General features: G+C 34.8%; 2 protein-coding genes, 1 long non-coding RNA gene and 2 pseudogenes across 4 annotated transcripts; 2 read left to right on the forward strand and 3 right to left on the reverse strand.

Moving 5' to 3' along the window:
- Positions 1–1,460: 1,460 nt before the first annotated feature.
- On the reverse strand, positions 1,461–2,107 carry LOC133854008 (thaumatin-like protein; annotated as a pseudogene).
- Positions 2,108–5,121: 3,014 nt separating this feature from the next.
- On the forward strand, positions 5,122–5,726 carry LOC133854078 (uncharacterized). Its single transcript, XR_009896769.1, has 3 exons — positions 5,122–5,198; positions 5,292–5,570; positions 5,647–5,726. It is a non-coding gene; the product is annotated as an uncharacterized LOC133854078 (long non-coding RNA).
- Positions 5,727–5,808: 82 nt separating this feature from the next.
- Positions 5,809–6,980, forward strand: LOC133853778 (paired amphipathic helix protein Sin3-like 3). The gene is made up of 3 exons (XM_062289806.1): positions 5,809–5,897; positions 6,010–6,137; positions 6,240–6,980. The coding sequence occupies exons 2-3, from the start codon at positions 6,023–6,025 to the stop codon at positions 6,659–6,661; spliced, it is 537 nt and encodes a 178-aa protein (XP_062145790.1). The 5' UTR covers positions 5,809–5,897; positions 6,010–6,022; the 3' UTR covers positions 6,662–6,980.
- Positions 6,981–15,866: 8,886 nt separating this feature from the next.
- LOC133854035 (uncharacterized) lies at positions 15,867–27,645 on the reverse strand. 2 transcript variants are annotated; one of them, XM_062290060.1, is made up of 8 exons: positions 18,987–19,132; positions 17,924–18,809; positions 17,502–17,746; positions 17,168–17,401; positions 16,966–17,058; positions 16,750–16,851; positions 16,237–16,657; positions 15,867–16,129 (listed from the first exon to the last, which is right to left on the reverse strand). In XM_062290060.1, the coding sequence occupies exons 1-8, from the start codon at positions 19,002–19,004 to the stop codon at positions 15,957–15,959; spliced, it is 2,172 nt and encodes a 723-aa protein (XP_062146044.1). In that variant the 5' UTR covers positions 19,005–19,132; the 3' UTR covers positions 15,867–15,956. The 2 variants fall into 2 exon arrangements, with proteins under 2 accessions (XP_062146044.1, XP_062146043.1); XM_062290059.1 differs by lacking the exons at positions 15,867–16,129; positions 16,237–16,657; positions 16,750–16,851; ... (1 more) ...; positions 17,168–17,401; positions 17,502–17,746 and adding exons at positions 19,729–19,834; positions 19,920–20,177; positions 20,270–22,623; positions 27,022–27,068; positions 27,210–27,645 and having other exon boundaries at positions 18,671–18,809; positions 18,987–19,633.
- A 22,176-nt stretch (positions 27,646–49,821) lies between these two features.
- On the reverse strand, positions 49,822–53,968 carry LOC133854009 (pentatricopeptide repeat-containing protein At4g17616-like; annotated as a pseudogene).
- Positions 53,969–63,374: the final 9,406 nt, after the last annotated feature.

Raw genomic sequence — 63,374 nt, forward strand, 5'->3', positions numbered from 1 at the left:
CCTATTCAGAGGTATAATTTTTCGCGGATGTTTTCGGATACTAAATGGAGTCCAAAAATTATGAAATTCGGAAAGTAGTTAGAAGACTTTGAGACGAGCGTTCTGGCTTTTGAATCGACTAAAACAGAGTTCGTTTGACTATATTTTCGTTATTCCAAAGTTTAAAGTCTGTTTAAACTTTTATTAAACTAAAACTATAAACACTTCTTAATAAATGAATATTTATTTTCATAAATATTCATATTTATTCTTTTGCCTTATTACTAAGTCTTAAATCATATTTTAAGATATTTTATTCAATATCTTAAAATACGGGGTGTTACACGCCATGTGTCAACCGATAAGGTTGACATATGGTACTATATAAAAAAAATTAAAAATTAAAAATTAATTAAAAATATTAAAATAATAATTTTTTTTAAAAGGAATATAAAAAATAATTTTTAAAATAATAATTTTTAAAGATTTTTTTTATTTATTTTTTATATAGTGCCACGTGGCAGACCGTTAATATTTAGACGAAAAATGTAACAGAAGTACCAAAGTAGTTTTTATCCATAAACTCAAATACTAAATTTAAAAAAGCTTAAAACTCGAGTACCAATAAGATATTTAATTCCAAATAAAAAAAAAACAATATAAAAAAAAACCAAAAAGTAACTGAAAATTATAATAACAATTTTTTATTTTTTATTTTAAAAAGGAAAACTAGTTTTTAATTTTATTATTATTAGTATTATTATTATTATTATTTTGTATAAATTTTGTTATTTTATAGTTTTTTAATAATTTTTATAGTTTTTTATTTTAATTTAATAATTTTATGATGGGTATTTTTTATCATTAGGAGGACGTTGATATTTTTTGGTAGTTTAGGAGAGGTACATTGATACAATTGGTAATTTTTTTTTTTGGGGGGGGGGGGGGGGGGGGGGACATTGACAATATGGTAGTAGTTTGAAGAGGTTATGTGTACTTTTCTCAAAACTTAATTATACTTTTTGAAAAAAAAATATGACGAAAACCCTCCAAAACAGTGTCACTTTGTATACCGATCCCCGTCGGACAAAGTCTGGATTCGTGCAAGCAAAGCACTCCCTTTACATGGATCCTATAAGACTCCAGCTTTGCTAGCGGGTGTGCATGGCTCTAATAATCGTTTATACCAAAAAAAATTTCAAACTTTATACTTGATGATGATGCCACCAAAACCAAGACTCTTACCACTTGAACTAACTCCTTAGAGTAATATCCCTAGTGAGCTCTCCAATTTTTTTTTCTATATTTTAGTTAAACAATCTATTTTTGTTATTTTATCTATCACTTTTAACAAACTCCATACACTAAACTCTCCAAATATTTATCTATTTCAACTAAATATTATTTTTTTGTTAGTTTTAAACAACCCATACTAACGACAAATGAGGAGAGAAGAAAAGTGAAAAATGAATGTGCTTGTGTTAAGGGGGGCAAAAGACGACCTTGTAGTTAGTCTCACCAGGGCATGTAAATGTTCTTGTTTGGTCATCCATAGGGTAACTATAAGCATCGGGGCAACGATTTTTAAAAAATTTGGAATAGTTTGTAGGTCCACACCTTCCAATATTGCAGCAATATTTGATTGATTTTGAACACCGTACATGAGTTGTTACAATTGCCAAAGGCCTTCAACACACTGGGGCACTATCGGTTGATATCAGCAGTACATTTTATACCATGGGTGCAACCATTAGATGTGGGACTAAAATCCATAGCAACATTAAACCCATCAACAAGAGAGATGTTGAAGAAGTCCAAGTTGTTAAATTAGTTAAGTTCGAATTCGGCAAGGGTGTTTGGGGGTACACCATATATAGGCTTGGCATTGGAGAAGCCCACCGTAGACACCGGTCTGGTAATTGTCACGTTCGGAACCATCGAAATTACACCATGTTTGAGGCCAAATGCAAACCTTGTAGTTTCGTCATTAACATCTAGGCCCTATGTTTTCACCTTAGTTGAGTTGCCTGCCGCCACTGGATACCGTCCCAGCCCAAACTGTGAAGGGGCAGTTGTTGGTTATGTCAAATCTAGCTGCATGGGTAAAAGTGATCGACAGAATTTTCATGACAAGACTTGGGTAATTCAAAATAACTGATGTGGCGCCGATAAAAGTGATAGACGTAATTTTCAAAACAAAACTTGGGTTGTCGTCTCTGGATGCTTAGAGAAGTGTTACAAAAACACCACCAACATGCTTATTATACATTCTCTCCTCACATGGGGTGGGGCCACATATAATGAGCTTCACCCCATATGAGGGAACAGTGGCGGAGCCAGAATATCGACCCACATGGGGCAAGATTAAAAGAGTTTGTTTTTTATTTAAAAAATAAAAAAAAATCGATTACAAATATTAAAAAATATAACTAACAAAATTCATAAATAATTTAATTCATTTAAATGTAATTTATATTTTCACACATTAGCTATAAGCATTAAAAAAAACATAAATTAGTTCTCAAATCATACGTTTTTTTTTAAAAAAAAAATTATATATATTTATGTATATTACCATAATTATCACCTTTTCAAAAATTTATTAAATTCACCCCAACAGAGTTAAGGAACTTAAGGTTGGCCAGTTGGGTACCTTAAAACGCAGAAGAAAAAAAGAAGAGTCAAAAAAGTCAAAACTCAAAAGATAGCCAAGGTAAAAAAAAAGTTTTAACTTTTTAAACCTTTTCTGTCGGACCCACATTACTCATGCTGAAATGGAGCGTGTCCTTTTCATCTCCACGAGTCAGTGTCTTTAATGAAACGGGGCGTCTAAGAACAACTAAAACACAGCTAAAACGCACAGCTTGGATCTTCTTCTTCATGAGCCATTTTCCTAAACCTAACTTTCTTAAAACTCTGAAACTAAAAGTCTAAAACAGTAAAAAAATCTGCAAATTGAAACAGTAAAATGTTGTCTGCTGCTTGCCCACACTGGTAATGTCTATGTCTCTTGTGGTTGGTTTAGGGTGGGCAACAAGGGTATTGAAGAAAATTTTATCAGCTGTAAGAAAAATTTTTGTGGGTTGAGAGGGGGCACTTGCCCCCTCTCGACCCCCCTTGGCTCCGCCCTTGTGAGGGAATGAGTGCACAATGGGTGTGTTGGTAGGTTTTTTTAATTTTTCCCGCACGCTTAATGTAGAATATAATAAAACAACCCCCCTCCCCCCAACATGCATGAAAATAAATAAATAAAACAGGATAAAGCCCTTTTTGAAGCATTATGTTCGTTTTTTAACATAATTTGCCTTGGATTCCCCTTGGCCTTCACGAGAAAACAAAAAATTCATTGAAAAAAAAAAGGACCATGCATATATTATATGCGCAAGTTTCCGCAGCCGAAAAGTTGGAAACTTTCTTGGACCTTTGTAATTCATGAATTTTATTGGCCCATCCCAAAAGTCATTCAGAAATTGATGTTTCTAGAATGAATTAGGATCTTTTATAATTTTAAATTATGTAAATTTAAGTCTTTTTCTACATTGAATTATGTAAAAAATGCTACGTATTAAAGATATGACATATTATTAAGGCAAAAAAAAAGAAAAATCATTTTAAAAAGCTTTTTATTCACTTTTGAAGAGAAGTTTTTTCTTTATTAAACCAAAAAATAGCTATTTGCTCAAAGATTTTCTACGACAATAAAGTGTAAGAACCGGATAAATATATTTTAAATTCTCATTATTAACATGTTACATTTCTTTATAGGTAGCATTCACTAAAAAAAAAAAAAAATGACATTAATGGCATTTTAAATGCTGGTGTTTATAAAAAACGCCAGCTTTGCAAAAGGTTGCTGGCATATTTAAAATATGCCAGAAAATTTTATTAAAAAGCCTGGCATAAATTCTTATGCCATTAATGAAATAAGAATTGCCAGAATATAATGGTGGTCTCTTTTCGATCAAGTATATATCAGTTTTCTTATATAAATGCATATATCTGTCTCTCACCAAAAAATTTCACTACTGCTCTCTCACAAATCTCCTCCTGAAATCCGCTCCACCATCTTTGATCGACGCCGCCAGCCCACCAGCTCGCCTCCCTCTAATCAGTAGGTGTGTTTCTTTAGCTTCAATTTTCTGTGCATGGATTCTTCGGTAGATTTTCAACTTATGAAAACCCCTATATTTTCGTTTAGTGAATACGGTTGAATTTGTTTAGTGAATGTAGTGGATTTTAGTTCAATTAGGTGTAACAATTGTTGGAGGCTAGCTCATTTGTGAAAACCCCTATATTTTCGTTTGGATTGGGTTCGTTTGTTTTGGTTAATTTTTCGTTATACATAGAAGATGCACATGTTTTATAAACATTAGAACAAAAGGGGTTATAGTCCCTGTTGCTTGGCATTTGGACATGATTTCGTTGTATAGTTTGTTTTGGGTTTACATAGATTGGGTGTTTGCTCTGTATATATACGGGTGTTAGCTTTGATTTTCGGCTTTTTTTTTTTTTTTTTGCTTTAACGCATCACTATTTGTTACCAACTTCAGATATTTCATCTATTATAATCTGGCGACAAAGTCAAAAAGGCAAAAGGCACTCAATGTTTCATTTTTTATTTTTTTTTGGAAATCAACTCAAGATGATACAGTACGTTGCTCCCTTTTTCTGTTTTTTTTTTTTTTTTTTTTTTTTTTTTTTTTTTTTTTTTTTTTTTGCTTTAACGCATCACTATTTGTTACCAACTTCAGATATTTCATCTATTATAATCTGCCGACAAAGTCAAAAAGGCAAAAGGCACTCAATGTTTCAATTGTGTATGGCCCTCAAAATGAAAGGAAATCTAAATCACCTGCTGACTGTGAGTAATTTTCGCTACTTACATATTAGAGCATCAAGCATTGTAGTTGCTTTTAATACTTAGTTTAAAATCACTTGATAGATAGGTACATTAGTCAGTTAACATTTCTAGTAAGTGATACAAAAGTTGAATTTTGAAAACCTTGTTTAGGTGTTAATTAGTATGTGGAATGCACAGGGAGCATTCTGCATGAGTGTTACTGTGTTGAACTTTGTGCATTGGTCTATGGTTGAAAATGGGGTTTCTGCAAATGATACTAATGTTTACGGTTAATATGTGTAGGTTCTTGGTCGGAGTGGGATGGAATGTGAAGGACTTGAGACATTATGCATTAAGGACCAAACACTTACAAATGAAAGTATGCTCTATTTTATTAATATCTAGACAAGATGGTTTGCCAGTTTTAGTATGTTTTATTTTAACCTTTTAATATATTTGTATTGTATTGCAGGTGCAGAGAAAGTAGTTGGATGGGCCTTAAGCCATCATCTATGAATTTGTGAATTTGTTTATGAATTTGTTTAAGTAATTAGTTTATCAAGATTTGTGTATGATGTTTGTTATTTTAGGGGATATTGCTCTATATTGAATCTCTCTCTCTCTCTCTCTCTCTCTCTCTCTCTCACACACACACACACACACACACACATACGCACACACAGTTACTGATCTTCGTTTGGACACGGGCTCGGAAGACTTGGACAAGTTACTTATTAACACTTTGTTTGAGGTAGCTTTTTTTCTCCCTGTTTTGTGCTTCTTTTTTTCATCATCTTCTTGATGACTTAATAACATATTTTTCTCAGGTTGTAACTAGCGAAAGCAGAAGCTCACCTTTCATTCTATTTATGAAAGATGCTGAAAAGTGTATGGTAGGAAATGTAGACACATATCTTTTTCCAAGGAATCACGTTAATTACATTGATGCTAGTTTCTTCTTGAAGGTTGAAGATTCAGAGGCTAAGAGAAATCTGTGCACTCAGCAGGATTTTCCCTACATGAATCCTTGATTCAGTGTAGTTAGTGGTACATGTATTGGGTTGGAGCTCTATCAGGGGTTAATACATTCCCTGTTTTTCACCTCTTTTTTCCCCCACATCACTATCAATTTGCTTGAATTAATTGCAGTAGTATCGCAGTTAGTGACCTTTTTGCAATCCTGCTGTCAGGTTCGAACTGGACATGTTGTTAGAGTCTGTGAATGGAACAACCAAGCGTGTAGAAGAACTATTGGAAAAAATCAACAATAATACATTGAAAACAGGTGGTCCAATTCGTATCAAGGAACACTTCACAGGTTATAGCTTGATTAATAACCAACAAAATTCCAGGAGATGTGTTATGTAGCTCATTCCTCAGACGTTTTTCTGATAGGATATTCCTTGTGTGTTTCTTGCAGCACTGAATCTCAGGTGCATTGAACGTTTATATGGTGACCATGGGCTTGATGTGATGGATGTGTTGAAGAAGAATCTTCTTGCTTTGCCAGTTATACTAACGCGCTTGAAGCAGAAACAAGAGTGGGCTAGGTGTCGTTCTGATTTTAATGAAGTCTGGGCTGAAATTTATTCTAAGAGCTATCACATATCACTTGACCATCGTAGCTTCTGTTACAAGCAACAGGACACAAATTCAAGGAAATGGTTTCACATGTTGAGCAGAATATCAGAGGCACTGGCCGTGGTGCATGGGCAGATGGTGGGAATAAGCTTGCTCCACTTCCAGCCTATGGAAATGAGTCAGATGTGTTATGTTTTGACAATGCTGGTGCTTGGAGTGGTGAATTGGGTTGTGCTGCCAGCGAGAGTAGTACACTGGTGAAGAGTTAAGGAATGTTGTGGGTGATTCTAAGTCTGCAGGGCCTATCTCTATCGTGGTAGTCAAAGTTTATCATTCCTGATCATTTCATATGTAGTATTACTGTGACATAGCTTTGGAAGTAAGAGCTTGGATGCCTTTGGCATTTTGGTGGATGTAAAGGGGGAAAACCTGTGTCGTGATCAAGTGGTGGTTGGTTGTCAAAATGTTTAGGGTTGGGTGGCAATGACTGATGCTTGTCTTTTTTGTTTGATCGAGTCTGTTGGATTTTTTGAATCGAATGAAGTGATGCTGAATCCTAATTTAATTCATGTTGAGTCAATTTTATGACATTTGTTTGCACCAGATAACTTCTTAGCTCATATATTCTTTAATTGTTTGTTTCTGAAGAATGTTATAGTTTTACTAACCCTGCACTAGCCAGAAAAATACAAATTACTGGCCAGAAAAATACAAATTACCGTATAACCAATTTTTTTAATATATTAAATAAAACTGGCGCATGCCCAAAACAAAATGCTTCCTGGCGCATGGGCATGCGCCAGTGGGTTTGTTGCACCCTTTGGCGCATGGGCATGCGCCAGAGGGTGCAACAATGCGCCAGGAATTATTTCCTGGCGCTTGTTGGTTGAATCCTGGCAATAATTTTTGTGCCAAGATATTCTGGCATATATCACATATGCCAGTAACTATACATTTCCAGACACTGCAATTGTGGTAGATGCAACTGCCAGGAATCAAATGTCAGGAACTTGTTTCCTGGCATTTATTGATGCATTCCTGGCATTTTTTAAATGCCAGGAAGTGTCATTTTTTTTGTAGTGATTTTTCATACTGTTCGATACATGAAACAACCTAAATTAACATAATTAGAGAATCTAGAATTTTTTTTTTAAAAAAAAAATGTGGGGGATCTTGATCCCAAACAAAGACGGATGATAGCGGTGGTCATTTAGTAGCCTAGTAAGGATTTTAGTTTATATATAGAGAAGACAATTAAATATCATTTAAAACATATAAACGTGACATATAATTATATTTTCATGCATCCGGTTAATTTATTCAGTTTTTCTCAACGAGTTTTCATATTATGAAATTGTTGCATGAGATTTAATTATTGTAGACTTTTAGTGGTGTTTGCCTTTACTTTTTAAATGAAAAATATTCTAGAGCTTTCAAAAAATAAATATATAAATATGAAAATTATTTATATTCGTAGTTAATAAAAAAAGGCTGGCTTGTCTATAGGCACTTCATCTCTGCAAAAGTGAAAATGAAGGCTTTGGGGAGGGAAATAATTTCTAACTGCCTCGATAACATGTCACATTTTTATAGGTGACATTTTACACGTGTTTCAATGCCTAAAACAGCTTAAATTAAGTAATTTGAGAATTTATAATTTTTTTTGAAATTGTAAGAGATCATAATTCCTAAAATAACTATTGAAAAAACATAAATTTTTATTTTAGCTATTCATTTTTCTATACACATTGTAATAGATTATCTATTTTACTCTTTATTTTCTTTTAATATTATTTTGGATGAGAAGAGACGAGAGAGTGTGAAATAAGAAAATGGAGAGAGACATATAAGAGTGTTGCACCAGCTCAATATTCAAGCTAAAGTCACATTCTATTGCTAGGATAATTTATCACATCCCCTGGATAAGCTATCACATCTCCTCTACATATGACAATTTTTTATTTGTTTGACACTCTCGATCTATGCCTCTCTTCATCCCCTGGACACTGGACAGTACAATTAACAGTATATAATCATTTAGTTAACTGTAAGAGCAGTATTTCTCTACCCTTACAAAGATAAAAAAGAAAGATATATCCACAATGAATAATTGTTTGGTTACATGGTACAAATGATATATTTGTTTCACACTCTCTATGCCTCTCTTCGTCCCCTGGACAGTACAATTAACACGTGAGTATATAATCATTTAGTTCACTGTAAGAGCAGTATTTCTCTTCATACCCTTACAAAGAAAAAAAAAAGTAAAAAAGAAAAAAAAATATATCTACAATGAATGATTGTTTGGTTACATATACTATAAACAAAACTATAAACAATGAAGGAATCATATAACAATTTCGAAATATGAAAAATCTTAGAGCTAGGACAACGGAATAAATTACAAGTTATATGATTCACATGTTTTAATAGACAATTAAATTTTGTTGAATTGTTTATTTATTTTACTAGTTATATTACTTAATATTTTTAATGAATTTGAATTCAGTTCTCTTCAAATTTGACCTCTTTAAACCGAAATTCTAATTCTATCGCTGTACGTACACAACATACTCAAATAAAAATTCATAATTTTATGTTTCATTAAAATACCCAAAAGAAAAAGACACATACATAAGCTCTCTCTCTCTCTCTCTCTCTCTCTCTCTCTCTCTCTCTCTCTCTCTCTCTCTCTCTCTCTCTCTCTCTCTCTTTTTCTTCATCTAATTAAGCACTCGTAACCTTCCCCTCTGACAAGTAATAGAAAGTTTCTCCATATCTCCTTTCATTACTACTGCATGCGAACACAATTATACGCACCATAATATATATTATAAAAAGGACTCATGTACATGTTCGATCTATATTACACGTACATTGCTCCCTTGATGACTTTCAATCGATGACTTCAATTTCAACTTGAGGAGGAGGAGGAGGAGGTAGTGGTTCGTCTGATTCTTCTTGATGTCCAAGGACGCAGATGATATTAAAAGCAGGAATAGTTTGGAGAGTATCATAAAACCAACACATAAAGTGTTTCAACTGAGCCGAAAACAGTGTATACCAAGGAGACACGATTAGGAGCATGGGAAACACAAGCCAGAAAAGTGAGGGCGGGAAAATGAGGGAGGCGAAGAAAGAAAGAGTCAAGGGAGCCGAGAAATCTGCCTTCAACAAACAGATGGGTTCCACGGTGAGAGGGAGGTTGACGGAGGTGGAAAGAAAGATGAGCGTAACAATGGCAAGAAACAGATAGTAGGCCATCATCAAAACAGGATTAACAAGGATTTGATGATCATCAGTTGATCCCATGTTCCTGTCTACGACCATAAAGATGATGCTTATTAGCGGTGGAACCACATATCTCAAATCTGTAACACACCTCATGATCAGATGATCTTAGCTAGGAGTATGAAGAAACGCTTCCCTATGAAGCCCTAGACACACATTAATCAGCAAGCTGCTCGATCGCCTGCTTAGGGCAGGGCAGGGGAGAAATAAATATTTAAAGGACGACTTGGCCACTTAATTGAGAATTAAGTTTCATTTTTTATTTTATTTTGTTTTTGTGTGTGTAGGTACACACATGTACACAGGGTCCACATGCAGGGACCGAATGAAGAGTTTGGAGGAAAAAACCAAAGAGTAATTCTTCTGGCACATTTTGTCTACACACCCTGTACACAAAGTGTGTGGCTCTTATTTTATTTTATTTTATTTTTTATTTTTAAAAAAATCTGCATGACACGTACACATTGTGTATAAAGTGCAAATACAAAATGTGCAAGAAGAATTTCTCACTCCAAAAACCAATAACGTCCATGATCACAACGACGACGAAGAAAAAAAAAAAAAAAATCACAAACCCGACATGTTGCAGCTGGTTTTACGGACCCAAATAATTAGTCGCTATTATTTTCTACGAGTGATCAACTTTTTCTAAAGTTTTTAGACATATTCTACTGATCATGACTTTTAATAGATATTTTTTAAAACATGACTTTTAATTTAACTTGAAATTCAAATAAAGATTAAGATTTTTGTTATATTAACGGGCATCAAGTACATTTTTTACTTTTAATAATTCCATACTTATCACCTTATCATCATTTATAATATCAATACATATTTTGAAGAGAAATGTTATATTTAGTATTCTCTCATGCATCCTTTTCCTATACTTCTCCATTTTCATATTTTAATAATCAACCATTAAATTTGTAGGATTCACAACTTAAAATAATAATAATAATAATAGAACATAGGAGAAATAAAGGATGAGAGAATACTATATATATATATATATATAGCATTCCTCTATTTTGAATGTGCATGATAAGGTCGATATGGTAAAGTCTCAATCATTATTCATTAAATTTAAAAACCGATGATTAAAATTTGAAGAATTGTATTCCATAGATTACCATAAACTTAAATTCTTAAATTACCATAGAATAACTAAAGATGAGGCTATATATATATATATATATATATATATATCCAATCTATAACCCAGCACGTACATGATCCTAGCGCGCTTTTTTTCTTCTGTAGCATAGAATTAAGCCCTAGCTCGACACACATTCACATTGCTGCTGGCCGGCCTGCTTGAGTTACGTACTTAATTAATTAAAGGATTAATTAGCCGCTGATTAAAAATTGACGTCACTTTAATTTCTTCGTAAATATATGTAGTCATATGCATTAATCAGCGTGCGTGGGACCGGCTGACTGAAGAGTTTCACTGGAAAAACCCAATAACATAATTTATAAAACTGTCGCTACCAATAATAATATTGGTCGGTGCATGCACGTTCTTTTGGTAGCGACAGTTTAATAATTAAATTACACTTTTATTTCATAGTACTACTGATTGGCAACTGGCATTTGAGTTCTGGTTCCGGCTCCCCCTCGTGTTCGTCGTGTTACATGAAAGTGGAATTCCGGTCCCACGCTATCTCCTTATATATGAATACAAATATGCCGTTTTTTCAGTTTTTCTAGAATAAGCAGTTAGTTTCTTTTCGGCCAGGAGCGATTGTAATTCAATCATTCGGTCCCACGAGCTGATCATTATGATCGAATGTATACATGCATGAACACACACACATATATATCGGCCGGCCTCTTAAGTCAATTCATCCCCCGGTGGAAAATGGAAAAAGAAACGAAGTTTAAGTTCATTCTATCAAAAATCATTCTGATCCCTAATCGAGGAAATTGTTCTCTACAAGAGCATCAAGTCAATTAAAGGAATTTAATTAATATTCAAATACGTGCATTTATTGTCAAACTAAAAAATTCTACTCTTCACACCATCAATTTATCAGAGCGATTATATCATATCGATCAGTTGATCGATCATGGGCGGCTAGAGTCTTAGGCGACTTAGGCAGTTGCCTAAGGCTCCAACTAAACCATTTTTTCTTTATTCTCATCACAAAAACCAATTTTCCAATAAACCCACTATTTGGAGATTGTTCCAAGTACAAAGTTAAACCGTAGTCACGCCCGCGCGCTATTGCATTCTGTTGGTACAGTTTTTGGTATGGTGACGTGTCGCCTGGTGATTTGCTGCTGGGTTCTGATCTACCACTTCAATCCTGCAAAAAGAACAAACAACTCGTTGGGGGTACCGACTACGCCCACTTCGATGCCTAAGTCAGTTCAAATCAATTTTCTGAAGAGTATTTTCAATCTCAATCTCAAGAGCTCAGAGAATTCGTGTTTCATACCTGGTGCGACGGTCTTATTTATAGGCCGGACTTGCGGTCTTACCAAAATTCTTGACGCCTAGTTGGATTAGGAGTTTGAGTCCTAGCTTGGTTGATCTTTATTCTTATCTTCATGAAATTCGAATGAGATTGTAGAGTCCGAAGTTGATTGCGTTTGTACCTCTTTAATCTTAATTCCGCATCAATAACTACCTTATCCCATTAATTATGGAATTGTGGCTTATCCTTGATCTTCTGGGATTCTATCATTATCGCATTCTAAGACAACTGTGGCATACTTCAGCCAACCTCCGAGGTGATGATATCCGAGATGTATTCGCTCCGACTTTGAGATCTTGGGATATCGCTGCACCATAACAGGGTTGTGTAAGGCCGAGATGTTATCATACCGAGGTGACTGTATTTGAAGTGTTGTCACACGGAGGTGTTATCACACCGAGAGGTTATCATATCGAGATACTCTTCTATACCGAATTGCAACTCAAACTTCCTGTATAGTCTTGTAGTTTCTGCCCAACCTCCGGGGTATAAATATCCGAGATATGTTCGCTCCGATCAGACTAGGAGATCTCGGGATATTTTTTACCGTCACCTGGAATGTTAAGACCGAGACGTTTTTATACCTAGACATCTTTGCTGGGTCGGAACGAATGTCCGAGACGTAACTTCGAGATGTCTTCAGAATCCACGTGTCTTTAGGGTTAATTGTATCCCCAACACATTCTGAAGCCAACACATCCATTTTCCTCTGCTTTTTCTAAAGAGAAATCCCAAATTAATGGGTTTTTTGCTATAAAAAAAGAGATAAATTCTATCACTTTACAAGGACTTTGAAGGAATGATGTGTCTCTCTATTTTTGGTATTTAATAAGGTAAAATAGAAGAGTGGAGGGATGAAAAAAAAAAAAAAACAATCATACAGGGTTAAAAAGATTGCAAAGAAAGCAAAGTGCCTTTGAAATTCCGGTTCGATCCCCTTTTCTCTTCTGCTTAGTGGTCGCATGTTTGAATCTATTTGCGGTAGTAGTTGCATGAACTAGATACTACTCAGCAAGGGGCTTTACCAATTAGCGCCTTGGTGGGGTTGTGGTGACGGGCTTGCTGTCTAGGCAGCAGTTATGGCTCAAACTGAACATTCTACAAAGGATGAATCAAAAGCCCTATGATAACGCCTAAGAACGGTAGCTACGCTAGTTGCCCCTTCCCATGTTTTTGATTAGGAAAAAAAATCCCTTGGGAATTCTGTGTTCACTGTGCTTGTTGATTATGACACATAAGTTTCATCATCATTGTAAAAAAATTGTTCTTTAATTAATTTCTTTGCTTCCTCGAACCATTTGACAAGTGAAAATTAAGGGTTAAATCCCTCTTTGTTCCTTGTAGTTTAAAACTTTTTTTACCCGGCCCCTTCAGTTTTTATTTTTTTCATACGTGGTATGTATGCTGTACGAAAAGATGGAGATGGTATCTCTGTCAATTTTTTCGTCCAAAACTTACAGATTTACACGTAAGCGACATGTAACACTATTGAAATTACAACACATGGCTATACATTTTTTTTTTTTTTTTTAAATTTAAGCCTTTTAAAAAAAGAAAAAGAAAAAAAGAAATAGGGGTGGCTTTTGGGCCACATGAGGGTGGCTGCCCACCCCCATTTGGCTTGGGGTTGGTTCGGCCACCCCCCGAGTGCCAAAAAATTAGTTTGGCACTCTGGGGTGGCCGAACCACCTCCGTGGCCTATGGGAGTGATTAAGCCACCCCCATGGGCCAAAGTAACAAAAAAAAAAGGGAGGTTTTGGCCCATGGGGGTGGCCGAACCACCCTTAGGTGCTTAGGGGTGGCTAGCTAGCTGAACCACCCCTAAATATTTTTATTATTTATTTATTTTTTTAAAAAAAAGGCTTTAATTTTTTTAAAAAAAAAATGAAAAAATTTGTGTAGCCACGTGTAGGAATTTTTAATGGTACCACGTGTCGCTGACGTGGAAATCCGTCAGTTTTGAATGGAAAAATTGACGGAGGTACCATCTCCATCTTTTCACATAGCACAGATACCACGTTTGAAAAATAAAAATAAAAATTGAAGGAGTAAAAAATAAAGTTTTAAACTACATATATGTGTAAGGTATTTAACCCAAAAATTAATAATGGGTTAGTTTTGGGGGAGTATTCCTTGTAGAAAATGGCAATAAAGGCTGGGTGGGTACGTAACTCGGTAGCCAATCCACTTAGATGATATGCATAGGCCTGTAAATTCGATCGGTAGCCAATTTCTGTTATTAATTAACGTAATACGTTCGGTCCCACGAGCTCATTATGAATATATACATCCATAAAGATCGGCCTCCTTCAATTCAATCCCCCGTGGAAAATGGGAAAAAGAAACGAATTGTTTAAGTTCATACCATCAAAAATCATTCTGATCAACTAATTAGGAAGCTTTTAAGTTCATACTATCAAAAAGCTTTTAAGTTCATACTATCAAAAATCATTCTGATCAACTGATCAGGAAGCTAAAGGATGATAATCGATAATATTAGGACGTACATGTTGTGGGCCCCTAATTAATTGAGGAAATTGTTCCCTACAAGAACATCGAGTCAATTAAGGGTTTATAATTAATATTCAAATCCGTGTGTTCATTGTCAAACCAGAGCAATTCTACTCTTCACACTATTCATTTATCACAGTGATCATGTCATATCAGTTGATCGATTTAACGTGTTTTAAGTAGTTGGCATAAAAATAAAAACTATTTAAAACACACGGCACATGATAAATGAGTATAAAGTGTAGCGTTATTCTTCTCATTAGGCTAGCCAAAATAACAAAAAAAAATGCTATAGGCCTCCACATTCTCCTTTCAGTTTAATTTGTTTCAACCAAAGTTGAAATGAGATGAGCTTTTGTGGCAGTGAACTCTTCAATGAAGATGCCGCTGATCAAAACTTTGTGATTGTTCAGAACTTCCCATCAATATTCTCCAAGGATTCGGATCCCTGGAAAACATATATGGGATGGCCGGGCGGGCCTCCCTTTGAGATCATGTGGCGGCCGGTGCACTCTCCAAACAAGGTGGTGCTTGTTAAAAGCTAGAGCTTTCCTCCGACGTAGTAGTCTAGTAGAGTTGACAGACTCACAGACTAGTAACGTGACATGGCCGGTTTCTTTGACACGTGCATTTTGACACGTGTACAGTGCTGTACACGTGTCAAACATTTAGACACGTGCACTTTGACACGCGTAAGACGCGTGTCAAATGTGCACGACATTAAGTGTACAAGTTGACACGTGTATTGAGATACACGTGTCAAATTTGACACGTGTATCTCAATACACGTGTCAAAGTGTTTTGACACGTGTATTAAGATACACGTGTCAAACCGTTTGACACGAGTATTTTAAATACTCGTGTCAAAACACTTTGACACGTGTATTTAGATACACGTGTCAAATTGGTTATATTTTTTTAAAAAAAATCCAAATCGAATTTTTCATTTAAATAAAATTTTAATTTAATTATTTAATTGTATTTTTAAATTAAATTAAAAATACGATTAATTAATTAAATTAAAAATTTAATTAAATAAAAAACCCAATTTGGATTTTTTTTCTTCAATTTAGTTTTGGTATTGGTTATTTAAAATTATTTGGTATAATAATTTTAATAGTTATTTCAAATTTTATTATTTCCGACCACAAATAACAAAATATTGATTTTACAGAAAAACTACACAAAATAATATTACACAAATCATAAGTTAATAACGTATTCGTTAACTAAGCAAATATTTACACATAAAAATTAATTACACAAAATATCTACAAATCTGAAGGGCGTCCCTGCGAATGAGGAGGTACCGTCCCAGGCGTGTTATCGCCAACCGGCGATTGCTGAGCAAGGAATGGTGTAGCGGGCGAAGGTGTAGCGACAATGGAATGCTGGGTTAGCCGTCGTCCAACAGGCGACAACGTACCAACCGTTGTCGAATTACCTGCAAATCATATAGACAATTAAAGTATATAATATTACTTGCAAAATTAAAGGAGTAATTAAAATAAATTGAAATTAATTTTTTCCTACACACAGTATAAATCATACCTGCAGATGCACTACTAACAGACGACGTACTACCTACGTGTGCAGGTGAAGGCGTACCAAGACATGGTGCTGATGCTCCCATGGAGGACATGAAGACCTCAACCTGTCGCAGGCGCTGCTCCAACAGGTCATTCCTCGCTCGCTCAGCCTGTAGCTCCGCTTGCATCTCTTCCATCTTCCGAGTGTTTTCGGCCCAATCCCGAGACGTGCCCTGAGATGGTCCCCCTTGTGACCGAGGCCTATATGAGAAACATGTCCCCCGAACAGGTGTGACGTTCGGCCCAACCTGCCGAACCCTCCCTGCATACTCAGGCCTCCCAACCGCCTGTTCGTAAGCGTCGTTCGGTGCCCAACGCACCGTGTCTGCGGAGACGCTTTGCGTGGCGGCTGGATCACTGGATAAACTCTGCGTCATCCTTTCCTGTACGTCGTCAACATGAACAAGTCATATATTGAATAATGACAAATCACACATAATTTTAAAAATAATAGTAAATTAAATCAGTAGCATACGCATAGGACCCGTGTACGTTCGTTCACGTGAGTGCCGTCCTTCCTTGTGTGGGTCTTCACGAACGACGCGGCGCGAGTGGGGGGCGTGCCAGATGTACATGTCTGTCGTCATGCAGTTGACATATATAAGAAACAGATAGCGATAAAAATAGTATAAATAAAAATAAAAACAATTATCAACAAATATATATAACATAAACATATATATTTTCATACCTCCTCGTGATTAAATCTGGCATAACTTTTAGATCCCGTACAATGAGGAAGGTCATTCTGCTCACGCAGCCTCTTCATCCGTTCAGAGGTTGCCTACGCATTTAACATGAAAATAAAAATGTAAGCATTGACACACTTAAATTAAAACTAAAATTAAATAAACTGTTATTAAAAAACCACAACATTTTCTTGGCTTACATACGATTTTTTGCTCACGGCACCAATCTCTCAGCAGGAACTCTACATCTTCTGCGTCATAGTTGCCAAAAAAATTGTCTGGCATTCTCGCACGGATAATCTCGGGCGTGTCACCGTCTCTAATACGTAGTTTGGTTTTGAACCTCGACTTCCACGAGCGGTGCTTACGGCCAATATCACATAAAGCCTCCTGTTGTGCCCTGCGCGCGTCTACTGATACAGGTACATAGAACTCCTCCTGCACATTCAACACATTTTTATAGGTTTAAAAACTTCAAGAAATACATTAATCTCAAGTTTAATTCAAATAAATAATTAAATTATATTCATAGACATACCATCAGCGCGTCCCACATTGCCTGCTTAATCTGCCTATTTACCTTCGCCCATTCGTCCCGCATGTGTATGTAGGACCCACTCCTGATCATCTTGCCCTCAGCCCGCCGAAATCGATTGCAGGCCCGTCCTACAGGTTGTATAGCAGCATTGTACTGCAATACAACCTTCTTACCCCTCGGGAGGACCCAGTTTCTCGCTGGGTCGTCAATCACCTCATAATAAATGGTCCCGTCTGGGTTGTACCCTAATGAAAGAAATATTCAACATTAATGTTAAAAATTTAATCATAAGATTAAAGAACATATATATATATATATAAACAATTTCTAATCAAATATTTATTTATTTAAAAACCAAAACAAAAAAAACAAAAATTTGGTAAGAGAATATGAGTTTTAAGGATGTCTAAATATGTACTTACCCATCAACCGAATCTGCTCAATCCGTATGTGCTGGGTCGCTGGGTCGCCCGCAACCTCCTCCCCAACCCCTCCGGCTTGTGGATTCTGCTGATCATCATCTGAATCCATATCCTGGGGACTACCGGGGGCCAACTGATCGGTACCCAACATCGCAACGTCCTCCTCATGGGTACTCTGGCTCCCCCCCACATCTGGCATCTGACTCTCACCGGAAAGTGGCATCTGACTCTCACCGGAAAGTGGCATCTGGCTCTCACCAGATAAAGGCATCTGGCTCTCTACATGCCTCGGGCCCTGACTCGCCCCCGATGCTGGCATCCGTCTCGGCCCCGGGCCCTGACTCGCCCCCGATGCTGGCATCTGTCTCGGGCCCGGGCCCTGACTCGCCCCCGATGCTGGCATCTGTCTCGGCCCCAAAATCTGGCCAGGCATCGCCGCCTGTGCCGGTATCTGTCCCAACCCCATAGCCGGCATCTGCATCTCCCCGGTCTGTGACAGTGGAAATCCTACATCCTGCGTCTCACTATCAGGGTTACACGTCATAGGTCCACTATACGTATACGGAAAGTACGGCGCATAACCCTGTGACCCCATCCCTTCTCGCAGCCACCATCGATATGCGTTACCCGGTTGGGTGAACCCTATCTGAGATAATGTCGGCAGCTCCGACAATGGAGAGCTGCAAGGTCCAGCTGTGCTGCTCTGTCCGTGATCTGCCGTGGGCACGGCCACCGTACCCGGCAACAATGGTCTATAAGGCCCGTCTGGGTGGTGTGGCCACGCTGCAGAATACAATGCCGTCGAAACAGTGGGCGTGGTCATGGGGGGCACGGGTGGGCTAGGTGCCCGATACGCATAATGAGGGGGTCTCTGGTCCATCAATACCTGCGAACAAATGCAGACAAATTAATTAGAATATGTTTTTTTAATATATTTTTAATGAACATACTAAAGAACAGCGAAATTTATACAATTAATAAAAATTTGTATTCAGTACAAGCGAATTGTACAAGCAATATATATATCAGTCAAGTGTATTGAGTTCAAGCTAATTATACTCACAACAAATACATCAATCATTGTATCACGGGAGCTTCAATAGGATCTACGTCGGGCCTGTCGTACTCGAATTCGTCATTCGTATCTGGTAGGTCAGCAGTGGCTAGTACGAGCGGTACGCACTCATGGTAGGTTGTACCATCCTCATTACTCCCATCCCCCTGTCCAACGTCGTACACGTTGCGCGGTTTGGTCCTAACCGCACAAACCCAATTTGGGTTCCTTCCATCTTCTACGTAGAATACTTGATCCACCTGAGATGTAAGCACGTACGGCTCGTCCTGAATCTGTTCTCCCCTGTGGACGAGGTGATTGAAGTTGACAAACACTAGGCCATACTCGTCTATTGTGAATCCTCTGTCCATTGTGGGGTCTGCCCAATTGCACTTAAATAAGACGTACGTAGTCCTGTCATAGTACTCGACCTCAAATATATCGGTTAACTGTCCGTAGTACGTTTCGCCTTCAACGGTAGGAACACAGACGCCGCTATTCTGAGTCCTCCTTCCCACATCATGAGCAAGCGTGCGAAATAATTTTCCATTTACCACGTACCTGTTGTACTTCACCGCTGTCTCCTTTAGCCCTCTACAACGCATAACCAACTTGTGGCCCAATTCCTCCCTACGTTGATCGTCCAGGCCATCGACCTATGTTTTAATTACAAATAGTAAACATCACATTGGGTTATAATCCTGAACCCGCATAAATTTATCCAATTTAAAATTTACAACTATTTCCTTACATATGCACGGTACCATTCGCAGAACTGCTCATGATGTTGTGCTTCAATAAGAGCCTCCGTAATGCGACCCCTAGTGCATGATCGCCTAAGCGCGTCTTTGTGCATCCTACATTCAGCGTATACAATTATGTAATAATTGTTATTAATACTTTTACTCGAATTCTGCTAAATATAAGGTTAGGACTACTTACGTCCGCAAATTGTGAAACTCTTCAGAGTTGAACACAATATAACGATGAATCTGGTGCATTATCAACCGGTTCATGGTAACACGCGTGCCCGCTCCCTTGGATCCATCAGGATTCCTCTGAGGTCTGTTGTGGAATGTTGGTGCGTTATTCAGATACCTTGAACAGAACGTTACCAGCTCGGTCGCTATGTACCCCTCCGCAATGCACCCCTCAGGAGCTGCTTTATTGCGCACATTATTTTTGAAATTCCCCAGACTCCTGGTTTAAACACATACACGACAATTTAATTGTCGTCAATTAGGATTACAATTAAATAAAAATATTTATTTACATATTACGCCGAATTTTACCTCTCTGCCGGGTACATCCATCTATACTGCACGGGTCCGCCTAGTCTACACTCGCGCACAAGATGCACAACCAAGTGGACCATGCTGGTAAAAAACCCTGGAGGGAATATCTGTTCTAGCTTGCACAAAGTGATACAGACGTCACCCTGCAGTCGGTCCATATCTTCTTGTGATAGCTTTGTTGAGCATATGCCTCTAAAAAATGCAGAAATCTCCACAAGAGGTCTAACCACTTTATCAGGCAATGACTTACGCAGTGCAATTGGAAGAAGCTGTTGCATCAGTATGTGGCTATCATGGCTCTTCAAGCCAGAAATTGTACGGTCCTTGAGCCGAACACATCGTGAAATGTTCGAAGCGTATCCGTCCGGGACCCTAACATTTCGAAGAACCTTCAGAAAATTTTCTTTGTCCTCTCTAGACATTGTGTGACAGGCAGCGGGAATATACGTTTTACCGTTGGCGGCCGTGAACGGATGCAACTTAGGTCTCAACCCCATTTCCTGCAAGTCCAGCCGAGCTGCCAAGTTGTCCTTCGTTTTCCCTTTTATATCCAAAATAGTGCCAAGTATATTGTCCATGACATTTTTCTCTATGTGCATAACATCAAGATTGTGCCGAAGCAAATTGTCTTTCCAATACGGCAATCTGAAAAATATACTTTTCTTCTTCCATATAACATCGGAACTCCCTGCACCCTTCTTCCGCTTCTTCCGTTTCTTCTTCTTACCCGCGGTCTCATCTCCAAACGCAACTCCGTCCAACTGTTGGAGAACCTCGTATCCGCATGGCACAATCGGTGCGCTGGCAAATTCTTCGGTACCGTCAAATGTCCTCCTGTTAAGCCGCCACAGATGTTCAGGCGGCAGATATCTCCTGTGCCCCATATAGCAAAATTTGCACCCGTTCTTTAAGCGTATAGAACGCGTCGATTGCATACAGCAAGGACATGCCTTCGCACCCCTGTTAGGCCAACCTGATAAATCTGCATACGCTGGCAAGTCGTTTATCGTCCACATCAACTGAGATCGCATAATAAAATTTTCCTTCTTTGAAGCATCGAATGTTCGTACCCCTACATTCCACAGTTCCACCAACTCATCAATCAATGGCTGAAGGTAAACATCAATATCCATACCTGGTGAGCTCGGTCCAGGGATAACCAAGGAAAGGATGAAGGACGACTGTTTCATGCACATCCAAGGTGGCAAATTGTACGGCACAAGCATTACGGGCCATGTGCTGTGAGATGTGCTCATGTTCCCAAATGGATTAAATCCATCTGCTGTCAAACCAAGCCGGACGTTTCTACTCTCTGCCATAAAATTTGGATGTAAAATGTCGAACGATCTCCATGCCTCACCGTCGGCCGGGTGCCTCAATACGCCATCCCTAGTGCGGCCTTCTGCATGCCATCTCATATGGGGCGCAGTATGCTCAGACATGAATAACCTCTGCAACCGTGGGATGAGTGGAAACCACCTCAAGATCTTCACCGGGCGTTTTTTTCTCGCTGATATGATCTCACCATCATCATCTACATGTGTATCAGCCCTCCACTTAGACTCTCCACATACGGTACATGAATCTAATTCTTTATTGTCTTTCCAGAATAACATACAGTCGTTACGGCACGCCGGAATCTTCTCATACCCCAGACCCATGCCACTTAGGAACTTCTTCGCCTCGTACGTGTTATCTGGCAATGCCTCATCGCAAGGAGGCAACAACTGATTGATGAATTCCAGAATGTCTGAAAAAATCTTGTTACTAATACCTCCAACGCACTTCAAGTTGTACATGTGTACAGTAGCACTCAATTTACTGTGCTTTGTACCAGGGTGAAGGGGCTTCTCGGCAGTCTTTAACAGCTCTTGGTACTTCAATGCGTCCTCGCACGACGTATCTTCATCAACTTGTTGCGGAAGAGTACTTGCGGCTTCAGGAACATCGTGCACGCCGAAGGCGTCACGCAACATGGCGTGCATGTTATCATCCTGTTCCACAGCGACACCCTCCTGTTCTGTGACTTCACCATGTTCAGTGCTATGGTCAGCGGCCTCTGTGCCACTGTGATAACTCGAACACTGACCAGGAATAGCGGATCCAGTCGTAGTCTCACCGTGCATATACCACAAATGGTATCCCGGATTCATCCCCCGACCTCCAGTCAGGTGGGCAAGAACGTAATCAGGAGTGTGACGCTGGTTATTTCGACAATACTTGCATGGGCAGTAAATTTTTCCATCGACGGCCGTACAGTTACGAACGGCAAATGTCACAAACGCCCTACACCCGTCGTTATACGTTGTCGTACCCCTAGGTGCTGACATCCAAGACTTGTCCATATTCCTCTGTATAGGGTTAAGAGGACAAGACAAATCATACGTCAAACAAATAAACGTGTAAAAAAGTTGAGCATGTCACGCAACATGGGGTGTACGAATTTATTTCCCTTTTAAAGGGTTTATGGTTAGAGTTTAGGGTTTTAGTTTTTTTGTTAGAGTTTAGGGTTTAGGGTTTATGGTTTTTTAGGGTTTAGGGTTAGGGTTTGTAAGGGTTTAGGGTTTAGGGTTTAGGGTTAGGGTTTGTTAGGGTTTAGGAGGGTTTATGTTTTTTTTTTTTTTTAGGGTTTAGGGTTAGGGTTTAGGGTTTAGGGTTTAGGGTTAGGGTTAGGGTATAAATTTATAAAGTGTAAGATTTTTTTTTTTTTAAAGGGTTTAGGGTTAGGGTTTGTTAGGGTTTATGGTTAGGCTTTTTTTTTTTAAAAAAAAAAAAAGTGTAGGATTTTGTTTTTTTTTTTCTTTTCTTTTCTTAAGGGTTTAGGGTTAGGGTTTGTAAGGGATTAGGGTTTAGGGTTAGGGTTTGTTAGGGTTTAGGAGGGTTTAGGTTTTTTTTTTTTTTTTTAGGGTTTAGGGTTAGGGTTAGGGTATAAATTTAGAAAGTGTAGGATTTTTTTTTTTTTTTAAAGGGTTTAGGGTTAGGGTTTGTTAGGGTTTAGGGTTAGGGTTTGTTAGGGTTAGGGTTTAGGGTTAGGGTTAGGTTATAAATTTAGAAAGTGTAGGATTTTTTTTTTTTAAAGGGTTTAGGGTTAGGGTTTGTTAGGGTTTAGGGTTAGGGTTTGTTAGGGTTAGGGTTTAGGGTTAGGGTTAGGGTATAAATTTAGAAAGTGTAGGATTTTTTTTTTTTAAAGGGTTTAGGGTTAGGGTTTGTTAGGGTTTAGGGTTAGGGTTTGTTAGGGTTTAGGGTTAGGGTTTGTTAGGGTTAGGGTTTAGGGTTAGGGTTAGGGTATAAATTTAGAAAGTGTAGGATTTTTTTTTTTTTTTTTAAAGGGTTTAGGGTTAGGGTTTGTTAGGGTTAGGGTTTAGGGTTAGGGTTAGGGTATAAATTTAGAAAGTGTAGGATTTTTTTTTTTTAAAGGGTTTAGGGTTAGGGTTTGTTAGGGTTTAGGGTTAGGGTTTGTTAGGGTTAGGGTTAGGGTATAAATTTAGAAAGTGTAGGATTTTTTTTTTTTTTTTTAAAGGGTTTAGGGTTAGGGTTTGTTAGGGTTAGGGTTAGGGTATAAATTTAGAAAGTGTAGGATTTTTTTTTTTTAAAGGGTTTAGGGTTAGGGTTTGTTAGGGTTTAGGGTTAGGGTTTGTTAGGGTTAGGGTTAGGGTATAAATTTAGAAAGTGTAGGATTTTTTTTTTTAAAGGGTTTAGGGTTAGGGTTTGTTAGGGTTTAGGGTTAGGGTTTGTTAGGGTTAGGGTTTAGGGTTAGGGTTAGGGTATAAATTTAGAAAGTGTAGGATTTTTTTTTTTTAAAGGGTTTAGGGTTAGGGTTTGTTAGGGTTTAGGGTTAGGGTTTGTTAGGGTTAGGGTTAGGGTATAAATTTAGAAAGTGTAGGATTTTTTTTTTTTAAAGGGTTTAGGGTTAGGGTTTGTTAGGGTTTAGGGTTAGGGTTTGTTAGGGTTAGGGTTTAGGGTTAGGGTTAGGGTATAAATTTAGAAAGTGTAGGATTTTTTTTTTTTAAAGGGTTTAGGGTTAGGGTTTGTTAGGGTTTAGGGTTAGGGTTTGTTAGGGTTTAGGGTTAGGGTTTGTTAGGGTTAGGGTTTAGGGTTAGGGTTAGGGTATAAATTTAGAAAGTGTAGGATTTTTTTTTTTTTTTTTAAAGGGTTTAGGGTTAGGGTTTGTTAGGGTTAGGGTTTAGGGTTAGGGTTAGGGTATAAATTTAGAAAGTGTAGGATTTTTTTTTTTTAAAGGGTTTAGGGTTAGGGTTTGTTAGGGTTTAGGGTTAGGGTTTGTTAGGGTTAGGGTTAGGGTATAAATTTAGAAAGTGTAGGATTTTTTTTTTTTTTTTTAAAGGGTTTAGGGTTAGGGTTTGTTAGGGTTAGGGTTAGGGTATAAATTTAGAAAGTGTAGGATTTTTTTTTTTTAAAGGGTTTAGGGTTAGGGTTTGTTAGGGTTTAGGGTTAGGGTTTGTTAGGGTTAGGGTTAGGGTATAAATTTAGAAAGTGTAGGATTTTTTTTTTTAAAGGGTTTAGGGTTAGGGTTTGTTAGGGTTTAGGGTTAGGGTTTGTTAGGGTTAGGGTTTAGGGTTAGGGTTAGGGTATAAATTTAGAAAGTGTAGGATTTTTTTTTTTTAAAGGGTTTAGGGTTAGGGTTTGTTAGGGTTTAGGGTTAGGGTTTGTTAGGGTTAGGGTTAGGGTATAAATTTAGAAAGTGTAGGATTTTTTTTTTTTAAAGGGTTTAGGGTTAGGGTTTGTTAGGGTTTAGGGTTAGGGTTTGTTAGGGTTAGGGTTTAGGGTTAGGGTTAGGGTATAAATTTAGAAAGTGTAGGATTTTTTTTTTTTAAAGGGTTTAGGGTTAGGGTTTGTTAGGGTTTAGGGTTAGGGTTTGTTAGGGTTTAGGGTTAGGGTTTGTTAGGGTTTAGGGTTAGGGTTTGTTAGGGTTAGGGTTTAGGGTTAGGGTTAGGGTATAAATTTAGAAAGTGTAGGATTTTTTTTTTTTTTTAAAGGGTTTAGGGTTAGGGTTTGTTAGGGTTTAGGGTTAGGGTTTGTTAGGGTTAGGGTTAGGGTATAAATTTAGAAAGTGTAGGATTTTTTTTTTTTTTTTTTAAGGGTTTAGGGTTAGGGTTTGTTAGGGTTAGGGTTTAGGGTTAGGGTTAGGGTATAAATTTAGAAAGTGTAGGATTTTTTTTTTTTAAAGGGTTTAGGGTTAGGGTTTGTTAGGGTTTAGGGTTAGGGTTTGTTAGGGTTAGGGTTAGGGTATAAATTTAGAAAGTGTAGGATTTTTTTTTTTTTTTTTAAAGGGTTTAGGGTTAGGGTTTGTTAGGGTTAGGGTATAAATTTAGAAAGTGTAGGATTTTTTTTTTTATTTTTTAAAGGGTTTAGGGTTAGGGTATAAATTTAGAAAGTGTAGGATTTTTTTTTTTTTAAAGGGTTTAGGGTTAGGGTTTGTTAGGGTTTAGGGTATAAATTTAGAAAGTGTAGGATTTTTTTTTTGTTAGGGTTTAGGATATAGGGTTCGTTATGGTTTAAGGTTAGGGTTTGGTTATAGAAAATGTAGGAATTTTTTTTTTTTTTAAAGGATCTAGGATTAGGGTTTAGGGTTTAGGGTTTTTGTTTCTTAGGGTTTAGGGTTTAAGGTTAGGATTTTTGTTTTTAGTGTTAGGAATTTTTTTTTTAGAAAGTGTAGGAAATTTCCTTTTTAAGGGTTTAAGGTTAGGATTTTTGTTTTTAGTGTTAGGGTTTCTTTTTTTAGAAAGTGTAGGATAATTTTTTTTTTTTAAGGTTTAGGGTTTAGGGTTTAAGGATAGGACTTTTGTTTTTAGTGTTAGGGTTTCTTTTTTTAGAAAGTGTATGATATTTTTTTTTACGCTTTAGGGTTTAGGGTTTGTTAGGGTTTAGGGTTTAGGGTTTAAGGTTTAGGGTTAGGGTTTTTAAGTGTAGGAATTTTTTTTTTAGGGTTTACGATTTAGGGTTTAGAGTTTAGGGTAAGGGTTTTTTTTAAGAACGTGTAGGATTCAAAGTTTATTTAAGGGTTTATTATTGTGTTGGTTTTATGGTTATGATTTGAAGATATAAAGTTTAGGGTTGGAGTTTAAGTATTTCTTAAAAAGTAGACGGTCAATTTTAATATTTTTTCTTTTTTTATTCAAACCCATTTTATTGGTTGTTCCCATTTATTATTTTCAAAAGTGTCATCGTTGGTTTAAACGTTAAACTAATATCGGACATTGTTTGATTTTGTTTGACTAACAAAAAAACATTGTAATCCATAATAACACATTCAAAATATATATATATATATATAACCTCTCAAATAAAAAATTAGGATAGGAAAAATTAAAAACATAAAAAACACAACATGGCAAAAAAGAACATGGCTTTCAAAAAAATAAAAATACATATAACACTAAATGACACAAAAATACAAACGCCTACACAATTTCTAAATATCAAATCTGTACTAACACAAAAATACATGCAGCATTGTTAAAAAAAAAAACACAAACTATAGCAAAAATGAAATACCTACTCCAAGAAAACCCCCCCAAAAAAAAAAAAAAAAAACAGTAATTTAAGCTTACACTGATTCAGCAAAATTGAAAAAATAAAATATAACACAGTCCAAAAATTATTACAATTATCAATCAAGAACAAATGTCCAAATTATTACAATAAAAATTATTACAATATATATTCAATCAGTATTTCATTTACATGTTGAAAAAAAAAATGAAATACAAATTTAAGGGGAAATTACTCACTGTCGACGGTAGGTTGTGGATTTAGGGCTCCTTCTTTATATATATACCTGCATATTCGGATATACATTATGGAGAAAGGAAAAAAAAGTTAGCAAATGTATATATATATAACACTAAATTTATCTGCAATATATATTAAGAGCAGTACCGGCGACTGAACAGAGAGAGAGAGAGAGAGAGCCACTGACCCGACCGGAGGAAAGGGAACCGACGGCCTAGCCAACCCCTGCCGGAGGGACGTCCCAGTAGAGAGAGAAAGAGAGAGAAAGAGAGAGACAGAGAGAGAGAGACAGAGAGAGAGAGACAGAGAGAGAGAGAGAGCGAGAGAGCTAGAGGGAATCGGTGAGAGAGAGACAGTCGGTGAGAGGGAGACGTGACGACGCCGGAGCTCACCACACCGGCCGGCTGAGCTCGCCGGAGAGACAGAGAGAGAGAGAGAAGAAATGAGAGAGAGAGAGAGAGAGAGAGCGAGAGAGAAGAAATGGGTAGCTTCCTCTGGAAGCTACCCATTTCTTATATATAAATATAAGTATATAATTTATATAATATAATATATATTTATATTATTAATTAGTTTTACGTATATAATATATAATGTTTGGCCAGGTGGCGCGCGGGAGAATTCCCGCGCGGCATCCGGCCAAACAGTTGGAGACGTGTTTATAAATACACGTCTCCACATGCTATATATATTTAATATTTAATATATATATATATATATTTTATATATATATATATATATATATATATCTATTTTATATATATATCTATTTTATATATATATATATATATATATATATATATATATCTATTTTATATAAACCCATGCAACCCTAAGTTCATGCAATGCATGTACTGCATGTACATGCACTGCATGAACTCATGTTAATTATTATTATTATTTTTTTGGGTCTACATATATGCTTCACAAAGTTGGTTTAATTATGCATATAGTACAATATGTCAATTTAGGGTTAGGGTTAACGTACTTATAAGTACACCATATATATATATATATATATATAACTCATCATATAAACCCTAATCATAAGTGTATGTATTTTGTATAGCAAACAACCATAACCCTAACTGTATGTACTATATATAGAAAAAAACCCTAACCCTAAAATACACGTCCCCCATAGTAGAAATTGTATTTAATTTAAAAAGTAATAAATATATCTATATATATAATAAAAAATAATTATATATAGAAATAAATATATTATTTAAAAAATAATAATTTAATGGTCCAAAAAATTAAACTATAACTCTAAGTGTATATACTATATATAGCTATAAACTATAACCTTAAGGGTACGTACTATACTAAAACCTAAAACCATAAAAAATAAAAACTAAAACCTAACCATAAAATTAAACTCTAACCCTAAGTGCTAGACTATATATAGCTATAAACTCTAATCATGAGGGTACGTACTATATCTAGTCATAAACCCTAACCCTAATCCTCTATCCAAAAGTATATAATATATATATATATATATATATATATATATATATATATATAGCTATAAAACTAAACCCTAAGTAAATGTACTATAACTATAACTATAACTATAACTATATATATATATCGGAACAATCTAATTTTGAACTGCTCATGATTTAACATATATATATATATATATACTTAAAAGTGTACAATAATGACACGTGAAAAATATATTGACATTATTATTCATTAAACGTAAAATCAATAAAATTATAACACATAGCCCTAAGTGTATATATTATATATACCTATAAACCCTAAAACCCAAACCCTAAGTGTATATACTATATATATCGATAAACCATAATCCTAAGTATATATACTATATATAGGTATAAACCCTAGCCCTAAGTGTATATACTATATGCTATAAACCCTAACCCTAAGGGTATGTACTATATATAGCCATAAATTTACGAGGGACTAAACTATAAGTATTTAATTCATTATGTAGCGCAGAACTCTAAAAATAATTGCATTTACTATATATAGACATAAATAAAAAGGTTACTGTATATAGTTTCTAAACCGTTTACATGCATGCATATCTATATATATAGTATTAATTATAGGTTTTTTAACTTTGTTATGTTTAATTTTTTTTTTTTTTTGGTTTCTAAACGTAGATGGTGTACAAAACTAAACCCTAATTTAAACTATTTAGTTTAATTATATATTTAGCATCAAATTTGTATAATTATGCATATAGTACAATATGTAAATTAGGTTAGGGTTTACGTGCTTAATAGTATACTATATATATATATAAATAAGGAACCTAAAAAGTATAAATTCCAACCAACAAATTTACATATAGCATATAGTACAATATGTAAATTAGGTTAGGGTACTCTACACCGTATTTTTGGATTAGATTTGTATGATTAATAATGTAAGGAGTTTTTTTTTTGATTTTTTTTTTTAAATAATTAATACAACACAGAATTTTTTTTTTTAATATATATTTGGCGAATTAATAAATTTTTGACACGTGTATTAATACACGTGTCCATTTGGACACGCATATGAAATACACGTGTCCAAATGGACGCGTGTATTCCATATGCGTGTCCAAATGGACACGTGTATTAATACAGGTGTCCATTTGGACACGCATATGGAATACACGTGTCCAATTGGACGCGTGTCTATATACACGCGTCCAAAATGGACACGTGTATTCCATATGCGTGTCCAAATGGACACGTGTATTAATACACGTGTCCATTTGGACACGTGTATTAATACACGTGTCCATTTGGACACGTATATGAAATACACATGTCCAAATGGACACGTGTATTGCATATGCGTGTCCAAATGGACACGTGTATGTCATACACGTGTCCATTTTGGACGGCTTCACAAATTGACACGTGTCTAAAATGACACGTGTCAATTTGGACGCGTGTCTACAGTAACGGGTACTGTAGACACGCGTCAAAATGAAGGTGTTTTTGTAGTGACATTGTAACTACTGACATTGCTAGCAAAAAAAACTTGCATTTTAGCTACGTGGCTATAGCCACGTGGCGATTTTGCTTAGTGATAAATTACCTACGTCATGATTTCGTCACGTGCATGAGGGTAATCCACTACGTAGCAAAATGCTTTGCGTAGGTAATTAGCCACGTGGCAAATAAGCCACGTGACTAAAATATTCATTTTTTTTTTTTTTTTTTTAAGAATTGAATTTTTTTTTTCAAAATTTTATTTTTAAAGGTTTAAAATTTTAGCCACATGGCTAATTTATTAAAATTATTATTTTTTTTTTTTAGATTTAAAATTTTAGCCACGTGATTTATTTGACACGTCGCCAATTGACCACGTGGCTAATCATATATATATATATATATATATATATATATATATATATATATATATATAATAGGTGAATCACTCGGAACATTGCATAATATTGTGACAAGTGGCATTTTAAAATGTAGCCAAGTGTCCATTTTAAGTTAAACAATGAGTTTAAATTTGTCAATCAAAAGGCACGTTTTTATAACTAAATCGGTTATTTGCGTTAAGTTATTTTTTCTTACATAAAACATTTGAAGGCAAAGGCTATAAAACTATATCATAACTGTTTGTGAAAAAGTGAGGAAGAGCAGTTCAGTTTTCTTAATTTTATAACTCTATCATAACTGTTTGCAAAAAAATGATGGAAAAAGAAGAAGATCTGAAAAGGAGAGGCATGTTTCCTCTCCATCTCTACACCGCATCATGTAACGCTCCATCTTTTACAAAAAGGCGTAAGTGAAAATTTCAATTTCCATATATATGACATTACGATATCATCAGAGTTAAATATTGGCAGCCAGGGGCGGAGCAGCCCCCCAAGTTGAGGGCCTGGGGCCAAATTGAAAAAAAAAAAAGTTTTGAGGGGGCCAAAATTAGAAAAATAACAAAATTTGGGGTAAATTTTTTTAATTTTTTGGGGAGTTAACATGATCCTTAGTCCTTGTTAATTACGCAGCTTAGAAGCCCCAGGTAGACACACAATCACATTGCTGCTGGCATGCTTGAGCACTGAAAGGACTTAGCCGCTGATTGAAAATTGTCACTTAATTTTCTACGTAAATATATGTACTCATTAATTAATCAGCGTGTGAAAAACTTAATAAATCCTTAATTTGAATGAAAGCAGACTTGATTCTTCTTATGCATGTGACTCTTTGACTAGCGTGGTGATGTCATCCCCACGTTTTCCTAAAAGAAACTTTCTAGCTGTAACATGAAAAACATCTGTGAAAGAACATCTGTTCAAACACAAAAAGAAAAACATAGACTTTTCTTCTCAGAATAAAGAAACATCTTGACACTTTTCTTTCTCGATCAATATTAATCTGTTCATAGTTGATTCTTTCATTTCTTGATTAAACCAAATAAGTTTTAACATCGAATTTGTCAACACTAAAACTAACACTTAATTAACAATAATAAAAATTAAAAGAACGTTAATTAACGTACATGCAGATTTTACCGACCATTGTGACCCGATATTCATTTCTACGACATTCTGAATATATATAGTATTCTTTTCATATTATATATGTCGTTGCTCATGATGTGGCATCACTAGCATGAACTGATTGGCATGGACTTCTGGTTCCAGGTCTGCCGAGACTTTCGCGGACCACGTGCTGTGTTCGTCGTGTTACATGAAAGTGTAATAAGCTATTAATTAAGGTTTTCGTATTTGCATCTGGTCCCACGCTAGCTATAGCTCCTTACGAATACAAAAAGGCCCCTTTTTTTTTTTTTTTTTTTTCAGTTTTTTTAGAATAAGGTAGTTTCTTTTCGGCTGGCAGGGGCGATTTTTTTTTTTACATGTCCACACAAGAGAAAGAGATTAGAAAAATTTGAATTAGTGACATTCACTTCATAAGACATAAAAATACTAACCGATTGAAGTATCATTTATAATTGATCGATTCTTTATGTTAATCACTTATTAAAAAAAAAAAGACCTAATATACATCATTCTATGATTCTTCTTGCATTTTTTCACTTTTCAAAATTTTTGTTAGATCTGTGAGCCCATGTGATTATCATGTTGAATATTATTTTGTGGCTTGTCTTCGATTGGCAAAGGCTTATTACCGCAGTTACGACATATCTCAAATCAATGGTACGTACATTTCATCCTTCTCTGCTCTTAAAATGTTTTTTTAGCTACCGATTGAATTACGGCCGGAACGATGATCGGAATTTGTTGGGATCGGTAAGGGGTTGGTTCGTTGTATTTAACTATTTATAGCCAGCTGTGGGCCTCAGCCGGCCTATAGAAAGAGAGGGAGAAAAATTTTGGCGGTTCAAAGATGCCCAAATACAATGGCTCAGTTTGATAAACATTTTTAATTGGCCACATGCCACTGACATGTGGATAAATGTATTTTTAAATTTTTTTTTTTCTAAAAAAGAAAAATAAATGCAATTAGCCACGTACCCATAAAGGAATCGAAATATACAATATTTTTGTTCCTTTTTTAAAAAAAAAATTAAAAAATAAAAAATTTGGGGAGTTCTGTTTTTTCTTTCTGGCCCTTGCCAGAATTTAATATTGGGTCAAATTTGAAATCCCAATATCGATCCCAGAAAATTGAGACCTTTTATTTTCGGCAATTTTCAGTGCTAACGACAATGTTGGGTCTAAAGGATTAAAGCTCGATTTCGACACAAAGTGATAAAATCTTCTCAATGGGGTAAAAATGGGTTTAGGCTTTGCAATCTTTAACTTTTTAATTTTTTTTTTTAATAGGCTTAACAGAGTATCCTACAGTTAAGTACTCCCCTATTCTTCTAATAATTTTATTTTATTTTATTATTATTATTTTTTTTCATATGACGGGAACCCTTTCAAAATAGGATCACTTTGTACAGTGATCCCTATCGGACAGTATCTATGCAAAGAAAGCACCGCTTCACATGGATCAAATAAGACTTTGGCTTTGTCCGCAGGTGTGGCCCCAGTAATTGTTTGTACTCAAGAAGATTTGAACCCGATCATACTTGATGAAGATGTTACCAAGACCAAGACCCTTACCACTTGGGCCAACCTCTTGAGATTAAAAATTAAATTATTACTTAACTTGGTTTGTAATCAATCTCTAAGGTTACCAAGAGGGGAGTGAAAACGAAACTTTTATATATATATATATATATATATATATATATATATATATATATATATATTGAGAGAGAGAGAGAGAGAGAGAGAGAGGGAGGTGAGTGAATGTTTCGAATTTTATAATTTTTTTTAAATTTTTTTTTTCTACTTCAGTGAGTAACAGTAGTTACCAAACGCGCTGAACACGCTCTTAAGTAATTTTATTTTATTTTTTATTTTTAAGATAACCATAAAAATTTAAAAAGATTGTTTGGCAAACCATTCTAACTTTTTCTCTATTTCTTTTCACTTCTTAAAAAAAAAAAACATTCTAATTCTTTTACACTTTTTATATCACATTAATCATTTTTTATTATTATTCAAATAAAAACTCACTACAAAACAAAACTTTTTCATTTTTCTATTAAACATTCTCAAATTTTATATCACATTAATAATTTCTTATTTATTACACAACACAACTACTCGTCGTTCCCATCGCTTTTAGATTAATGATTAGGCCTGAATTATCCAATACAATGGAGCTCCTAATGAAAATGAAATGTGTACGTTCTTGACTGAGACCGGCTTTTAAAGGCCTTTTCGCCACCGGTAAAAGTGACAAATGAAATTTTCTTGACAAGACTTAGGGTCGTCGTCTTTGCACTTGCACGCTTTAATGTAGAATAAACCACCCCCTTCTAGAACATTAAAATAAATAAATAAAGCAGAATAAAGCACTTTTTAAAGCATTATGTTTGTATTTCTTTTGCTAGAAAATAAAATTAAATTCAAAGGGAGCACGGGACCGGAAAAGGCATGGTCGGCATAAACATGTAATTGTATTGCAATTTCCAAAACAACTGCAGTGATTGACAAGGATTCCCATTGGCTTAGCTTTCACCAGAAAACAAAAAATTAATTGAAAAAGTGCAAGTTCGCAGCCGAAAAGTTGGAACGATTTTGCGACGCGGTGATTATCACATCGTGATTTTGCCATGTGAATAATTCACTACGTAGGAAAATGCTTTACATAGGTAATTTTTGTCATGTTGCTAATTAATCACGTGGTAAATAAATTACGTAGTTAAAATATTTATTTTTATTTTTTTTAAATTTTTTTTAAAGATTTAAAATTTTAGCCACGTGGTTTATTGGCCACATCACCAATTAGCCAAGTGGCACATAAATCACGTGGCTAATTTATTAAAAATTATTTTAATTTATTTTAATATTTAAAATTTTAACCACGTGGTTTATTGGCTACGTTGCCAATTGGCCATGTGACACATAAATCATGTGGTTAATTTATTAAAATTATTTTATTTTTTTTTAGATTTAAAATTTTGGTCATGTAGTTTATTGGCCACGTGGCACATAAACCATGTGGGTAATTAATTCCCTCCAATCTATTTCTAATTTTTCTCCTCTTTAATTATCTCTCTCGTTCTTACTTTTTCTATTTTTCTCCTTTTTTTTTTTTAATTCATTTCCACCAGCCCTTTAACTTTTCATTTTTCCCTTTTTATATCATTTCCCCCCCCTCCCTTTTTTTTTTTTTTTTTTTTTTTTTTTTTTTTCATTTCCCCTGCCCCCTTTAACTTCTCTTTTCATTTTTCTTTTCTTTTTTCTTCATTCTTCCCATTTTTCACACGCAGGCCTTTCCTTCTTCTCCTTTTTTTTTTTTTTTTTTTTTTTTTTTTTCACACAGAGAAGGAGACGGAAGAGGGAGACTGAGAGAGCTGGAGAGAGAACTGGAGCGAATTTGAGAGAGAGCCGTGGTCGACGACGACGCCAGAGTCCGAAGGGACACGACTCGACACCGGTGAAGCCAAAGGGGTGTTTTTCCGGAGTTTTTTGGGGTTTTTTTTTTTTTTGCTACATCTCCGGTAAACATGCATCTCCACCGGTAAAACAGGAACGACGAAGTGGTGATTTTTGAATTTTTTGGTGTTTTGTTTGTGATTTTTTGGTAATGTGGTCGACATAAGATTTTTGGGGGATTTTTTGGATTGGATTTCATGGGAGAAGGAAGGGGCATATTTCGCCGGCCTTGAAGAAGTTTCCAGCAAGGGAAAAAAAAAAAATGTTTCCGACGAGAGCTAGAAAGAAAATACTGGTGAGAAAATAAAAAAGGAATAGAAATTAATTTCTGCTCTTCTTTTTTTAAAACATAAAAAATAAAAAATAAAATGTGGTGGTTAGTGACGTGAGTTAGTTCCATGTGGCTAAAAGTGCCTATTTTTCTTCAAAAATAAAATGCATTTAGCCACATGTGAGTGGCACATGGCTCAAAGCCATTTGGCTAAGTAAGTACATGTATAAAAATACGACGTTGCTAAATGACATTTAGCAACAACCTGATTAACCATACGGGACCCACATGGCTAACTGTATGTGGCTAAATACCAAATTTTTTGTGGTGAATTTCCTAGACCTCTGTAATTCATGAATTTTATGGGAGAGCTGTATTATTTGCACATAGGGCCATAAATGAACAAAACTACTCGTGATCTTGCTCAGCTCAGCTTGTATTCAACTCAATTATTAAATGGCTTATTCATAAACACGAAATTAAACTCGATTATTAAACGATTCATACTCATATAAAACTAAACTGGGCTTGGTTAACGCTCGTGAACAAACTCGTATAAAGCTCAACTCGTATATATATATATTAGTAAAAGTAGCTTCTTTAGTGTATTACTTATTAAGTAACAATAGTACTCAATAGTAAATAATATATATAAAATTATAAGCATATGTGCCCCTGATGTATAACAACAACATTGCACTGCACTCAATCTCACAAACATAACAATAACCTTCAAATCAATGTGCCACAAAAACAGGCCTCAACTTGTGGAATGCTCAAAATAGAAAATTGTGGCCAATAAAGCAACCAATTCTTCCTCGGAGTGCCAAGCATAACCCATCAAAACAACATAAACTTCCTACTAACACATTTTATCAAACATTCGTTAGGCAGGTTTTTAACACTTGAATTCTCAACAAAATTTCACAAATCTATCTAATCTTTTTACATATCCAGTATTCACACCCTAAAAACATCATGCGCGAGCTCGAGCATGCACAAGAATTTCTTTTTTTCAAGCCGAGCCAAACTTAATTTTTAAAATTTGTCATGAGCTATTTGTACATACTCATTTTGTACATACATTGTACACACTTACAATGGGTGCAGGACCCATGTGGGATGGGTCTCACACCCATTATAAATGTGTATACAAGGTATGTCTATACAAATATTATTTTCTTTTATGAGATTAGGCTCATCTCAAATAATTTGTCTGAATTTGAAAAAATTCGAGTAAGTAACTATTGTGAGAGACCACTTATATTGGGACCCACCAGATCAGATAAATGATTAGGCAATCCAATTTTTATTTGGCTAGGTCGGTCCCATAGGCGGTCTCTCACAATTACATACCCAAATTCTCTCAAATTTGAACAAATAATTTGAGAAAATCCTGATACAATTTTATGAGCCCATCCCAAAAGTCATACAGAATTTGATGTTCCTCAAACGGTTGAACAAAGACGGATGATGGTAGTGGTCATTTAATTAGTAGATTAGTCAGGATTTTAGTTTATATGGGACAAAATTAATTATTATTTAAAAAATATAAATGTAACTTATAATTATATTTTAATGCCACAGGTCAATTTATTCAGTTTTTTTCAAAAAATAAATATATAAATATGAAATTATATTCTTAGTTAAGAAAAAAGGTTGACTTGTCGGTACACTTTCACCGTACACCCCCAACCGACAAAAGTAGTTAAAAAAAGATAGAGATTAAGTTGTTAAAATATAGAAAAACCTTCTGGAATAACCTGAAACAGTGCTGATTTTCCTGGGGAAGACCAAGAACTCACGTAGTGAGCTTAGTGAGAGTTATCATAGCATTCTAATGAATTGAATTTGAATTCAACTCTCTTCAAATTTTGCCTCTTTAAACCAAAATTCTAAGTAATTCTATCATGTACTACACAGCATTACTCAAATAAAATTCATATATAATTAATTTTATGTTTCATTACAATACCCAAAAGAAAAAGACACTCATAAGCTATTTTTTCTTTTCTTTTCTTTTTCTCTTTTTTCATCTAAGCACTCGTACCTTCCCCTCTGACAAGTAATTAATAGAAAGTTTCTCTATCCTTTCATTACTACTATGTAGACAATTATACGCACCATAATATATATTATAGAAAGGACTCACGTACATGTTCGATCTATCTTACACTTACGTTGCTCCCTTGATGATTTTCATTAATCGATCACTTCAATTTCAACTTGAGGAGGAGGAGGAGGAGGTAGTGGTTCGTCTGATTCTTCTTGACGTCCAAGGAGGCAGATGATAATAAAAGCAGGAATAGTTTGGAGACTCTCATAAAAGCGTTTCAACTGAGCCGAAAACAGTGTATAGCAAGGAGACACGATTAGGAGCATGGGAAACACAAGCCAGAAAAGTGAGGGCGGGAAAATGAGGGAGGCGAAGAAAGAAAGAGTCAGGGGAGCCGAGAAATCTGCCTTCAGCAAACAGATGGGTTCCACGGTGAGAGGGAGGTTGACGGAGGTGGAAAGAAAGATGAACGTAAGAATGGCAAGAAACGGATAGTAGGCCATCACCAAAACAGGATTAACAAGGATTTGATGATCAGTTGATCCCATGTTCCTGTCTACGACCATAAAGATGATGCTTATTAGCGCTGGAACCACATATCTCAAATCTGTAACACACCTCATGATCTTAGCTAGGAGTATGAAGAAACGCTTCCCTTGGAAGCCCTAGACACGCGTTAATCAGCAAGCTGCTTGATTGCCTGCTTAGGGCAGGGCAGGGCAGAAATAAATACTGAAATTAAAGGACGACTTCGCCACTTGATTGATCAAAAGTGTCATTTTTTTATTTTATTTTATTTTTGTGTGTGTACGTAGGTGTGTACATGCATGTACACAGGGACCGGATGAAGAGTTTGGAGGCCTGAAAAAACCAAGAGTAGTAATTCTTCTCGCACATTTTGTCTACACACTTTTTTGTACACAAAGTGTGTGGTTTTTATTTTATTTTATTTATAAAAAATTAAAAAAAAAAAAAAAAAATCTGCTGAACAGACGAAAAAAAAAACGACATGTTGCTGATTTTACCGACCCAAATAATTAGTCGATATCATTTTAATTTCTACGAGTGATCAACTTTTTCTAAAGTTTTTAGACTATTCTCTATACTGATCATGACTTTTAATTTAACTTGAAATTCAAAGATTAAGATTTTTGTTATAAATATTGACGGGCATCAAGTACATTTTTTACTTTTAATAATTCTATACTTATCACCTTATCATCACCTTACTTTTAGTGTTCTCTCATTCTTCTCCTATCCTTATTCATTTTTGTATTTTAAAAATCAACCATATATTAAATTTGTAGGATCCACAACTCAAAAATAAATAAATAAATAGTAAAATTAAGGACTAGGGGGGCTGGCCGGGGCCATCCCCCCACCCCCCCCCCCCCCCCCCCCCCCTCCCTCTTCTCAATTCCAACAAAAAAAGTAAAATAAGGCTTAAAAAAAAAAAAAAAAAAAAACCTATTGGTCTCTACCAACAATATTTTTTTGACCCTTAACCCTGTTCATCGAAAAATGGACCTAAGATCACTCACCTATTTTTTGCTGATGATAGTTTGGTTTTTTGCAAGGCAAATCAAGTGGAATGGAGAAGACTCCTGAATATTCTTGATACTTATGAAAGAGGGTCTCGGCAGAAAATTAATTTGAACAAGATTGCTGTTTTTTTAGCCGTAATACTTGCCTCTCAAGAAGGCAGTAGATTCTGGCTTTGTTGGGTCTTTCTGAAGCCAATAGGTATGATTCTTATTTGGGTCTTCCTACTTTGGTAAGTAAAAATCGGGTTAAAGCCTTTAAAGATATTAAGGAGAAGGTAATTCGAAAGCTTAATAATTGGAAGGCCAAATTGTTGACTTTGGCGGGTAAAGAAATTCTTTTAAAAGCTGTTGTTCAGGCCATTCCCACTTATTCCATAAGTATTTTTCTTCTTCCTATTAGCCTTTGTAAAGACTTAAATAGGCTAATGCAATCTTTTTGGCGGAGGCATTTGAGCAATGACTCTAAAATCCATTGGATGAGTTGGCCTAAAATGGGGCGATCTAAAATTGCTGGGGGGCTAGGTTTTAGAGACTTAAATATGTTTAATAAGGCCCTCTTAGCTAAACAGTGTTGGAGATTAATTCAAAATCCAGACTCTTTGATTGCCCAGATTATTAGAGCTAAATATTACCCTCATTCCTCTTTTCTGGAGTCAGAATTAGGTAGATGACCTTCTTTTATTTGAAGAAGCCTTTTAGTAGCTAAAGAGCTTCTTTCTAATGGAATTCACTGGAGAATTGGTGATGGACAGTCTATTAAAATATGGGGAGATAACTGGTTGCCCAATACTGGTTCTTTGAGTGTGCCCCCAGAGTCTAATCTTTTTTCAGATGATTTGGTGTCAGATCTCATTGATTCTTCTATTCCGGGTTGGAATTGCTTTATTATTGATAATATGTTTCCAGCTAATGTGGCAAAGATCATTAAAAGTATCCCTTTATGTCCTTCCCTGCCCTCGGATAAAATATTTTGGAGTGGAACTTCTAATGGTATGTTCTGGGTGAGAAGTGCTTATCATTTGGGGTTGGACGTACTGAGAAAACAAAAAGGGGAATTTTCTTTCAGGGTGAGTAGTGCTAATTTTTGGAAAAAACTTTGGGCTCTTAAAGTTCCTAACTCCTCAAAAATTTTTCTTTGGCAAGCTTGCCAAAATTTGCTTCCTATTAAACAAAATTTATTGAAGAAAGGTGTAGTGAAGGATGTTTTATGCCCTTGTTGTAAAATTCAGGAGGAGTCCATTCTTCATGCTTTATGGAGTTGTCCCAGTGCCCAAGATGTTTGGGGAAGTGGCTCTATGGTTTTTCAGAAATGTCCTTATTCTTTTCCAGGTATAGTTGAGCTTGTTTCTTTCTTGTTTAATAGACTGGATGATGATTTTTTGAGTTTAATGGTGGCTGTTTTTCGTAGTATATGGATGAGAAGAAATAAGTTGGTTTTTGAGGAACAATTTTCTTCCGCTTTGACTGTCTTCAAAGATGCTTCTCGACACCATGAGGAGTATCGGTCAGCTCTTAGGAAGGATGAAATGGTAAGGCAGTTACATTCCAGAACTCTTAATAGTAGTAAATCTTGGAAATGCACAGATTTGGGGTGTACGTGTAAAAGTGAATTAGGATGCCTCTTTAAATTCTAGAAATGGAGTTGTTGGTTTGGGTTGTGTAATTAGAAATGAAGATGGAGTGATTGTGGGTGCTAAATGTTGTGCTTGTATGGTTGAAGCAGATCCTCTCTTGGCAGAAATTATGGCTGCCTACTCAGCTTTAAAATTTTGCAAAGAAATGGGCTTTTCTAAGATTATATGTGAAGGTGATTCTCTACAAGTGGTTAAAGCAATTTGTGATCCAGGCTCCCACTATGTTCGAATTGAGCACTTTGTAGATGCTATTAGAAAAGATGCTTCTGAGTTTATTTCTTGCTCTTGGTTTCATTGTTGTAGAGAAGCAAATGTTGTTGCCCACCAATTAGCTAGAGAGGCTTCTTCTAAATGTTTATCGTATAGTTAGATTGAGGAAATGCCTATTTTTATTTCTGATATTTCTTTTAGAGACCTTTTGATCTCTAGGCTGTAATTTGGTCCCTAGCTAGACACACATTGCCGTTGCTGCTGGCCGGCCTGCTTGGGTTACGTACTTAAAGGACTTAACCGCTGATTGACTACGTAAATATATGTAGTTAATATATGCATTAATCAGCTGGCCGGCATGGGACCGACTGAAGAGTTTCGTAGGAAAAACCCAACAAAATAACCTATTAATAACAATAATAATAAAAGGAAACTAAACTGCAGATTTTATCGACCAATATAATTATTATTGGTAGCGACGTAAGTACAGTTCTATAAATTAAATTACTACTGATCGATTGGCGCGTACTCGTGGTCGTCGTGTTACATGCATGCATTATTAGCGTAATTAAGGTTTTGTCGGATTTACATTCGGTCCCACGAGCTCACTATGGATGTCTAAATCCATAAATATCGGCCTCCTAATTCAATTCATCCCCAGGTGGAAAGTGGAAAGTGGAAAATGGAAAATGGAAAAAGAAACGAATTAATTGTTTAAGTTCATACTATCAAAAATCATCCTCACCTAATTAAAGGTGATGATAGCCATAATATTAGGACTTGTTGTGGCCGCTAATATAGGAAATTGTTCTTTAAGGGTCTTTAATTAATTAAAATTCAAATCCGTGCGTTCATATATGTCAAACCAGATCATTCTACTCTTCACACTATTCATTTATCAGAGCGATCATGTCATATTAGTTGATCGATCATGGGCGGTTTGAGTCCTAGGCGACTTAGGCAGTCACCCTAAAGCCCCCAACTAAACCATTTTTTCTTTATTCTGATCATCACAAAAACCATTTTTTCAATAAACCCACTATTTGGAGAAAAAAAAGATTGTTATGCCCTATGGTAATGCCCAAGAATGATAGCTACGCTAGATGATAATGGATAATATTAGGACATGTTGTGGCCCCTAATTGAGGAAATTGTTCTCTACAAGAGCATCAAGTCGACTAAGGGTCTTTAATTAATATTTAAATCCGTGTGTTCAATGTCAAATCAGAGCATTCTATTCTTCACACCATTCATTTATTACAGTGATCATGTCATATCAGTTAATCGATTTAACGTGTTTTAAGTGATTGGTGTAAAAAAAACTATTTAAATCACATGTTACATCAACCAATATAATATAGGTGTAATAAATGAGTATGAAATGTATCATTATTCTTCTCATACTGTTGGCCAAAATAACAAAAAAAAGTGCTAAAGGCCTCTACATTCTCCTTCAGTTTAATTTGTTTCAACCAAAATCGCTATGAGATGAGATTTTGTGGTTCCCACCAATATTCTCCAAGGATTCGGATCCCTGAAAAACATATTGGTCAGGGCCTCCCTTTGAGATCATGTGGCGGCCGGTGCACTTTTCAATGAAGAAGTCGCAAATTGCTCTCCAAACAAGGTGGTGATTGTTAAAAGCTAGAGCTTTCCTCCGATGTAGTGGAGTTGACTGACTAATAACAGGACCAAAAGAATAAGGTCATGGCTGTCAACAATTAGGGATAAATTTTCTACTCAATTATTTCCATTGAATCAATACAATTAAATAGAATTACATTCATCCTATTTTTGGCCTATACATATATTACGCCTAATATCAAGTTGTAATCGCTGCATGTTCATCTCCTTCCATACTAGTAGATTTTCCCTTATTGAATATTTACTTTTCATTTTGGCTTATTTACGGCTCACGCTAACAATGGCCGGTTAATTTCTTTTTGGGGCAGGGAAATGAACTTGGGACTAGTTTTGTGATATGAGTAGCATCAATTAAATTACCCATCTTTTAAATGCATCTCCACCACTGTTATGTAAAGTATACAATTTTTTTATTTATTTATTTTATTATTATTATTATTATCTTCTCTACTTTCGTTTAACTATTATTGCTTATTCTTTGTTTATTATATTCTTGCTAATACTCATATTTTTCCACCGGTTTTCGTATTTCTCCAACGGTCAGGATAGAATCAATGTGAGAAACAATTAATAAAACTAAGGAATATGATTGTAATATATTCGACGTCTTCCCAATATCATTTATTACATGATTTTAGGTGAGAAATGAATATTAAGGAAACCAGACCACATTAAAGGAGCAGCCCACGGTTTCGTGCCGAACGTCCTATCTCCCATGCACTCGAATCCCGTCATCCATGATATAATATATTCTGACGTTAAAAATGATGTAATAATCTACATCTTAAGGGAATTGGAGTTGAATTAATAATAACCATGAATGAATAAAATACGTCATATCAATCGGTGTAAAATTAAGAATAATAAATAGAAAATGAGTTAATTAAAAAGACCCGATTTTTTATATATTGGGCAAAAAGCCAAGAAATAAGTCACATAATATGGTTTCTGAAGCATGAAGGATTATGATCCGCTACAATTTTAAAAAAAATTTAAATTTTCAAATTATGCGAATTCATGCCATTTTTTACATCGAATAATGTGAAAATGCCACATATTAAAAATATGACATATTATCGAGGCAACAAAAAAAAAATAATTCCAAAATGCGCTTTTTTTTTTTTTACTTTTGAAGATATTCTTTTTCTTTACTAAACTAAAATACAGTTTTTTACTCAAAACTTTTTTATACGACATAAAATGTAAGAACCTGATAAAAATATACTCAATTCTTATTGTTAACATGTCACATTTTTAGTATGTAGCATTTTTCATACCGTTCGATGTATATAGGGGTGTAAACGAGCCGGTCTTGAGCGGGTATTGCCTGTTCGGGCTCGGCTCGTTTAACAAATAGTAAAGCTCGAGCTCGACACGAGCTGAAAAATCTTGTGCGAGCTCGGCTCGCGTAAGAAAAACAATTGTCCGAGCTCGAGCTCGAGCTCGGCCATTTTGGTCGATCCCGAGCTCGAGTACTCGGCTCGAGCTCGGCCCGCATCATAATTTAAATTATTGACTTTAGCAAAATAAAAAAAATTAAAAATTAAAAATTAAACCACAAAATTTCAAAATAATGTGCACTTGCACGTATTAGGATTATGCAATAAAGCAAACAATAAGGCAATTGCCAATGAGTCTAGAATCTGAATTACAATTATCTATGAATCTATAATAAGTAATTAAATATGGTCAAATTGATCATTACGAATTTATGAGTCATAAATCATAATTCATAACTACTTACTAATAATACTATTATTATATGATCATACGATCTAAGTATTATCATATGATAGCATATTTAACGTATTAACATGATTTAACAACTCGTATGATCTTAAATCTTAGATCTTAGATCACGTGATATAATGATTATTAAGTATTTAATGATAAACTCATAACATATAATAAAGTGATTGCATTTTATATTTACATGTCATATCTCACAACATTATATTATTATATGATTAAGTATACAGATTGTCATTATATCATATGACTAATAATTAATTATTGATATTATTCACTTTTATTATTTTATATACCTATAACCAATTAATATTTACTAACTAATAACTATTGTTATTTATTACTTAATTTATGCTTACATATAGTATATTATTTATTAATATACTATATTATAAAATTGGTTATATATATATACGAGTCGAGCCTTAATAAACGAGTCGATCCTTATACGAGCGGGTTCACGAGCTTTAGTCGAGTCGAGTCGAGTCGAGTTTATACGAGTTTGCATAATTTAATAATTGAGTTTGATTTTCGTGTTCACGAGTAGCTCATTTAATAATCGATTCGAGCACGAGTCGAGTTTATTCGAGCCGATCTCGAGTAAGCTTACGAGTAACTCAGCTCGTTTACACCCCTAGATGCATATATGAAACGACCTAAATTCACATAATTTAAGAATCTATAATTTTAAAAAAATTGCAGGGGATTTTGATCCGATGAAGCATGTCAATAATTTGACCTACTTGAAAGCTATAACAACCATCAGAAGAAGTTAAAGAGAAAGAGAGACAGAAAGCCTTTTTTTTTTTTTTTTTTTTTTTTTTTTAAGTAATTGGCCAAATGAAATTCTGAATTGTATGTTGCTGTCTTTATTTTGGGAAAAAAAAAAAATCTAACAAATAAAGCCCATTTCATATTTTCTAAAATCTGACGGTCGTATGTTCCCATCATGTCCTTTTTGTGTTTGGTCCACTACATAATTTAATAATAGTTATTCCTTATTTCTCATTCTTAATCTTTATTTTAAATCTTAAAAATTCGTGCAATATAACATGCTTACAATGTTCTAATATAACTTGGGCATCATAGCGACATATTTAAAATATCTTAGTATTATTTGAGCATCAATCATGTAACATTTTCACGTATTTTTCATATGGGTATTACTACAACATTTATTTAAACCTCTAACATTATTTGTGCATTATAATGGCGCTATTGTAAAATACTTAATAATATTTAGGCAACACAACGACGTTTTTGTAATTTTAAAATAATGATTGAATATAATATATTTTTCTGAGATATTCAATTACACTTTCTCTAGTAATTTATACATTATATTGACATAATTTAAATTCTAATAACTAGAATGAGCATAAACTAATTATAAAAGAATTATACATAGCAATCTACTTTATGTTCCTCCAAAGTTATAAGATATAAAACTTTATTTATTTATTTATTTATTTTATAAACTGATCGTATGAGAGAGAGAGAGAGAGAGTGAATTTTTTAGTTTTTTTTTACTGTGAATTTTTTAGTTTTTTTTTTTTTTACTGTACTGCTGTGGATATTTATAGCCAATTTTTTTTTTTTTTGGACATTCAGTATTTTCATAAAAGTTTAGCCGTTTTCCTTTTTTTTTTTTTTTTTTTTTTTTTTTCACACCTTGGGTCAGCCTTAAGAGAAGTACTTACTTTGGTTTAGTGAATTTCGTAGAGTTTTCTGGTGAGTTTCTTTTGTTGGTGAAGTTAATTACATTGGTCGTTGAAAAAGTCTTCATAAAATTTGACTAGTCTTCTTCGATCTTTTAACAACATCTTGATCAGCTTCTTTCCTTTTTCTTTTGTAACATAAGTATAATATATTGTCATCTTCATATATAATTTTTCACTATCTTTATTTATATGATAATTTTTTTTATTAGAAAAAGAAAATCTAATGCTAATTAAGAACCACCTTGTCAAATAAATAAAGTGATTATGAATTATGTCTTGAGATGATAAAAATCATATCTCTTTGTAACCCGCTTGAGTTGTACATTTGCATTTGAAGAGTCCTCCATTCGGTCTTATCTTCCCTCTTTCTTTTATTCTTTCTTCTTTTTTTAAACACAAACCGTAACACATTCTGGAGCTTCTTTTCTTCTTATTCTTGTTTATTTTTTATTATTATTATTTTAATTAAAAACCTATTAGTTCATCTTTGTATAAACGTACTACATAGTATTTTAATTTCACACCATTTCAATTAATTTATTTTAAGTCAAAATATTTAAATCCTAAATGTTAAACTATCCATAATATGAATCAAAGCCTAGTTCAAACTATATATTTATTTCTCAGTTCAAACTGAAAATATAAAATTAAATATCAAATAAATTTAAAACTAATATTAATTTATACCAAAGTATTTTTAATCAACCTAATAATTAAACTTCATGGGTGTAACAATTACTCTCAAAAGGTGAGCTGAAATAAAACAAAAAGAACAGTCATAGATTTTTTTTTTTTTTTGGTCACTCACAAGAAAATGAACCTTCATTACTAAAAATGATGAGTCCCAGACGAGATTACACTTGGCCAAAAGTCAGCACAAATACATAGGCACAAAAGACTAATACAATGCCTAAAGGCGAAATCTCACTGCCCGAAGGCCATCACATTGACTAGAGATGAAGTATCAGCTCAGGTCTACTAAGAAAAAAAAAAAAAAAAAAAAAAAGGGGCCAAAAAAATCACAAAACTACTCCATAGAGTTAACTACACATGCATGCCAAGAAGACAATAATTATTTCTGGCGCAGCCGAGACTTTGACGGACCACATGGTCGTGTTCGGCGTGTTAAATGATAGGGTAATATTTAACTGTATATATTTGGAGGAATGTTAAGGATTTACATGCATTTGGTCCCACGCTCCGTATGAATACAAATAGGCCGTTTTTTCAGTTTTTTCTAGATTAAGGTAGTTTCTTTTCTGCCAGGAGCTATTTTAATTCAACTTTAATTAACTAATTAACGTAATACACTCGGTCCCACGATCGAGCTTATTATATATATATATATATATATATATATATATATATATATATATATATATATATATATATATATATATATATATATATATATATATAGGCCTCCTAATTCAATTCTTCCCCCGGTGGAAAATGGAAAAAAGAAACGAAGTTTAAGTTCATACTATCAAAAATCATTCTCACCTAATTAAGGAAGCCAAAGAGTAAATTCATTCTTAATTGCAAATTGTTATGTTCATATATATATACCATGAAAAATCGTGAATCCACCCGGGAATGGGTTAATAAAAAAGTAATGTTACTCTTCACACTTATTTTTAATTGATCGATTCTCTATATTAATCACCTTCAAAAAGAAAAAAAGAAAAAAAAGACGTGATATACATTATTCTATGATCCTTCTCGCATTCTTTCACTTTTCAAAATTATCATTAGATCTGTGGGCCTATGTGATTATCATGTTGAATATGATTTCGTGGCTTGTCTTCGGTTGGCAAAGGCTTATTACCGCATGTATGGCCAGAGGCGGAACTAGGTTTTGTTGTGTGGGGGGACGATACGCGTACTAAGATCTTGACAAAGAGAATGAGACACAAACGATTGACGTTTCGGCTTCACCAGCGCAATTCAGGTCCGGTTGGGGCATGGCCGCGTGGGGAGCTAGTTCAACCGCAAAGGCAAGGGATGTGCTCGAAGTTGTCCGTAGCACGAGAGGTTCATGGTGAATCGTCGTTCATCGTTCTCTCTCTAACACCATTTCTCGCTCGTTTGGTTCTTTGAGATGGAGATTTTGAGATGGGTTTAGATAGAAAGTCTAAGATTTGAAAAGTAAAAGAGGAAAATTGGAAAATAAATGTCATAGCCATCAATTCACTACTTTGCCCCTTCTTAGTTGGTGTGAAAAAAAAGAAAAAGAAAAAGGGTGTAGAATCCCAAATCAAATCAAACTACAAGTCCCACACTCCCACTTGTAATGAACTTACATTTCATTTTAACTATTTAACACTCTCTCCATTGAAAAAAATTAAACCATGCCCGTGTTTTCAGTTCAAAATGAAAAAGGATATGACGCCTTTTTTTTTTTCTTTTCAAAAAGCCTACCTTTCAGTCTGTTCCAGTGTTCCCTATGAAGGGGAGACAAAGACAGAAATTAAGGGGGGGACGAATACATAAATATTGCAGACCTTCCATATTAAAATGCTATCTAAATAAAATTATTAAAATAATTTGGGGGGACGAACTAGCTACGTCTGCCCCTGTGTACGGCGTATCTCAAATCAATGGTCCCCCTCATCCTTCTTTGCTCTTAAAATGTTTTTTTAGTTGCTGATTGAACTACGTACAGCCGGAACGATGATCGGAATTGGTTGGGATCGATAAGGGGTTGATTCGTTGTATTTAACTATTTATAGCCAGTTGTGGACTTGGGCCCTATAGAGAGAGAGAGAGAGAGAGAGAGAGGGAGAGGGAGAAAATTTTCGGTGGTTCAAAGATGCTCAAATCCAATGGCTCGGTATGATAAACATTTTTAAGGAGTAATTTTTTTTTAATAGTAATAAAATATAATTGATGTGATTTAAAATATAAAGAAATTTGTAATTTTTTGTATGGAAAAATAGAAAGAAATTGATGTGATTTAAAGTTAAAATAAAAAAAAAAAAATTAAAAAACAGCATAATAAATGACATTACTGTTTATCAAACGGAGCCATTGGATTTGGGCACTATCTTAAAAAGATGATCTATTTAAGATTGTGTTGAGCTATTAAATGTTTTTTTTTTCTTTTTTGCACCCTTTCTTTTGTCACAGGGATCAGAGTTGCATAAGAAAAGTAAGCACATCTTGATGATGATATATATAGAAACATTGGCTTAGGAAATTCAACAATAACAAAAAGAGTTTATGGAGTAAATAGGAAGGTATGCTTACGTCTATATTCAATAGTATTGCTATTAGATTTTTCAAACACATCCACGACAACCTTTGTAAAAAACACAACCTAAATTAGAAGTTAAAAAGAAGAATATACCCATCACTGAACATTGGATTGTCAATTTTTTGACACGATCTGCAAATCCGATTCGAAATTAGCGGATTAGAATTGAAGCCGAGATCTAATCCGTTTAATTAAATGAATTGGGTTATAAACACTTTGGGATTCAAAACAAACCATCCTAATGGCTTTTAGAAGCTGGCCCTAGACTTCACTCCTGCGAAAATCTCCCTCCTCCTCTCAGTTTTACTTTCTACTCCCTGCTCTTACCCTTCCCTTCCCGTTATGGTTTTTTCTTTTGTTTAAAACATTCATTTTTGGTTGCATAATTCAAATTCTAAATTCTAAATGCTATGAAAGAGTCTATATAGGACTTACGAGCAAATAACTGAGCAGCTCTAAATTTATTTGAACACCTAGATTCATATAAAACCTTTCACATTGACAGCCCATATTGCTGACAATTGGGACGAACCAATTATATATTGTGGATCCTTGACCCCTTGTCACTGGGCTAGCTGGTCTCTTACTCCCCGGAGTCTCGGACAAAAGAGATTGAGATTGGAGGTTTGGTCACGTACATGAAAAGGAAGGGAGCGAAGGAGAAGCATGAGAGGGAGTCTACGACAACGACGCACGCACACAAATTGATCGAGTGTGTTCCCATAACGTTTGCCCCCTCCACAAATATTGTTTGACTATTTCAATCCATGCCAACCAATTTTCTAAATTCCTGGACATACTCGAGCCTTTTGCTTTGAGCCTCAGTTGTAGCTTTTGATGTTTTTAACCTTCTGTAAAGATTCTTATGGAGCTTTAGAAACTCACTTTTGTACATCCACTTGTCAATGTACATTCTATGCTTTCTCATATACCCAACGACCTCCATCACTCTCTCAAAGTAACCACCTCCAAGAAAGCTCAGAAGCAAGAATTCGTATAGATCTCTGCTTACCACCAAATCTCCACTATGCATATTCCTCTTAATGTCCCCCCACAATATCGTGATATCGCGATCCATTCCCATAGAAGAATATTCATATACCAGATTGGAAAAAGTTTGCTCTGTTGGTTGGATTTTCATCTCTTGCATTCTTCTGTACGTCTTCAAAGCATCCACCACCATTTTGGCCTTGCAGAAAAAGTAAATAGAAGAATTGAACTCGTAAACTATTGGAGAGGCTGTGTTCTCCCCCTCTCTCATTTCTAGAACCAAAAACTCTGCCAAATCTGATTTAAAAGTTGTATTTGCATGTGTGGCATCTTTATCTACTGTTTCTGATAGACAAGTGGAAATAGCAATCTCATCCGACAAATTTAAGACCAAACCAGCTTTTCTCATTTGTTTTAGCAATGACTTTGCCTCTCTAAACATATTTTCCTTGTAGTAGGCAGCAAAGAGTGACGAAAAAGTAGTAAAGCTCATGGGAGCTCCAGCTGCTTCCAAATCATCCAAAATGTCATGAGCCATTGCAAGCCAGCCTAAATTAATGCAAGCACCAATTACATTAGAACACAAACTAGGTCCTGCCAATGAATGTAACTTCTTTTGAATGCCAAGTAAGAGATTTGACAGGTCACTAATCTTCCCACTTCTCTTGCACCTATTGATGAGCTTGGCCAGAGCCCTGTCACTAACAGCAAGTTTCCCATTTCTAAAATTTCTAGTTCCCGTTTACCTTCCGCTTTGAGTACAGAATCCATCTGCAGAATATCAGGCACAATCTGCAGTTCTAACGCAGTCTTGAGATCACTACAAAAAACTTTAGAATTGGCCGCGTGTCTACAGTACCTGTTACTGTAGACACGCGTCCAATTAGCCACGTGTATACAGTACACGTGGCTAGAGGTATGCGCATCACAGTTGGCCGCGTGTAATTAAATACACGCGGCCAACTGGACACGTGTAATTTATACACGCGGCCAATTGGCCGCGTGTAATTTATAGGCCGCGTGTATTTTTTACACGCGTCCAATTGGCCCCGTGTATTTAATACACGTGGCAAATTGTTTTTATCAATTGGCCGCGTGTATTTTTTACACGCGTCCAGTTGGCCGCGTATATTTTCTACACGCGTCCAATTGGCCGCGTGTATTTAATACACGTGGCCAATTGTTTTTATCAAATATATATTAATAAAAACAAATTTTATTAAGTTTTGTATATGGCCGCGTGTATTTTTTACACGCGTCCAAGTGGCCACGTGTATTAAATACACGTAGCTAATTATTTTTATTAAATATATATTAATAAAAGCAAATTTTATTATGTATATATACGTATAAGAGAATTGGCCGCGTGGCCTAAAGCCACGCGGCCAGAATTTGTGAAGGTAGCTAGGCGCGCGGTAATTGTCCCGCGCGCCACTAAACAGTAGTTTCAAATGAAAAAAAAAAAAATCGTTAAATGCACGGTGCATGTGCATGTGTTCTCTCTCTCTCTCTGTATCGCTCTCTCTCTCTCTGTCTCTCGCTCTCTCTCTCTCTCTCTCACGGTGTACATGTTCTCTCTCTCTCTCTCTGTCTCTCGCTCTCTCTCTCTCTCACGGTGTGTTCTCTCTCTCTCTGTATCTCTCTCTCTCTCTCTCTCTCGCTCTCTGTCTCTCTGTATCTCTCTCTCTCTCTCTCTCTCTCTCTCTCTCTCTCTCTCTGTCTCTGTCTCTCGCTCTCTCTGTCTCTCTGTCTCTCTCTCTCTCTGTCTCTGTCTCTCTGTCTCTCTCTCTGTATCTCTCTGTCTCTCGCTCTCTCTCTCTCTCTGTATCTCTCTGTCTCTCGTTCTCTCGCTCTCTCTCTCTACTGAACTTGCTCGTACGAGTGTGTGTTTTCCTCTTCTTTTTTTTTTTCTTTTTTTTCTTTTTTTTTCAGTTATTATATTTTTTTTTCCTCTAAAAATAAAGAATTAAATTAAAAATACAATCAATAATTTAAAAAATAATTAAATACAGATTTAAATTAAATTTAAAAAAAAAATTAATTTTTTTTAAAAAAAACATATTGCCACATGTATTTTAGACGTGGCGGCCAATTGGCCACGCGTATTTTAATACACGCGGCCAATCAGCCGCCCGTATTAAAATACACGCGGCCAATTGTGTAGTTAGTGTCAACCGGATCCACCGCGTGTATGTACGTGGCCACTTGCACGCGGCCAATAGTTCGCCACGTGTATAGTGACCATACACGCGGCGAACTGCAAGTGGCGAAAAACAATTTTTTTTGTAGTGGATTGTCAGATCCCACTGGAACAAGGCAAGGCTTTTGTAGGTCCTTCCTATCTTTTTGAATTGGAGAAGACTCTGAGTATCTATAAATATCCATCACAAGCTCAGCAGCAGCATCGATGTCGTTATACTTGAAGTGCAAGCTCAACAAACTATCATAGAACTGCCGATAATGAGAAATAAATGGAGATGAAACTCGACCAATGTGTTCTTTAAATTTCTTTACCTCTTCCCTCTGACCATTCATCTCATGGATCTGGGCAATGATAGTGATTGAGTGCGCATCGGCTACAAGCCCCGTCGGTGGCATCAATTCAATGAGTTGTTGACCTTTGAAAGATAATTTAAACATCACACAAGCATCAAGCACCAGATTAAATATCATTGTATCAGGCTTTATCAGTTTTGCACGATCACTTTTGTTCGCACTTAAGCGTTGGAAAAACAATCACAAATCTGAACCACGAAATTTGACGCAATAGCGCTGTCTTCACCAAATGGAGAACAACCAACCACATGTTGTACAATATATTCAGTGGGGGCAAACTCTCTCTCTCCAGCATCAATCTCAGAATCATTGAGGTAGGGATAGGCAATTGAGATAAATCTTGCTAACGAGAGGGACAGCTTAGTGAGGATATCCGGCTGAAATAGGCCTGATGTCTCACTACAAAAATAGAAGCATTTTGACGCATGTCTACAGTACCCGTTACTGTAGACACGCGTCAAATTAGACACGTGTCTTTGGAGACACGTGTCTAATTGTACAGCCGTCCAAAATGGACACGCGTATTTAATACGCGTGTCCAATTTGACACGTGTAATAATACACGTGTCCAATTGGACACGAGTATTTTATACACGTGTTAAATTGGTCCAATTGGGTCAACCTACTTAATTGGGTCGGGTCCAAAAAGTAAAAAACTTGATCAGGTTGGGCTTCAAGGTTTCTGTATAATGCTGGCCCAAATCGGGTCAATCCATTTTTTATTTTTATTTTTTTAAATCTGGATAAGGCCTTTTGGGTTTCTGGATTGGGCTGACCCGAATGAGTTGGCCCACTTAGCAACCCGACCCGCACTTTTAAAATTAATACCGAACCCAAAAATATACACAACCCAAAAACTTTAATGGGTCGAAACCCTACCCAGTCACCAAGCAACCCGACCCCGTAATGTTCCAGATGGGTTGAAAACCCTAAAAAAATGGAACCCTAGCCGCCACCCCTTTATGAAAATATACATATCAAGATTACGGCAATTCAAAAATAGGCAGTATATCACAATATACAAAATAGTGATAATAATAATAAATAAATAAATAAATAAAAGCCATATCAAATTTATGGGTTTTCAAACGTATGTGAACAACAAATTTAATTGTATTCACAAAATACCTACTAGATTGAACAAAAATATGTTCACAAAACTATGATTTAACAACCGAATGTGAACAATAAAAAACAGACTATGTTCACAGAAATTACGGATTCAACAAAAACTTATTGCTAAGCAAAATAGCATAGAGGTGGCTCTGATACCACATGTTAGAACATGTAAACATATTATGCTCAAACTAACATGCGCAGCGAAAAATAAGAGACAAGGATCTAGGCTTACCTCTAGCCATATTTGCTCAAGCATTTTCACGATCCATCTGAAGAACAAGAAAAGTTATCTGAGGGATCTTCTAACCTATGCCTATAACTGAATTACCGTACTGATGGTGTACACAGGCTGTTTATTTATAAGCTAGATTAGGAACCCTCAAATATGGTAAATACCGTATTGTTCCTCCCATCAAGGAAACAATATTATTAATTGACTTTAAATCAATTAAACGATTCCATTACGGTAATGTAAATTAATAGAAATTATCATAACCATAATACCATATATTATATATATTTATAATAAACACCGTATATGTGGCATATAGGCCATATATAGAGATAATATCTTACATACGAACACATACAAAATATGTGTCTGCTTGAAAAACATGGGTGAAAAAAATCATACTCTTTGAGAATAACATCACAAGGAAGGCTATCAAGGCAATTTCTGCTTTAATTGGACATTCTAACAGGGTAAGTTTTAATTAGACTGCATATGAATCGGACAATTGTATTGTCTTTGCATTGTAACATACTTAATTGTAACTTTATTTGCATTTTATGAGATAATTTTGCTTCCTTGAAACTCCCAAAACCGCCTCTTGAATATTTGAATTGTAAGAGATTCACATCATGCACATTTACAAATCATGGTCCACAATCGCAAAGAAAATACATGGAGGCCTGTGGTTGCTCTCAATAAAACAGAAAAGAAACAACTTACAAGCTGATTGGGAATTAGTAAGAGCAACTGGTGCCTTAAAAGTTTTTCATTTTAAGTCTTGCTTTTCATTTTTCTCTTTATTTTCCTCTAAAGTCTCAACATCTTGGGATTCCATTCTTTGTAATTATTTTTATCATAATTAGTGCCTTAAAAGTTTATTTTTAAATGAAACTTAATTATACTATTACTATTTGGGGCCTTAAGCTATTCCCTAATTCTCCCTAAGTATTCAACCGGCCTGGACTAGAATATGATTTATCATGTGACACTTATTTTTATAAATTACTATATATATATATATATATATATATATATGAACTGTCACGAAATTTGTAAAGAAACTATAATAAAAATTGTAGAACCTTCATCATTTTCCAAAATTAAAATCCACCCATCCACTATATCAATATACTTGTTAATTAAGTTATAGCCTATTTGGATTCTAACCGAGCTACGTACTCGAGAAGGTCCCAAAGTAAATTATACACATGAGGAAAATTACAAGTGATCTATCAAGAGTGATTTTTCTATCCCCTTTACTACGTATTACTCAAAAAAAAAAAAAAATAATAAGAGAGGTGGTTTTTCTCATTCATCCAGAAGAAAATGATATTTTTTTTATTTTTCTGAATAATGTTATATGCAAGACTCTTATAATATATCATCTTATCTCCAAATGTGACATGGCTTTTAAAATCACCATTAAATTTGAGATAGATCACTATTAAATTTTGATCCAATGGTAATTTTAAAAGTCATGTTGTGAGGATAAGAAAATGATAAAGAGTTTTGTGTATATCACTACTCTTTTTTTTTTTCCCCTTAAATTAAAATTCCACTAAAAATTGAATGGATAAGGGAAAGTTAAAGAAATGAGGGAAAGATAATAAGTTTGTCTAACCATTTAAATGCATAGATTACTCTAAAATATGTAATAGATGACTAATTCTACAAGTCTCTCATGTGTTACTCTTGTGTCCCTTTAAAAATGATGTGGTTTTCAAAATTATCATTTGATCAAAATTCAATAGTGATCAATCACAAGCCTAATGGTGATTTTAAAAGTCAAATTATTTTTGAAGTGACACATGAGAAACTTCTAGCATTACTCGTAATTAGAGATCTTAATTTATTGTCATTTTCTTATTTCTAAGCTACTACACAAATCCAATAAAAATTAAAAATTAAAAGTTAAAAAATCAATTGTTATTCACAATTTACCTTTTAGTCTGTAGATGATTGAGGGTGTTTTTTACTTTTTGGTTGTGATGTGATGTGATGTACGTGAAGACAAAATTAGTTTTTAAGTGTTTTTGAAGTATTTTTGTTTAGAGTTTTTTTGTTAATGCTTTTACTTGTTTGCTTAAAAAAATAATAATAATAATAAAAAAAAAAAAAAAAAAAAAAAAAAAAAAAAAAAGAAGAAAGAAAGACGGCGATTTATTTGTTAAATGAGCAATCTAGCATGCTATTATCAATTGACATTAAATCCATTTAGCTTAGGTTATTAAAGGAGATGTGTTTGGTGTCATTCTCTTGCACAGTTCTTCTCTAAATTTACTATTGAATATGTGGAATCCACATGTAGACAGTAGACCTCATATTAATCTGTGGAACCACATGTGGGTTCCATAGATTTAAGAAAAATGTTTGGTTTTATTCTCTTTCACATCTATTGTCCATACGAAAGATGTGCAAATTATCCATTGAATCTATGGGACGACATATGGGATCCACAAATTCAATAGTAAATTTTCAAAAAATATGTGCAAGAGAATTACACCAAACACATGTCCAGATTTAATGCTGGATTTTTTTGCAAAAGAGATGTACAAGACAATAACATCAAACAAATCTCTATTAAATAAACTTAGATAAGTCTATTCAAATTTAAAGAGTTGTAAATGGATTTGATCAATTAAGGAGATAGTCCAATCAGATCAAAGGTCTCATTATGCACTTAGAAACAGAGAATTCCACTCTGGTGTAAAGAAATGCGCAAGAGCATGAATGCAGAGAAATGACTGCCCAGTTTTTATGAACATGATGAAGCTTGTAGTCTCATTAGTCTCATTCTATAGTATTCACATTAGACTTAGCAAATATTTAGCTAAATATTTTTTTTAATTATTTTAACTACATATTTTTTTTCAAAGCTCTTACATCCGGTTGAATTAGCTATCCGCATTTCCACATTTATGTTTAAGATATGATTTCACTATTTCCAAAGAAGAGAGAATCATATTGATTTTTTTTTTTTTTATTAATATAAATTATGCATTATTGAGTTACAGTGCTATGCAAATTTGCTGAGCACTATAGCATCTCAACAAATTCATAACTATTTTGACTAATCGGATGCGAAGGTTTTTAAGAATTTTTTGCTATAAGACTAACCAAAATAACCTTTTAGCTATATATTTTGATTAGCCCAATGTAAGAGAGCACATGCATCTCAAACAGAATCAGCAATTGACTCATAATAGTTAGAGCCATTTTTCATCTCCAACAGAATAGACAAAATATAATTCCCTATTCACACTACAAAGAGTTTTTTGATATATTATCTCTTTTCATTTCCTTCTTTCACTCTCTCTCTCTCTCTCTCTCTCACTTTTTCGTCTCTTCCAACAAAATAATATTAAAAGAAAGTAGCGAGTAGAATAGATAATTTGTTGAAGTATATATAAAAAAATGAGTAGCTAAAATAGAAAATTGTGATTTTCAGTAGCTATTTTAGCTATTTTTCACTTGTCATGTGTTCTTTTTACACGTAAAAGGCCCGTATATTTTTAATATTCTTAAAAAGTCTCCCACAGTTAACGAGTTAATGTTCTCTTGTTCTAACAAAAGACATTATTTTTGTTTGAGAGGAGTCCAACTGTCTCTTCTCTTTCATGTTGTTCATCTGAATCATCCCCCCATAAGATAGATATGATGGACTGTGTCGGATAATCCCAGAAAATTGAGACATTTTATTTTCAGCAATTTTCGGTGCTAACGACAATGATGGGTCTGAAGGATTAAAGCTCGATTTCGACTCAAAGTGATAAAATCTACTCAATGGGGTAAAACTGGGTTTAGGCTAATTTGCAATCTTTAACTTCTTAATTTATTTTTTCAATAGGCTTAACAGAGTATCCTACAGTTAAGTACTCCTCTAGTCTTCTAACAAATGATTTTTATTTTTTTTTTTCATATGTTGGGAACCCGGCCTTTCAAAATAGGATCACTTTGTACAACGATCCCTGCCAGACAAATTTCGTATCCGTGCAAACAAAGCATCCTTTTCATATGGATCAGATAAGACTTTGGCTTTGCTCGTAGGTGTGGCCCCAGTAATTGTTTGTACTCAAAAAGATTTAAACCTCATACTTGATGAAGATGCCACCAAGACCAAGACCCTTACCACTTGAGCCAATCCCTTGAGATTAAAAATTAAATTATTACTTAACCTGGTTTGTAATCAATCACTAAGGTTAACGAAACTAATATATATATATATATAGAGAGAGAGAGAGAGAGAGAGAGAATGTTTTGAATTTTGAAGTTTTTTTTTTCTATTTCAGTGAGTAACAATAGTTATCAAACGAGCTGAAAACGCTATATGAGTTGTTTTTTTTTTTTTTTTTTTTTAGATAACTATAAAAATTTTAACAATTTGCTGAGATTGGCTTTTAAAGGCCTTTTCGCCGCTGGTAAAAGTGATAAACGAAATTTTTATGACTTGCTTTTTATTTTTTTTACATGTCCACACAAAGGGGAAAGAGAAAATTCGAACTAGTAACCTCTGAGCGTAGTCTCCATTCGATTGAGTTACCCATTTAAAACTTTATGACAAGACTTCGTCTTTGCACGCTCAATGTAGAATAAACCACCCCAGAGCACTAAAGCAGAAAAAGCACTTTTTAAAGCATTATGTTCCTTTTTTTTTGTTAAAAAAAAAATTAAATTAAATTAAATTAAAGTCAAAGGGGAGCACGGGGAAAAAGCATGGTCGGCTTAAACATGTAATTGTATTGCAATTTCCAAAACAACTGCAGTGATTGACTTGGATTCCCATTGGCCTTCACCAGAAAACAAAAAATTCATTGAAAAAAGGGACCAGCTAGTTCATATGCGCAATTTCGCAGCCGAAAAGTTGGAAACTTTCCTGGACCTCTGTAATTCATGAATTTTATGGGGGAGTTTTATTATTTGCACATAGGGCCGTAAATAAACAAAGCTATTCGTGAGCGTGTTCAACTCAGCTCGTGTTCGACTCAATTATTAAATGGTTCATTCGTGAACACGAAATTAAACTCGATTAATAAATGATTCATACTCGTATAAAATTCGGCTTGACTCGGTTAACGCTCGTGAACAAACTCGAATAAGACTCGACTCGTGTATATATATATATATATATATTAGTAAAAATAGCTTATTTAGTGTATTACTTATTAAGTAACAATAGTCAATATTCAGTAATATATATAAAATTATAAGCATATGTGCCCCTGATGTATAACAACAACATTGCAATGCACTCGATCTCACAAACATAACAATAACCTTCAAATCAATGTGCCACAATAACAACCAATAGAGCAACCAATTCTTCCTCGGAGTGCCAAGCATAACCCATCAAAACAACATAAACTTCCTACTAAGACATTTTATCAAACATTTGTTAGGCACGTTTTTAAAACTCAAATTCTCAACAAAAATTCACAAATCTATCTAATCTTTTTACATATCCACACCCAAAAAACATCATGCGCGAGCTTGAGCCTGCACAAAAATTTCTTTTTTTCAAGCCAAGCCGAACTTCATTTTTAAAACTCAACATCAGCTATTTGCACATATTCATTTTGTACATACATTATACACACTTACAATGGGTGCGAGACCCATGTGGGATCAGTCCCACACCTATTGTGAGTATGTGTACAATATATATACAAGGTATGTGTATACAAATATCATTTTCTTTTATGGGATTATGATCATCTTAAATTATTTGTCCAAATTTGAGAGAATTCAAGCGGATAATTATTGTGAGAGACTATTTATGAGACCCACTAGATTAGATAAGTGGTTGGACAGTCCAATTTTTATTTGGCCAAATCGGTCTCATAAGCGGTCTCTCACAATCACATACCCGAATTCTCTCAAATTTAAACAAATAATTTGAAAAAAAATTCTAAAATAATTTTATGAGCCCATCCCAAAAGTCATACAGAATTTGATGTTCCTCTAATGGTTGAACAAAGACGGATGATAGTAGTGGTCATTTAGTAGATTAGTCAGGATTTTAGTTTATTGGGAACAAAATTAATTATCGTTTAAAAAATATAAATGTAACTCATAATTATATTTTAATGCCTCTGGTCAATTTATTCAGCTTTTGTCAAAAAAAAAAAAAAAAAAAAAAGTATATAAATATGAAATTATATTCTTAGTTAATAAAAAAGGTTGACTTGTCGTTAGGCACTTTCACCGCACACCCCCAAGTGATAAAAGTAGTTAAAAAAAGACAGATTAAGTTGTTAACAATGCGGGATTAAGTTGCTGATTAATCTAATCATAAGCTAAAGTACTTTTTGCGGTGGATTACGTATATACAGAAGAAAAGATTATCACATTCTTTTATTTGTTTCACACTCTCTATGTCTCTCTTAATAAAGCTATAAGCCAAAATAAACTTTATAATGATACGAATAAAAAATATAAACTAGAAAGCTCTCAAAAAATTTCAATATATTTTGGGCTATGTCTTTTTTGTCAATTTATTTGATCATAGAATTGTTGTGTACAATCAATTCATTAAAAATAAACAAAATAAGCATACTTTTATGCAATGACAAGTAATAAGCAAATATTGAAAACGATACAATTATATATTTTATTGCAACACCAATTGATATAATTATATATTCTATCACCCCCCCTATCAATAAAATAAAAGAGAAGTGATTGTTGTACAACTTTTGACACAATTCTTGTACAATTTCAGCAATTTTTTTTCTTCAAATTAACCATTGAATTTGTTTACCTACATTTGAGTTCTACACATCTAATGATCAATTTTAAAAAATGTTGTTAGAATCGTACAAAAGTTGTAAACCTATTGTTAGAACAATTTCTGATATGGTAGTTGGCGAATCAGAAGAGCCTATCTCCGCTATCCTGCAAAAGAAGCAAACTACTTCGGGGGGAATCCGACAATCCCACTCCGATATCTTTGTTAGTTTTTATCCCAAGTGTATATCACTCTTTTATCACAATGAGCAATCTGAATTTACTTGTTCAGTTGTGAGATATTTATACATATCACATTGTGAGATATCCGGTTCTTCCATTGGACCACGTGTCAGATCTGGAGCACTTATCGACTGCTCAAATCATGGGATTGAGGCACATGCTTCACGATCGAGGCCAGGTCGGTCTTCAACCGTCTTGAGATCGTGGAGTCGCAGTTCGTGCTCCATGATCATTCTGGAGTCGGTCCTCAACCGCCTTCACGATCGTGGAGTCGGCCCTCAACTGCTCTTAGATCATGGGGACGCCTTCCTTAATGATAGCGATTGTGTAGGTAGTAGGCTTTTTTCCCTGGTTGATACGAGGTTGGAATTTACCGTCCTTGACCTCTACGTGGAATTGGTAAATTACCAACTTTGTGTATGTTTCTTGTCAATTAACCAAAAAGGATTCTGATGGGCTGCGATTCTGGCCTATTGGGCAGAATTGGGATTATTTCCCAACACCTATCATATCTCTAAAATAAAATATAAAACAATAAAATAAAATATAGAAAGAAAATAGAACTACAACTCTTTTACAACTCTCCGCTATATCAAATTATCAATAACCTGCTAGAATATTCTGGGGGTGTACTAGTTTTCCTGGGGAAGACTAGGAACTCACGTAGTGAGTTTAGTGAGAGTTATCATGGCATTCTAATGAATTGAATTTGAATTCAACTCTCTTCGATCAAATTTTGCCTCTTTAAACCAAAATTCTAAGTAATTCTATCATGTACACAGCATTACTCAAATAAAAATTCATATATAATTTTATGTTTCATTACAATACCCAAAAGAAAAAGACACTCATAAGCTCTTTTTTCCTTTCTTTTTTTTTTTTCTCTCTTTTTTCATCTAAGCACTCGTAACCTTCCCCTCTGACAAGTAATAGAAAGTTTCTCTATCCTTTCATTACTACTACGTACACAATTATACGCATCATAATATATATTATAGAAAGGACTCACGTACATGCGTTCGATCTATCTTACACGTACGTTGCTCCTTTGATGATTTTCAATCGATCACTTCGATTTCAACTTGAGGAGAAGGAGGAGGAGGTAGTGGTTCGTCCGATTCTTCTTGACGTCCAAGGACGCAGATGATAATAAAAGCAGGAATAGTTTGGAGATTATCATAAAACCAACACATAAAGCGTTTCAACTGAGCCGAAAACAGTGTATACCAAGGAGACACGATTAGGAGCATGGGAAACACAAGCCAGAAAAGTGAGGGCCGGAAAATGAGGGAGGCGAAGAAAGAAAGAGTCAAGGGAGCCGAGAAATCTGCCATCAGCAAACAATGGGTTCCACGGTGAGAGGGAGGTTGACGGAGGTGGAAAGAAAGATGAAGGTAAGAATGGCAAGGAACAGATAGTAGGCCATCATCAAAAGAGGATTAACTAGGATTTGATGATCAGTTGATCCCATGTTCCTGTCTACGACCATAAAGATGATGCTTATTAGTGGTGGAACCACATATCTCAAATCTGTAACACACCTCATGATCTTAGCTAGGAGTATGAAGAAACGCTTCCCTTTGAAGCCCTAGACACACATTAATCAGCAAGCTGCTCGATTGCCTGCTTAGGGCAGGGCAGGCCAGAAATAAATACTTAAACTTGATTGAAAAGTGTCATTTTTTATTTTATTTTATTTTATTTTTATTAAAAGTCATGATCAGTACACAGGGACCGAATGAACAGTTTGGAGGAAAAAACCAAGAGTAGTAATTCTTCTTGCACAATTTGTCTACATACCTTGTACACAAAATGTGTGGTTTTTATTTTATTTATTATTTTTTTTTTTATTAAAAAAAAAAAAAAAAAAATTCTGCTGAACAGACGAAAAAAAATACAAAAACCGACATGTTGCTGATTTTACGGACCCAAATAATTAGTCGCTATTATTTTAATTTCTACGAGTGATCAACTTTTTCCCTAAAGTTTTTAGACTATTCTATATACTGATCATGACTTTTAATAGATATTTTTTAAAACATGACTTTTAATTTAACTTGAAATTCAAATATTTAGATTTTTGTTATATATATAAACGGGCATCAAGTATATTTTTTACTTTTAATAATTCCATACTTATCACCTTATCATCACCTTACTTTTAGTGTTCTCTCATTCTTCGATCTCCTATCCTTCTTCATTTTTTATATTTTAAAAATCAACCATATATTGAATTTGTAGGATCCACAACTTAAAAAAAAAAAAAATAATAATAATAATAATAATAATAATAATAATAATAATAATGATGGATGAGACAAATTTTTTGATCTCTACCGACATTTTTTTTTTTTTTTAATTTTTTTTTTTTTTTGACTCTTGACCTTGTCTCCGTCTTTTGTAGCATAGAATATTTAAGCCCTAGCTAGACACGCATTCCAGTTGCTGCT

The sequence above is a fragment of the Alnus glutinosa genome, chromosome 13 (genome assembly GCF_958979055.1).
Source record: "Alnus glutinosa chromosome 13, dhAlnGlut1.1, whole genome shotgun sequence".
NCBI lineage: Eukaryota > Viridiplantae > Streptophyta > Magnoliopsida > Fagales > Betulaceae > Alnus > Alnus glutinosa.

Bases quoted from the DNA above. Each gene is read 5' to 3' on its own strand.
- LOC133853778 (XM_062289806.1), top strand. From the start codon at position 6,023: ATGTTGTTAGAGTCTGTGAATGGAACAACCAAGCGTGTAGAAGAACTA. The intron at 6,138-6,239 runs GTTATAGCTTGA...TGTTTCTTGCAG, and splicing joins TATCAAGGAACACTTCACAG to CACTGAATCTCAGGTGCATT.
- LOC133854035 (XM_062290059.1), bottom strand. From the start codon at position 22,617: ATGGACAAGTCTTGGATGTCAGCACCTAGGGGTACGACAACGTATAAC. The intron at 20,178-20,269 runs GTAAAATTCGGC...TGTTTAAACCAG, and splicing joins TGGATGTACCCGGCAGAGAG to GAGTCTGGGGAATTTCAAAA. The intron at 19,634-19,728 runs GTAAGGAAATAG...ATTAAAACATAG, and splicing joins GCGAATGGTACCGTGCATAT to GTCGATGGCCTGGACGATCA.